Source organism: Lutra lutra, chromosome 11 (assembly GCF_902655055.1).
Source record: "Lutra lutra chromosome 11, mLutLut1.2, whole genome shotgun sequence".
Classification (NCBI taxonomy): domain Eukaryota; kingdom Metazoa; phylum Chordata; class Mammalia; order Carnivora; family Mustelidae; genus Lutra; species Lutra lutra.
In genome coordinates, this window is record NC_062288.1 from 34,530,963 (window position 1) to 34,603,051 (window position 72,089).

The 72,089-nt window shown below is 37.0% G+C and overlaps 2 protein-coding genes and 1 non-coding gene across 4 annotated transcripts; all 3 read left to right on the forward strand.

Annotated features, from left to right (window-relative positions):
- Positions 1 to 3,937: 3,937 nt before the first annotated feature.
- GTPBP10 (GTP binding protein 10) lies at positions 3,938 to 35,062 on the forward strand. Its single transcript, XM_047695562.1, has 10 exons — positions 3,938 to 4,076; positions 7,089 to 7,282; positions 16,136 to 16,227; positions 16,991 to 17,135; positions 22,566 to 22,639; positions 24,520 to 24,572; positions 27,092 to 27,199; positions 27,753 to 27,830; positions 30,997 to 31,120; positions 32,878 to 35,062. Exons 1-10 carry the CDS (start codon positions 4,044 to 4,046, stop codon positions 33,114 to 33,116), a joined length of 1,140 nt encoding a protein of 379 aa, XP_047551518.1. The 5' UTR covers positions 3,938 to 4,043; the 3' UTR covers positions 33,117 to 35,062.
- A 1,785-nt stretch (positions 35,063 to 36,847) lies between these two features.
- LOC125081500 (U6 spliceosomal RNA) lies at positions 36,848 to 36,954 on the forward strand. The gene has a single exon (XR_007121705.1). It is a non-coding gene; the product is annotated as a U6 spliceosomal RNA (small nuclear RNA).
- Positions 36,955 to 44,490: 7,536 nt separating this feature from the next.
- CLDN12 (claudin 12) lies at positions 44,491 to 54,853 on the forward strand. 2 transcript variants are annotated; one of them, XM_047695428.1, is made up of 3 exons: positions 44,491 to 44,607; positions 45,830 to 45,918; positions 51,518 to 54,853. In XM_047695428.1, exon 3 carries the CDS (start codon positions 51,551 to 51,553, stop codon positions 52,283 to 52,285), a length of 735 nt encoding a protein of 244 aa, XP_047551384.1. In that variant the 5' UTR covers positions 44,491 to 44,607; positions 45,830 to 45,918; positions 51,518 to 51,550; the 3' UTR covers positions 52,286 to 54,853. The 2 variants fall into 2 exon arrangements, with proteins under 2 accessions (XP_047551384.1, XP_047551385.1); XM_047695429.1 differs by lacking the exon at positions 45,830 to 45,918 and having other exon boundaries at positions 44,504 to 44,607.
- Positions 54,854 to 72,089: the final 17,236 nt, after the last annotated feature.

The following is a 72,089-nucleotide window of genomic DNA, read 5'->3' on the forward strand; positions in this document are numbered from 1 at the left end:
GGCACTGTCCTTTTTAAGAATAAATTAATTAACTCAGTTAATTAATTAACTCGGCTCAGGTCATGATTCAGGGAGTATATATTGAGTGTTAGGTCTAAGCCAGATGGACCTGTTAGGAAATATTAAAAAGTATAAGATGTAGACGTCTAAATAGTTGGAGATGACAATGTGGCAGCTTATCTTAAAAAAAAAAAATCATTTCAAGATCAAGGTGGCAATGAGACATAAGAATGGAATTTCCAAGAAAGCAACTTTGTAAATGTTTCCACCTGGAACATGATATGATGGCTGAGACCATAAGGGGATCTTGAATACAGTGATATGATCAAATGCATAAGTTTAAGGGAGGGGAGGGAACAGCTCTGGAGATCATATGGATAAAGGGTAACAGTGAAGAAGACCTTTGGGTGACATTATTTTCATAGTATATGAAAACTAGTGAAGCCTGATAACAATGCATTACAGAATCAACAAAATAATTAAGGTTAGAATAAGCTGCCACCTTCTGTTATACTGAGGACACTAAGAAACCTTCCTCTTTCCACATGTTCCCCCACTGGAGGATCTCCCACACTAAAGCTTAAAATTCTTTTAGTAGAAGTTAGGGCCTTTTGTTCATTTCACAGATAGAGATAAAAACTAGAAGTAAATGCCCTGAGGAATTAATGCACCAAGTTAAAATCATGTTAGGTTGTAAAATGCAGGTATCATATTCATGCCTGAGATCCGGTTTTGATGAGCACTGTGAGAGGAAAGCAGAAGGGTACTTAGTATCTATAATAAAAAGTAATTATAATGTACTGGGGGGGGCAAGATGCAGAAAAGGAAGCCTAAGAACACTAAAAACAAACTATTATTTCAAAATTTTGTCATTGGGTTGGTTCTAGAAGAGGAAATACAGAGAGAAAACATTTTATTAGTAAATACTAGTAAATCCAACCTAACAGGTTACTTCCTGCTAACGTATAATATTTATAACAAAAACTATAGATACAAAAGAAAAAAGAACTGTAGGTGCTGAAAAGTATCAGAAAGTTAATTTTATAGCAAATTTTGGGATAAACTATTTACTTCCTGAGTAACTATATTAATAGAGAGAAATGAGATGAATAATAAAAATACAAATGTTTTTTATAATATTACAGTATATACAGCACTATACTTTCACTTATATATTATAGATGAAATTTCCTACAAATTTGAGTTTAGTTATTATCTCATAAAAAGAAACAGGCTTATTTGTTTCCAGGCTTAAACTCCTTTCCCACCTAGTTCCAAGTCCATTATGGTTTAGGCCTATGGTTGATAACACTGGAAGCATCTGCCTTAAGCAGATCTGAAAGACCTGCTCATCCACCAAAAATCCCTTCCACTGATTTGCTATGGTACCTGAAAATTCCAGTAACAGAGTTATATCTCCTTAATGAAGTAACTGGAAGCCATGTAGTAGGCAATTATTTTTACTAGAAGTAACTTTATACCAGTTCTACCTACAAACATCTTGACTCAATTAATTTGTCAGAATGGCTGGACAGTCCTTGGAAATGTCCTCAGGAAATAAGCTATAGGCTGGCTAGGTTTTGATAGGAGCAGGGAAAAAAAAAAAAAGGAAACTAAAGAAGCCTACTGCAGGAGAAAAGGCCATATTTGGAGTTCATTTGTGGGTCCTAGGAAATTAGTTTTTGGTGTAGAGAAGAAGGGGTGGGCATTTCAAGGAAGTTAGTGAATACCCAAGGGAGAATTGACAATTTCACATACAGGCCTTTTAACTTAGTTATCTTGATTTCTCTTGGACAGCAGAACCAAAAGCATGACAGACAAAAGGTAAGAATCTAATTAATAGGTGAGAAGACAAAAGATCAATTTAAATAATCTACAAAGCAGATAATAATTTAGACAATTTTCATTTCAGTCTGCTGACAAAATTAAACAGTACAAAATTATAAAATGTTACATTTTTAAATTATACACTCATTTTATACTTAAAATAATAACTACACTAAAATATTTATCAGATTAAATGTAATGTGGTATCCAAAATTATATTCTGGAATAGAAAAAGGTTGTAGTTGAAAAAGTAATGAGATCAAATAAATTAAAAATAATGAGAATAAATGATCAAATAAATAAAAAGTAATGAGATCAAATAAAGTCTGTAGTGTACAGTATTGTACAAACATAAAGTCTCTAGTTTTGACAAATAGTTGTATGTTAACATTAAGGCAAGCTGAGTAAAGGGATGGGAACTCCTTGGGCTATCTTTGTAATCTCTCTGTAATTTTAAATTTATTCCAAAATAAAATGCTTATTAAAATTTTTGTATTAGGATAACTCTAGTTTATATTAAACATCTTTTTAGATCAAATTGTGAGTTATGCCAACGGCTCCTTGGGACTACCATGCCTATTACGCAAAATTTTCTAGTGCCACTGAGTTTAATGGTTTGCATATACTCTTATCTTCTGAGTAACCATGGGGAAGAGAGTGGCATTTTCTCAGTGGCAGAGATAGTGACATTTTATCCAATAATGACCTATGCATCAGATCTGGATAATACCTTGAGTCATTTCACCTCACCTTCATTTTAGCTGCACAATTTAAAGGCAAAAGTTTCCAGTTTCATGTTCTTTTACTAACTGATAACCAGAGCTGTAATAAATATCTCAGGCTCTGACTTTGTTTTGTTTAAGGAAAATATACTTTATCCTTTGTTTATAGTGCATAATGTCCCTCTGTATTTTAGGATGTTTTAGTATCATTTTCTCATTTATTTTCATTTGCTGTTATTTGCCCATGCATTATGGGATAGAAAACAATTTTGGCTTGTGTCCATTAATAAGAAAAAAATCAGAAAATAAATAGATTGGGTTAACACTATTCTGACAGAAGAGAAAGACCTTGTAAAGACAGTAATCTAAATGGCAGCAAATATTAACAAGATTAAACTAAGCATCTACATACTAAGCCTAACGTCCTAATTAATTGATGACAATCACAACTTTACTGACTGGTGGGGAAGAGTGAGGCTCAGTAGCAACAAAGCAATCAAGACAGGGATATTTTCACATTTTTTTTCATCTCCAAATAATGACTTTTATAAAAGAGGAGTAAAAATATGAAAAAGATTCTAGAGATGAATTCTGAGTGGTTAAGAAAGATTACTGTAAGGCTTGCATTGTGGTGAGGGGCCGCCTAACTTGGCTGTGGACTTTTTTTTTTTTTTTTCCATGAGGCGTTGGGGGAGTGGAGGTGGGTGGGGCGGACTTCAGGGCTACCACTTTCTCTGCTGGTCCTGCTTAGGCTGAGGAAAATTGGCTTTTTAATTCTCACAAAGCCGCCCTTTAAATGTGAGGTGAGGAAAGACTCTTGTCTACCCACCTCCAAGAAGCCAATGTCTCACAAACTGCTTTAAGACGAATTTCCTTCCTCACTAGACACAATGAAATTGTTACAGCCCTCAGGTCCTGACATTTGCGTCCCAAGTTTTAAATGCATTGGCTCCGGGCACTTAACAAGAGGTTACTCAACCCGTCAATGAACAAACAGCTTTTCGCGCTCTTTTTTCGCAACTGAATTTGCGACTTTTACGCGTTTGGTTTTATGGTCTGTTTGGTGGTTCTTTTGTTTTTTTCTACTCCGCTTCCCCGAGTGAAGACTGTGGTACCCTTGGTTTCCTCAGAGTAAAAATTCGTGCAGGGCAGTTCAATGTCCAGGGCCATCCCATACTAAATGTCAATTTCCTAGGTATCCATTCTGTACCTGAAAGCCCCGTGCCTGAGGACGCCTCAACATTTTCTCGGTGTTTTTCCGGGCTTTATGACTACTGAGAGGTTAGTTTTCCCCACCTACCAATAAGGGACGCCGCTCAGCGCCTGCGTCTGCGCCTGCGCCTGTCCGCGGGAGTTCTCCATAAGCGCATGCGCCATCCCTGCAGCCGCGTGCGTAGCCAAAATATGTTCCGCCGCCAGTGGTGACGTCAAAATTCCGCGCGTTAACTCGATGTTGTCACCTGCCTCGGGAATGAGTTCTGGGACTTCGCAGTGATGGTGCACTGCAGTTGCGTGTGGTTCAGAAAGGTCCGTGTCCGGTGTTTCTCATCCTGTTGCTCAGAGCATGGTGCCTGTAGCGCCACCTGAGAACTCTGGTTCCCCTTTCCTCCTTGCTTTCCTCCCCTTTTTCTTTCTGGGGGCTTCTTTCCTGCTTGGTTCTACTATAGTTGTTTCCTCTTAGCCCTTCCAGGAGTCAGGCTTGGCCCGTGAGGGATGTGAAGAGTATATCTACCTGGCACGGTTTAGGACGGTTGTTTGGAGGGATAAGGTTTGAGGTTCTTCAGGGGAATTGTGTGTACGCGGGATGGGGAGCTGGGGAAACCTGCCTGCCTTTTAGGCATGCAATATGGTGTGTATAGTTTGTAGGGTTGACGCTTTCTTTGGCTCAAATAGTCTATTTTCTTCTTTTAGGTAATAATATCCATAGCCTGTTCCTATATATGTTTTTCTCTAGTGTACTCTTTTTAAGAGCTTTCTAAAAACTATTCAGCAGGAAACGAAAGTAATGTAATTGGCTTGCCTTCTTGCAAGAAATTTAGGTCAGTTTTTATGCAGTGCTCATTTTAGACATCGTTTCTGTAAAAATTTACAGTTGCTTCAAAATTAAAGAAAAAAATCTTAAAGAGCCTCACTAGTAATGTTTTGAGACTTGCTGGCGTCATTAAAAATGACGACAGTCAGATACTCATTTTAAGTTTGGTTTCTAAACCCGTGAATATGATGAATCTAGAGTAGTAAGAAATGTTTTACACATTGAATGGGACTTTAAAAAACAGAAACTTTCTTTTTATTGGAGAGAGAGGCATGGTTAATAATATTCTGAATTAAATTATTCTTTCTTTTCTTTTTTCTTTTTTTTTTTTTTGAGTTTGGAAGTTTTTTGTTTTTTCAGTAAGCTCTATGCCCAATGTGGGGCTTGAACTCAAGACCCTGAGATCAGGAGTCACCTGCTGTACTGACTGAGCCAGCCAGGCAGCCCAAATTAAATCATACTTCATCCACTCCTCTATTTTCCAGAAAATAGGTAGCCAATAGAAAAGAAACGTGGGAAAGGTAGTATTGGGGTGTATGAGGTAACTAATTCTTCAACCAAAAAGAAACTGCTTCTTTGTGTGTTTGTGTGGCTCAGTTATGAAAGGCTGCTTGTGTAACCTTACTGTCCTAAACAGTCACTTCCACTAAATGTTGTTTGCAAGGGGAATCTGTTCACTTATATGTGACTCATTTCTGATCTGTTCTGGCAGAATCAAAGTATAAGTTCTTCATCTGCAAGAAAAATACTCTGGCTAGCCCTCAAGTTCATCTTTTATATATTCCTTCCACCCTGTTCCCTTAGAACATTCTATTTCATGAGTACATTTTGTACTCAAAACCTAAACTTTAAATCTTTGTTGTGCTCCCATCCATTGCAATCTGAGAACTAGACTGCATCAGAATCACCAAGGGAGCTTTTACTAAATGTGCTAGTGAGATCTATCCTTATCCTCTCCTCCAGAATATAGTGGAATGGTCAGTGGACTATACATATTTTGGAAAAAGATGTTTTTGGTACTTAACCTATGCTAAGTGACCAAAGACTGTCAATTAAAGAAATTACTCTGTAAGGAATTTTGATAGTTTGAGAGGTTAGGATCTTTGCCTGCAGAAGTTTAGTGAGGAAAACAAATACTAAATGCAGTATAAGATTTCAAAAGGCATAATAATAAAGATATGGTCTAATTGCTGAGAGAGTCCAGCAAAGTCAGTGGTAAGTGTTGACTAGAGGAATAAAGAAAGACATCAGAAAATTGACATTTGGGTGGGTTTATGGTAGAAAAGAACACATGACATTGGAGGAAAAATCTGAGCAGAGTGGCATGGAAATGTGATAGTAGATTATGTAGTACCGAGCAAAGAGAGGAAGGAGAGATGGAGATTGAACAAATGAAAATGAAATTGGAAGAATAAATTAAGAATTTTTACTACTGGGAATTTTAGACTTTATTTCATAAACAAAACCAAACATGAATGGTTTTTGAGTAAGGAGAAATATAATTAGAGATCAAATCCATTTTCAGAAAAATAGCTCAGGCAGCAGGACAAAGGCTGAGTTGAAGGAATGATTAGACATTGCAAGAGCATTTTAGAGCCAGTGTAATGGTCAAAATACTAAGGCAGTGGTATCAGAAAGGAGAAATAGGTAATAGAGCTTTGAGAAAAGAAGCAGGTATAGTCAGAGATTCCCCAGTATAGACTCAATGACTAGATAAATGGTGGTTCAATTATTGAGAGAATATTGGGGGAACAGAATTTACCTGGGGAAAAATTTGGTTTTGCCATGTTGCATATCTACAGTGACTATTACCCTTTCAACTAATGTCTAAGAAAAAGTTACATATTTGAGAGGCTTCAAATATAAATTAAATGCAGATCTTGCTCTTGGTTGCTTTCAACTATTAAGCTTACCTCATGATGGAGATAGCCAACAGACTAGATATATAGAATATCTCACCTAGGTGATAGTTTACTGGTACAGTCTGATATCACCCAGAGAAGAAAATCTAGATTGAAAAGTGGAACAGGGCTCCCACTTGGTTAAGCATCCGACTTTTAATGTCTGTTCAGCTCTTGATCTCAGGGTCGTGAGATCAAGCCCTGCATCGGGCTCCCTGCTGAGCATGGAGTCCGCTTGAGATTCTCTCTCTTCCTCTTCCTCCCCCAATCCCCCCTGCTTGTACATGCATGCACTCTCTAAAATTAAGTAAGTAAATCTTTTGAAAAAAGGGGGGACAGTGTCAGAAACCTTGAGACACAAAGTGGGACAACTGACAAGTGAAAAAAAGAGATTTTAAGAGAGTTCATCAAATGGGAGAGGGAGGTCAAACCAGAGGTGAACTAAGAAAAAAGACTATAGATTTGACAATCAGAAAGGCAGTATTGATTTTTTTAGGAGCTTTAGTGAGGGTTTAAAAAAAAAAAAAAAGGATTGGGAGTTCTAAGTTGGTAAGCATGTAAGCATGTTTGGTATACAAATGATCTCTTTCTCTCTCTTTTTTTAAGTATGGAAACTTCATTGATAACCTAAGACTCTTCACCAAAGGAGGAAGTGGTGGAATGGGTTACCCTCGTTTAGGGGGAGAAGGTGGAAAAGGTGGTGACGTCTGGGTTGTAGCCCATAACAGGATGACTTTAAAACAACTTAAAGACAAATATCCTCAGAAACGATTTGTGGCTGGAGAAGGAGCAAATAGTCGGTAAGTACTTACTGAATGACTTTGATTTTAGAAAATTAATCCCAGAGGAAAAAAAGATTAGAATATCAAAATTGAATTGGTAATTTGAAGTAAATTATATTCTATATTTGTAAATGAGCAGAAGTCTACAATAATTATCTCAATTCTAGTAAAGATAAAAAGGGTAGATACTAAGGAATGTTTCAGTTTTTAAACATTTTTATCCTTTTCTTCTCTTGGTGTCTGTTTATATTCTTTTGTACTTTGCTGTGAAAACAGAAAATGACCTCCACTATCTTCTTCTAAAATTAAATTTTTAGCAATCTTTAGGAAACCTTTTTCAAATCTCAACTGTTCTACCCACCCTGCCATCACCAATAGTTCTGCTGGGATCTTAAGATTTAGAGCCTGTTTCACTAAGTCCCTTGTGTATTTCCCTTTGGCTTGTTTTGGTCTTCTCCCTGTAACATCAAAACATTCTGTTTATTTTTTGTAAATTTTTGTTATTTTGTATGGAATATATGCTGCCCTCAAAATTTGAAAAGAACTTTTTAAAAACCATACTCAGTTTCCTGTATTTTGGAACTGGAGCTTGAACCAAGTCTTGAGAGGGAAATAGAACTTTGCCAGACAATCAAGACAGGAACAGGTGTGTTGGTAAGTGTATAATGAAAAAGGCAGTGCATTAGGAGGGAAAAAACTGGTGAAATAATACTTATTTCTAGCATAACTGTGGTACAAATGGGGTGGTTCATTTAAAATAAAGACATTATAGCCCAGATCATGAAGAGCCTGATACGCTGTGTTACAGGGTTTGAAGATTATCTTAGAGTGATGGGGAGCCATTGAAAGATTTTAAATAGGCAAGGGACATTAATAAATTAGTGTCTTAGAAAAATCACTCTGGGGATAATTGGTTAAAGAATGAATTGGAGGTGTTGATTGAGACTCAAGATAGGAGATCAATTTGGAGAATATTGCAATATTTCAGAAATGATGAAATACACAGTGCTTGGTCTATACCCATCATTCTAGTTTCATCTCCCTCTATATTCTGTGTTTTCTGCATTTCAGCCATGTTGGCTTTCCTTTAGTATCTTATACTGGTATTTGTCCTCTATCACTGGGGCTTTGTTTGTGTTACCTTTTCTGTTATGCTTTTTCCTCCCCTTCATCCAGTTGCCTCCTATGAACCCTTTAGATTTAAGCTCACGTCTTTTTCCTGATCTCCCTGATGAAGTCAGAATTCCCATATGAACTCCCATTGTAAGTTCTAATTCATAAGACTTGTCACAGTTATAATTTTCCATTTTCTCATGTATTTGATTAGTGTCTGCTCTCTTAACCAGACTACTGCTGAGGTCCATTAGGGCAGGGAACATAACAGTTTAGATCATCATTTCTTCTCAGATATCTAGTAGAGTGACTGGTACATAGTAGATATTCAGTTAACATTAGTTGAATGATGAATTAGATTGACAGAAGTGGATGGATTAGAACTATATTAAAGAAGCAAAATAAATAAGACTTGGTGATTGATGGAGTGTTGAAAGAGAATAATAAATCAAAGCCGACTTCCATGTTTTGACTTCAAGTGTGGGTAGATGATAGTATCATTCTTTGAAAAGGATTACAGTAGAAAGTGGCAACTGAGATGTAGGAAAAGGGAGTTTGAAGGATCTTTGGAAATGTCAGCAAACACTTGAAATACACGTCTGTGATTGGGGAATATGGTCAGGTCTACAGATAAATTTGTTGATCATAAGCATGGACTAGGGTGGGTGCATTACAGAAGAGAAGAGGATTGAGGATCAAATTCTGTTATTCACCAACATTTAAGGAAAAGTAACAGAAGGTGTGATCTAAAAATAGAGAGTTAGGAAAGACTTAGTGTCATGGAAGCTAAGGAAGAATTTAAAGGAGGAGGAGGTATCAGTCTTATTTATCTTGTGCAGTTCAGGTAAATTAAGTTGAATAAACTTACTGAATGCCAACATTTGAATGTATTATTTTATAATTTTATGAATTTTGCCACCATATGTCTGTATTTGGGTCCTACAAGAAGCAGGTACCAAAGTAAGATGTGATGAACAAGAGATTTATTGGGAAAACACCTATAAGGACAAATTGGAGAGGGACCTGAAGGATGTTGGGGAAGTTGTCTGACCACTGTGCAAATCTAAGCCTTACAAAGGAGAGAGAGAAGGGCAAAATTTTAATCCACTGTGCAGTTTTAAGAAAATTTAGGCAAAGCTGATGGTGACTCCTTAAGCGAAAGCTGCCCATCAGAGGAATTCTTGTCTCCTACAAAGGGGCTGCCTTAGTTACCCTGCCATACGTAATCATTGGTAGGAAGTAGACTGTGGGAAGCATCATCTCTTTAAGATTTCAGAGCACATCAGCTTGGGTCATGGGTCATTGATGTTCCCTGCAGTCAGGTGTAAGAGATGCATTTTTGTGGTCCGCTATGGCATGCAATGTTCAATGTTATTTTTAAAATCAATTGTTCAGTGTTAGTTTTTGTCAATAATCAGAAATCTACAAGAGCTTTGCAAGTTACCTTACATGACATTTTGTTTCTGGCTGTAGAACCAAAAGGGAGACTCTTGGATTGATGAAATTGAGCTATCATTTATTTTCATTTTGCAGTGGTAACAGAGATAGTGTCTATTTTGTTTAATTCAGTGCACACTTAATGAGGATCAAGTATAAACAAGATACCAAAACGATATCTTAGATGTAGTACACTCAAAGATGAACTCATACAATGGTATGGTATGGTATGGTATATCATGCTGTGATTTTGAAGTATTACTTTTTAAAATTTCAGTGCACAAGCTTTGTGTAAGTTAATTAAATTCATAAATGATTGATTTGAAAATAGATTGGTATTTTAACTTCTTGAAATATGTATTTGGAGTTTAATATTAATACAAGGGAATTTTTTTATATGCTGGTATCTACACATTGCCTCATTTTACCTCAAGAATGTGCTTTCCAATCAGTCTGTGTTCTTACCCCAAACAACCAAGCTTTGTCAATACAACCTCACCACTTGCACCTACCCCCACCTCTCCTCATTTTCTGTTTTTCAAACAAAGCTCACTTAATTCCCTATTGAGTGTAAATCTTAACTCCCTTCTCTTCTTTTCCTTTAAAGATTTGTTCATGTGCTTTAGTTTTTGGGATATGAAAAAGTTAATCATGGGAAAAAGAGCTCAACTACTAGACTTGATTTTAAGTACTCTGAACTAGTGTTTTTAGACTCTTTCAATTTTTTAAATAGGAACTTTTAAACCATTTTTGTACCATCCATACTGAGAAACATTTTACACTTTAACCAAACATGTATGTTACTCTAGTTTCTATTCTGTGGTATGGTGTACATTGTTGTTTTCCTTTATTTTGGGAGAATATGCATAATATGAAATTTACCATTTTAATGTGGATAGTCCTGTGGCATTGTACTACATTCATATTGTTGTACAGCAATCACCTATCTTGTTTTAAGTGCTGGTTTTGACTGTATTTTGAAAAACGTTGGGGTTGTAAAATCAAATTATTAGATTTCAAATAAAAAGCAGAATAGGGGGGCGCCTACGTGGCTCAGTGGGCTAGGCCTCTGCCTTTGGCTCAGGTCATGATCTCAGGTCCTGGGATCGAGCCCCGCATCAGGCTCTCTGCTCGGTAGAGAGCCTGCTTCCGCCTCTCTCTCTCTGCCTGCCTCTCTGCCTACTTGTGATCTTTGTCAAATAAATAAATAAAATCTTTAAAAAAAAAAAAAGAGCAGAATAGGAAACAGCACTATCACATAGTAGGGTTTCACAAGACCTTAAAGTCATATGTATATATGAATTTGTATGTGTATGTGTGTATGTATGTGTGTGTGTATATATATATATGACTGTATTATTTCTTACTGAGTTGCAATTGAAAAACTGAAAACTATTGCTTTGAAGAAGCCATGCCTTCAGCATGTAAATCCTTTAAAGTGTTCAAGATCTGTATAAAAGTCTGTTTCTTCAGCTATAAAATAGGGATAATAATAGTACCTATTTCTCTTTGGAAAAAATTAATAAAATTGATAAAACCCTAACCAGACTTAGGAAAAAGAAGAAAGGACCTAAATAAATAAAATCACGAATGAGGGAGGAAAAATAACAGCCAATATCACAGAAATACAAATAATTCTAAGAGAATATTATGAAAAACTATATGCCAACAAATTGGACAACCTGGAAGAGATGGATTAAATTCCTAGGACATATAAACTACGAGAACTGAAACAGGAAGAAACAGAAAACTTGAACAGCTTGATAACCAGCAGAGAAATTGAATCAGTAATGAAAAAACTCCCAACAAATGTCTTCCCAGGTAAGTTCTACCAAACATTTAAAGAAGAGTTAATACCTATTCTTCTCAAACTTTTCCCAAAAAATAGAAATGGAAAACTTTCAAATTCATTCTAGAAGGCCAGCATAATCCTAATACCAAAACAAAACACTGCACTAAAAAAGAACTATAAGCCAATATCCCTCATGAACATGGATGCAAATTCTCAATAAAATACTAGCAAATCAAATCCAACAGTACATTAAAAGAATCATTCACCATGACTAAGTAGGATTTATTCCTGGGCTACAAGGGTGACTCAATATTCACAAATCAATCAATGTCACATACCACATTAATAAAGGGAGGGATAAGTACCATATGATCCTTTCAAAAAATACAGAAAAAGCAATTTGACGAAGTACAACATCCACTTACGATAAAAATCTTCAACAAAGTAGGGATAGAGGGAACATCCCTCAACATCATAAAGGCCATATACAAAAAACCCACAGCCAATACTGTCCTTAATGGGAAAAATCTGAGAACTTTTCCTCTACAGTCAGGAACAAGACAGGGATGTTCACTCTCACCACTGTTGTTAATATATAGTACTGGAAGTCCTACCCACAGCAATCAGACAACAAAAAGAAATAAAAGGCATTCAAATTGGCAAGGAAGAAGTCAAATTTACTATTTACAGATGACCTGATACTCTATGTAGAAAAACTGTAAGACTCCACCAAAAAACTGCTAGAACTGATATATGGATTCAGTAAAGTTGTAGAATACAAAATCAATGTACAGAAATCTGTTGAATTTTTATATACCAACAGTGAAACAGCAGAAAGAGGAATCAAGGAATCAGTCCCATTTACAGTTGCACCAAAAACCATGAGATATCTATGAATAAACCTAACCAAAGAGGTAAAAGATCTGTGTTCTGAAAACTATAAATATCGATGAGAGAAGTTGAAGATGACACAAAGAAATGGAAAAACATTCCAAACTTACGGATTGGAAGAACAAATAATGTTAAAATGGCTGTATTACCCAAAGCAGTCTATACATTTAGTGCAGTCCCTATCAACATACTGACAGTATTTTTCACGGAGCTAGAATAAATAATCCTAAAATTTTTTGGAACCACAAAAGACCCAAAATAGCCAAAGTATTCTTGAAAAAAGAAAAGCAAAGCTGGAGGCATCACAATTCTGGACTTCAGGTTATATTACAAAGCTTTAGTGATCAAGTGATCAGTATGGTGCTCACCCAAAAACAGACACGTAGATCAGTAGAACAGAAGAGAAAACCCAGAAATGAACCCACAACTATAGGTCAGTTCATCTTGGAAAAAGCAGGAAAGAGTATCCAATGGAAAAAAGACAGTTTCTTCAACAAATGTTGTAAGGAAAACTGTACAGCAACATTCAAAAGAATGATACTGCACCACTTTCTTACGCCGTACACAAGAAATTCAAAATGGATTAAAGATCTAAATGTGAGGCAGGAAACCATTAAATTCCTAGAGAAGAATATAGGCAGTAACCTCTTTGACATTGGCCATAGCAACTTACTAGATTGTCTCTAGAGGCAAGGGAAACAAAAGCATAAGTAAATAAACTTTGGGGACTTCATAAAATAAAAGCACAGTGAAGCACACAATCTAGAAAACAAGAAGTCAACTTATGGAGTGAGAAGATACTTGCAAATGACATATCTGATAAAGGGTTAGTATCCAGAATATGTAAAGGATAATAAAACTCAACACCCCAAAAACAGTTAAAAAATGGGCAGAAGACATGTCTTTTCCAAAGAAAACATACAGATGATTAACAGACACATGAAAAGATGCTCAATGTCACTCATCATCAGGGAAATACAAATAACAACTGCAATGAGATATCACCTTACATTAGTCAGAATGGTTAAAGTTAACAACATGGTGCTGGCGAGGATTCAGAGAAAGGGGAACCCTCTTACACTGTTGGTGAGAATGCAAACTGATGCAGCCACTCTGGAAAACAATACGGAGGTTCCTCAAAAAATTAAAAATAGAAGTACCCTATGATCCAGTGATCACACTACTGGGTATTTACCCCCAAAATACAAAATACAAAATCTAATTCAAAGGGATACCTGGACCGTAATGTTTATAGCAGCATTATCAACAATATCCAGATTAACAGGAAGATCCCAAATGTCCATTACCTGTTGAATGGATAAAGTAGATATGGTATAGATATACAATGGAATATTATTCAGTCATTAAAAAAATGAGATCTTTCGGGGCGCCTGGGTGGCTCAGTGGGTTAAGCCGCTGCCTTGGGCTCAGGTCATGATCCCAGGTCCTGGGTTCAAGCCCCACATCGGGCTTTCTGCTCAGCAGGGAGCCTGCTTCCTCCTCTCTCTCTGCCTGCCTCTCTGCCTACTTGTGATTTCTCTCTGTCAAATAAATAAATAAAATCTTAAAAAAAAAAAATGAGATCTTGCCATTTGCAAGATGTGGGTGGAACTAACAAGTATTATGGTAAGTGAAATAACTCAGAGACAAATACCATATGATTTTACTCATATGTGGAATTTAAGAAATAAAACAAATGAGCATAGGGGAAAAGAGAGAAATAGGCAAACCAAGAAATATATATATTTTTTAAGATTTTATTTATTTGACAGAGATCACAAGTAGGCAGAGAGGCAGGCAGAGAGAGAGGAAGGGAAGCAGGCTCCCCACCGAGCAAAGAGCCCGATGCGGGGCTAGATCCCAGGACCTTGAGATCACTACCTGAGCCGAAGGCAGAGGCCTTAACCCACTGAGCCACCCAGGCACCCCCCAAGAAATAGATTCTTAACTGTAGAGAGCAACTGATGGTTTCTAGAAGGGACATGGGTTGGGAGGGATGGGTGAAATAGGAGGTAGGGATTAAGGAGTGCGTTTGTGATGAGCACTGGGCGTTGTATGTAGATGTTGAATCCGTATGTATAATTGGCTGAATAAGTGGTACATATTATGTGATAGCCTTAACGTGGTTGTTATCATTATGTAATTGTATAATGTTTTTGTTGGTGTATTTTTCTTCATTTTATCTCTACATAAAGGTTATTCTAGCTCAAAAATTATCAGATAAAGTTAAAATATCAGATAAAATTAAAAATATCAGATAAAATTTAAAAATCTGAGGGGCACCTGGGTGGCTCAGTGGGTTAAGCCTCTGCCTTCGGCTCAGGTCATGGTCTCAGGGTCATGGGATCGAGCCCTGCATCGAGCCCTGCGTCGGGCTGTCTGCTCAGCATAGAGCCTACTTCCCCCTCTCTCTCTGCCTGCCTCTCTGCCTACTTGTGCTCTCTCTCACTGTCAAATAAATAAATAAAATCTTTTTAAAAATTTAAAAATTTGAAAAAAAATCAATCACCTATAATTCTTCCACGCATAGATAACTACTATTAACCTTTTCTTGACTGTTTTAAGTCCTTTTTTTTTTAGACGTTTATGCAAAATGACTTGTGGCAGTTACCTTGTGATTATGTGGATGTATATAAAATTTGGGGGTACAAATATGAGAGCACAACATTTTCCAACCTTTTCTTTTCTCTTAACATTTTTTTCCATGCCAGAGAATTATTCAGAATGGCTGCATACTAATATACTATTGGAAATAACAACTTTTTTGGCATTCATTCATTTAGGTAATTATAGGTTTTTTCATTGTTATAGTAGTCACAATGTAAATATATCCTAGTGTATATAGTGTTTTACATGATTATTCAGTTATTTTTTTAGGATAAATTTCCAGAAGTAGAATTGCTTTTTAAAAGTTTGTACCAGGGGCACCTGGGTGGCTCAGTGGGTTAAAGCCCCTGCCTTCGGCTCAGGTCATGATCTCAGGATCCTGAGATCAAGCCCCACATCAGGCTCTCTGTTCAGCAGGGAGCCTGCTTCCTCCTCTCTCTCTGCCTGCCTCTCTGCCTACTTGTGATCTCTGTCTATCAAATAAATAAATAAAATCTTTAAAAAAAAAAAGTTTGTACCAGTTCTATCATGAGTAGTGTGAAAGGAGCTAGATCAGTCACTCATAATTAAAGTATTCTTATTTGAGGTCCGTTTGTTAAAATGTTTGTTATTCAGTGGATTTCCTATTTTTTCCCACAGTCTCTTTCGTTTATATACATCTACATAATTCTATCTTTTCTAGCTTATTTGTGTTATAGCAATGATCTCTCCATTTTAGTCATATAATATTTTAGTTCATAATGAGCTAAAATGACTTGGTTAGCTTGGTAACTTAAATCATTACCTATTATTATTATTATTATTATTATTATTATTACTTGTTATCTGTTTTATTTTTATTGTTTTTATATGATAGTCTAAAATGCAAATAAATAGCAATAATTTTCTCTTCATCTGATATTTGGCCATTTAACATCTGTATCAACAAGAAAAGTTGGTTTCTAGTTTTTGTAAGCCATTATATTTGTTGAGTATAGTCCATTTAATATAGTGGGTTTTCCTTATTTTAATTTACCTTTATTTTTTTGTAGAGTTAATGCACTGAAAGGGCCCAAAGGGAAAGACTGTGAAATTCCTGTACCTGTGGGTATTTCAGTAACTGATGAAAATGGTAAAATTATAGGTAAGTGTATTATAGATTCTAAGGTTGTGAAAATGTACATATTTTTTAAAGCTGTTTGGGAACTATGGGGAATAGCTCCTCTTTAAATTTTTTAAAAAATTGGGCACCTGGATGGCTCAGTGGGTTAAGCCTCTGCTTTCAGCTTGGGTCTTGATCTCAGGGTCCTGGCATCGAGCCCCACATTGGGCTCTCTGCTCAGCGGGGAGCCTGCTTCCCCCTCCCCCACTCTCCCTGCCTCTCTGCCTGTTGTGATCTCGCTGTCTGTGTTAAATAAATAAAATCTTAAAATAATTTTGTTAAAAACTACTTCAATCGCTAATTTTAACAGATTTGAAAACTTTACATAAAAGTTCAAGGGAAAAAGAGTTTCTCAAGGGGCGCCTGAGTGGCTCATTTGGTTGTAGAGTCAACTTGATTTTAGCTCAGGTCATGATCCTCGGGGTCCTGGGATCATGACCCGAGCCTGCGTCAGGCTCCTTACTCACCGGGGAGTCTACTTGAGATTCTCCCTCTCTCTCTGCCCTTCACCCTCCTGGTACACATGTGCTCACTCAGGGTCTCTCTGTCTCTCTCAAATAGTAAATAATTCTTTTTTTAAGAGTTGTTCAAAATTAACTGTTAGAGTTAAGATTATTGTAAAGATACAGCTTTTTAGATTTATAAGTTGGAATTTTTTGGCATCTGTTTCTGAATGCAAAATGTCATTAATGATTAGCTCCAAGTAGTAATCTTTGTTCTAAGTATCTTTCTTTGTCTTTTTAAGGAGAGCTCAATAAAGAGAAAGACAGAATTTTGGTAGCTGAAGGAGGCCTTGGTGGTAAATTACTCACTAATTTCTTACCACTGAAAGGCCAGAAACGAGTCATTCACCTTGATCTAAAACTTATAGCTGATGTAGGCCTAGTGGGGTAAGTATCATTTGTATTTTTATTTTCATAATTTGAGAAATAGTTCATGAGTAGGAGATAAATATGAATGGTAATTAGGGACCAGTGTTATTTATGGAATTTGTGTGTTGTTTGTATACTTTGAGGATGCTGCTAAATACAGTTATTTTAACATTGCAAACATGGAGTTTCACAATTAATATTTATTTATAAAAAGAGAGGAAGATCACAGCAATTGAGTAGGCTAGTGGGAATGGTAGAGAATGAATCAAGAAAGGAAATCAATCAAATGCAGTAGTATAGGAAGGTGAAAGAAGATTACCAGATACTAAGGAATAAAATTAAAATTCCAGACCACATTTTATGAAGTGTATAGGAGGAAAGAAAAAGAGAAAAAAATGCTTGAGATACTCCGACAAGTCTTTATAGAGGTATTGCTCTGTTGATCAGGTGGCTGATGGCCCATACAGACAGTCTCAGCCATCAGACTTAGATATTACTGAGCACCAAGTTGGATCTCACTATGACTGTTTCCCTGTCCTTCAGGCTCTACTTACGATCTGTCCATTCTCAGTACTGCAGACCCCACAATGTTGTCCTCTTTCACAGGCTTCCTTTGTTTCATCATACAGTGCTGTTTGGCTGTAGAGTTTGCAGTGCTGGCACCTGACTGAGGGGGATAGATAGCAAGCTAGAAAGTAGGTAAAGGAAGGGAAGACTTCAACTTTGTATTTCTTCTCTCCCTGTCTGCCTGGCCCCCCTTCAATATTACGCAGAAGTCCCATGAAAAACTTAAGAAAGAGATAGCGAACACTGCCTATTGCTGGCTCTACTTCAGACTTCCAGTTCCATTCCGTGCCTTACATAGCTTCTTCTAACTCTCTTTATCTACCACTCCAGCCATCTCACTGCTTCTTTACCAGAGTAACAAGTCTGAATCCCTCACTTCTTGCCATGCCTGTCTAGCTACTAGGTCTTAACAGCAGTGGCTTAGAATTCATGAAGGCCCCATTCTTGCTGACATTATAGCAGGGAAGGATGTGATCCTGGTGTTCAGGCTTGCCATTTGCATTTAGTCTTTTCCATAAAACATAGTTATCAGGCATAGTTTCTTTAATAACATTCATTTTTCACAATGTTGTAGGCTTAGTAAGGTTTTGTGAACAATACTGAGAATCTAGCCATTTGCAGTCTCATTCATTACAAAAATGTGTTTCAAGTTCTGCGGAGACCTCTGCAGACTAAGAGCCTCACAAGGCTAAGTGGTAAAGGTGGGGTGAGGATGGGGGACTCAGGTGAGAGACTGTTTGGTTTAGAATCTCATATCCACTGGAGATCACCTGGAAGGTCTTGGGTAAGTTTTAGAATGTCTCTAAGCTTTTGTTTTCTCTCTCTTTTTTTTTTTTTTTTTTTTTAGATTTTATTTATTTATTTGACAGAGAGAGATCACAAGCAGGCAGAGAGGCAGGCAGAGAGAGAGGAGGAAGCAGGCTCCCTGTTGAGCAGAGAGCCCGATGCGGGGCTCGATCCCAGGACCCCGAGATCATGACCTGAGCCGAAGGCAGCGGCTTAACCCACTGAGCCACCCAGGCTCCCCTTGTTTTCTCTTTTTAATAGTAGCTAGATACGTTGCTAAAATGTGAATAAGATAACACATTTACAGCACAACACATCCGTTAGATTTATGAATGGGTAATGAATGATAGCTGCTAACATCATCATTATTACATTGCCAACTTATTGGAGAGTATATATAGTGAAATACTAAGCTTTTTAGAAGTGGATTTGATTCCTCAGAGCCTTCAGAAGGAATCAATCTGCCTCCATCTTTATTTCAAAGTACTATTTTCTAGAACCATGAGAGAATGAATTTCTTTGTTTTAAGCCACCCAATTTGTGGTACTTTGTTACAGCCACCTTGAAAACTAATGTATTCCTTATTCTTCTCTCCTCTTAATATAGAATGTGTAACAGAAAAAAAAAAAAAAAAAGAAGTGGATTTGATAATACAGTCAATAATTGAAACATCCAGTTTCTCTTTTTTTTAAAGCATCAAGTTTCTTAAGTACAATGCTTAATGTATATATTTTAATACTTTTAAATTAGCCAACTGTTCTTAAAAAGTTACTACTGTGAGTACCAGCATAAACAGATAACCTGTTTTCTGGTTTCAGGAATGAACTGAACCTTAGAACTAAGGTGCTTATCACTAACGTATTTGTACTGCTGTTGTCAAATCTGATCTTTGCATAGGTTGGATTTCAGCCTCTAAAATTTTTATTAAGTACTTTTCAGGAAAAATTTCAATTATCATTTCTTCAACCATTAGCATCCTTTTTCTTCACATGATTTCAGTTTCCTTGGAAATAGTCACTGGCACTTTTCTGCATTTAATAGGATAATGGAAAATAGGATAATGGAAAGAAATAAGCAAGTCTAGTTAGGGATAATCATGAATAAAAATTACTGCAATTTGCATTTCAGAAAGTTAAAAGGGCCTGGATATAATGAGGTGTAAGATAATACTGTATTTAAAAAGAAAAAAGACAATACATATTTCCATAGAAAAATGAGTCATTGGGGCGCCTGGGTGGCTCAGTGGATTAAAGCCTCTGCCTTTGGCTCAAGTCATGATCCCAGGGTCCTGGGATCGAGCCCCACATCGGGCTCTCTGCTCGGCAGGGAGCCTGCTTCCTCCTCTCTCTCTGCCTGCCTCTCTGCCTACTTGTGATCTCTCTCTGTCAAATAAATAAATTTAAAAAAAAAGAAAGAGTCATTAAAAAAACTCACTAATTTTATTTTAAATTCATTATAAGAAGATATATTTAATGAGATATTTTAAATAGGTTTATTTTGAATGTTAAAAGAGCTCTACTAAGAGGTTATAAATTTTTATAGAATTTCAGATTAATAGTTCCAAAATATTATACCAAGTGAAAGTTTGGTGTGTTTTGTAAGAAGAGCTTTCTCCAGTTTGAATGAAAGCTGTGAAGACAGGGATCACTGAAGACAGTTCTCATTGATTGCTGTATTTCTGATGCTAGTATATTGCCTGGTTAAGTTAATGATTAACAAATATTATTTGGATAAATTTAATGAAAATATCTGAATGGAATTGAGGAAATCATCTCTTAAGTGACTCTCATTCCTTGTACTTTCATATATGATGGGCCTTTCCTAAGGCAAATTTAGCAATAAAATCACAGCCTTTAAAACAATAAAATCAAAGCCTTTAAACAATATATATTTTAATTATAATTCAGTTTTTTCTCATCAAGAAATATATCTCAAGAAAGAAATTGAAGGTATATGTAAAAGTTCAAGGAAAGGGGTATGTGGGGCGGCTGGGTGGCTCAGTGGGTTAAGCCTCTGCCTTCGGCTTAGGTCATGATCTCAGGGTCCTGGGATTGAGCCCTGCATCGCATCAGGCTCTCTGCTCAGCAGGGAGCCAGCTTCCCTCTCTCTCTCTGCCTGCTTCTCCACCTACTTGTAGTCTCTGTCAAATAAATAAATAAAATCTTAAAAAAAAAAAAAAAAAAAAACGGAAAAGTGCATGTGGGTGGCTCAGTCGGTTAAACCTCTGGCTTTGGCTCAGGTTACAATCTCAGGGTCCTGTCACTGAGCCCTGGATCAGGCTCCCTGCTCAATAAGGAGTTTGCTTCTCCCTCTCCCTTTGCCCCTGCCACCTTGCTTGGGCTCAGGCGCACTCTCTCTCTTTCTCTCAAGTAAAATCTTTAAAATAAAAGTTCAGGGATAATAACTGTGGTGTTTAAAGTTTTTAAAAGTTAGACAAATAGGGGTGCCTGGGTGGCTCAGTGGATTAAGCCTCTGCCTTCAGCCCAGGTCATGATCTCTAGAGTCCTGAGATCGAGCCCCGCATTGGGCTCTCTGCTCAGTGGGGAGCCTGCTTCCCCCTCCCCGCCTGCCTCTCTGCCTACTTGTGATCTTTGTCTGTCAAATAAATAAATAAAAATTTAAAAAAAAGTTAGACAAATAATAAATGCTAAAAGAAAATTTTCTTAAAGAAAAAGTATCTATTAATTCCACCACTTAGGAGTGACTGTTAATGTAGGTATATGTCCTTCTAGCTGCATACATTTTTTTGCAATGTTATTTTTAATAGTTAAAAATTGGAGATAACCTAAATTTCCAATAGGAAATTAAGTAAATTACAGTGTGCCCTTGAAAAGTGTTCACCTTATATTACTCAGTTTAAAAAGCAGGCCAACCAATTATGAAGTAATCTTTCAGAAAAAAAAACAAAACTAAACCTGATCAAGGCTTTATCTCAGACTAACAATTTATAGAAAAACTGGGGCAAAGGAGCATGCTAAAGGACATCATGGGGGTGTCAGCAAAAAAAAAAAAAAAAATCTCCAGACTATGGGAAAGAAATGCTATAGGACAAATGACCCAGTTTCCTTAAAAATAAAATTATAGCAGCACCTGGGTGGCTCAGTCAGTTAAGTGCCCAACTTGATTTCCAGTAAGGTCATGGTGTCTGGGTCCTGGGATCAAGCCCCCTGTGGGGCTCCACACTCAGCGGGGAGTCTGCTTGAGGATTCTCTCTCTCCCCAAACCCCTCCCCCTGCTTGCACTTGTAGCGCACACACCGGCTCTCTCTTTCTTCCTCAAATAAACTTTAAAAAAAAATTGAATTAAATTACAAAGAGAAAATAAAATAGGGGAGATCTTTACCAAAAGAAATTTTAAGGGATACATTAACCAGTTGTAATACACAGACCTTAGGTGAGTCCCTGTACAAACCAACTTTAAAAGAAGTATTGGGAATGTGTAATTTGTTGAAGGTAGGTGATTGTTAAATGAGATTCATTACTTCTCTCTACTTTTGTATATATTTCGAAATACAGTATAAAACATATTAAAGAAAATTTATAAAGCTATGTAAGCAATATTTTGTCATTGTTTGGCTAGAATTAGTGGATTGTTGGTATTTTCATTAGTTTCTTTTTGTTTTTCTATGATTTGCAGGCTTTTTTAAGATAATTGAATTATACTCCCAATACTAAAACATCTCTAGTGTCAAGCATAAATTTATCTTTATTTTTTTCATATGTATATTTCATTCAAGTTTTTCAGGATTATTATTTTTAAAAAATAATTTATTTATGTATTTGACAGGGAAAGACACAGTGAGAGAGGGAACACAAGAGGGGGAGCAGGAGAGTGAGAAGCAGGCCTCCCACCAAGCAGGGAGCCCGATGCAGGGCTAGATCTCAGGACTCCGGGATCATGACCCAAGCCCAAGGCAGACACTTAATGACTGAGCCACCCAGGCAGCACCTTTCGGGATTATTTTTATAGTCTGTTTTTATTCCCAGAGATATTCAAGAAATGTACTTCCTGAAATGTTAGAAATTCAGAGATAATCAAGTATTGTTAACAATACTAATATTTGTTTTAATTCATTACATTATTTTTTCATTTCAGATTCCCAAATGCTGGAAAATCCTCTTTGCTAAGTCAGGTTTCTCATGCAAAACCTGCAATTGCAGATTATGCTTGTAAGTATCATTTGTTGTGTATTTTAATGTGTGGAGGTAAATTTTTAAAGACTCATCTTTCGGGGCGCCTGGGTGGCTCAGTGGGTTAAGCCGCTGCCTTCAGCTCAGGTCATGATCTCAGGTCATGATCTGGGATCGAGTCCCACATCGGGCTCTCTGCTCAGCAAGAAGCCTGCTTCCCTCTCTCTCTCTCTCTGCCTGCCTCTCCGTCTACTTGTGATCTCTCTCTGTCAAATAAATAAATAAAATCTTAAAAAAAAAAAAAAAGACTCATCTTTCTTTGAATATGAATAAAGTGACAACTCTGAGGTAGCCTTAGTTTGAAAACTTGGCCACCAGTGTACATGCATTTCCCATTAATCCTTGAAATCTCTTTAGCCCTCCACAAAGTTCCTAGTACTTGTTAGATACTTGGTTCTTTGCATTTATTTCTCCTTTGCATAATCACTTATTTGATTTAGTTGTGATTTTCTGAGCACCTACCCTTTATCAAGCACTGTTCTTTCTATTCATTTAGCAAGTATTTATTTCTGTGAACTCTAGTGGGTTCTGTAGAAACAAAGACGGGTAGGCAGAAACAGATACTGTTCTGACTCTTACTGAGCTTATAGACTAGTAGGGGAGGGCATATATTATCATAACTGACTATAAGAGAATATATTATGTTCTGTGAAAGAGTGTAGGTAGCTGCTTTAAACTTTGGGAAGGTGTGATGTTAGGGCTGAGGTATGAAGAATACTTGCATTAATCAGTGACAGATGGTGGATGTGAAGGGTGCTTCCATCAGAGGAAGTAGCATTGTACACAAAGGCTCTCTGGTGGCAGGGAGATCTGTGTGTCTAGAGAACATGTAATAAGGGAAAGAGGGAATTGATGAGGCAGGAGATGTAAGTAGAAACTGTATCATATATACCAGGTAGGCTTTGCTCTTTATATCTAAAGAGCAGCTCATAGCCTTAATCAAAGGATGAAATGATTAGATTGCTTTTCAAAAAGATCTCTCCACATGTGATGTAGAAAATGGATTGGTGTGGGACCTAAATGGGTCTGGGAAGAATAGTTAGGTTATTGAAGTAGCTAGATGAAATATAATGGATGCGTAGACCACGTAATGAATAAATGTGATAGAATCTCTGTCATCATTAAACAAAAAGATACAGAAACATCCATTGACCTGGAAAATACAATTAAGCCATTCTAAAATTAAACTCTGAGGAAGTAGAGTTAATTTGGGTCTAATTGCTATAAATTATGTGACCAATATTTATTGTTAAAGTATAGGAGCTCTTGAGAAGGAAAGAGGAAGAAAAGTTCAGAGTCATAGGAAGGAGGCTAGTGCAGAATTGATAAGGCTTGAGGATAAGTGAATGAGAAAGGACTAAACAGCTTTCACCCACAGACCCAGTGATAGAAACCTGAATTCTGTTCTACCCAGCAGCAACTTTATCACACTCCTTAAATTACAGCCCGGGGTGCCTGGGTGGCTCAGTGGGTTAAGCCTCTGCCTTTGGCTCAGGTCATGATCTCAGGGTCCTGGGATCGAGCCCCACATCGGACTCTCTGCTCAGCAGGGAGCCTGCTTCCCCCTTTCTCTCTGCCTGCCTCTCTACCTACTTGTGATCTCTCTCTCTCTCTTTCTGTCAAATAAATAAATAAAATCTTAAAAAAAAAAAAAAGTACAGCCAAAGAACTTTGAAGCCCACTGATTAGATTAGCTCTATGCCTATGCAGATTATAATTGTATTTTCCATTCCAACAAATGAGAATATAATCTAAATTAAATTGTTTACCAAAAAAAGTATTATTTATTTTATACATAATGGTAAGACAGTTTTGAGAGTACCAGCCTTATTCTAGCCTAGATTTATTTTTTCTTTTAGTTACAACATTAAAGCCTCAACTTGGAAAGATTATGTATGATGATTTCAAACAGGTGAGTATTTTTAAAGACATTTGGCTAGAAGTGCTTTTGATGCTTGGACTGTGTAATATTTGATTGTTTCTGTGGTGTTAGGGGGGAAAAGTAGCAGAATTTGTTTTTGGTAAATGAGACCATTATCGAATGAATTCTGAGCACAATCATAGCAGAATACTGTATGAAAAAACAACTTTTTGTCCTTCCAAAGTTTAGGTCCAGTTTATTGTTATAGCATAGAATCTTCTTTATCTCTTTGATCTCTGTTCTCATTGCAAGTCTCTATTTTATTGCTATATTTGATTATGGATTTTTGTTTCCTAAAAATATTTTCTAAAGTTCATGGAATTTATTTTATTCCAACTTTCTCTTTCTAAAACAAATTTTTTTTTAATTACAAGGGATTCTGGTCTAGCTATTAAAACTTATTTTTCCTTAATAAGAAATAACTATAGATCTTTTGAATAATTAGAGTAAAAACAAACAACAAAGGAAAGTAACAAAATTTTTAAAATATATAATGTATGACAAGCATTTATGCTCCTTGGCATTTACGCAAATGCAACATACACACAAAAACCTGCACCTGGATGTTTGTAACAACCTTGTTCAGAAGTGCCAAAACTTGGAAGCTACCAAGATGTCCTTCAGTAGGTGAATAGATAAATAAACTGTGGTAATAAGGGAATATGATCTAACACTAAAAAGAATTGAGCTGTGAAGGCATGAAAAGACATGGAAGAACTTAAATGCATATTCCTAAGGGAAGAGGCCAGTCTGAAAAGGCTACATACAGTATGGTTCTAAGTATGTCACAGTCTAGAAAAAGGCAAAACTGTGGACATGACAAAAAGATTAGTGGTTTCCAAGGATTAAGGGGAAAGAAAGGATAACCAGTAGAGCACAGAGGATTTTTAGGGCAGTGAAACCTTCTGTATGATACCATAATGGTGGGTACATGACGATATACATTTGTTAAAGCCAGTAGAATGTACAACACCAAGAGTGAACCCTAATGTAAAGTATGGACTTAAGGTGATGATATATCAATGACACATAAAAGATTTATATTCAATTATTTAAGTTATTTAACAGTAAAAAATTTTTTAAAACTTCATTATATAGAATAAGTAAAATTGTAAATAATTTGAATATGGAGAACAATATTTAGAAGAAAAGAGAACATTGTAAATTTTAAGGGAAACTTAATTCTCAGTTGCAAAATTCTCAGATGGAGAACCTGCAAACAAAATTTCAGGACATGAAAAAAATGTTTTCAGGACATGAAGCCTTTGTTGTATTTTGTCTATGTGACTGCTTTGTCACATAGCTACAGTTTCCTTTAAAATTGTGAAATCCAGGGCGCCTGGGTGGCTCAGTGGGTTAAAGCCTCTGCCTTCGGCTCAGGTCATGGTTCCAGGGTCCTGGTATCGAGCCCCGCATCGAGCTCTCTGCTCAGCAGGGAGCCTGCTTCCTCCTCTCTCTCTCTCCCTGCCTCTCTGCCTACTTGTAACCTCTGTCTGTCAAATAAATAAATAAATCTTTTAAAAAATAAAATAAATAAAATTGTGAAATCCTATCCACAGGGGCAGTGTATGAAGAGCAGTGCTTCTCAGCCCTTACTGCACATCCAGTTAGAATTTACTGGGTGGCTTCAGAACAACAATGATAAATGAAGCCTATGCGCCAGAGATTTGAAACCAAATTCCTTGGGGTAGGGCCTGGGGATCTCTACTTTATAAAAGATCCCTGGGTGTTTATAATGTGCAGTGAGGTTTGAAAACCGCAAATATAGGCTAATAGTTAATCGCTTACCATTTCAAAAAGGAGTTATAAGAACCTTTTCTCCTGGGGCACCTGGGTGGCTCAGTCGGTTAAGCAGCTGCCTTCAGCTCGGGTCATGATCTCAGGGTCCTGGAATCGAGCCCCATATTGGGCTCTCCGCTGAGCACGGAGCCTGCTTCCCTCTTTCCCTCTGCCTGCCTCTCTGTCTACTTGTGATCTCTATCTCTCTGTTGAATAAATAATAAAAATCTTTAAAAATATATATATTTTTAAAAATTTTAAAAAAAGAACCTTTTCCCCTTTACTTTTCAAAAATGGTCAGTAATCCTCCTGGTAGAACATAAACAGAAAAGGAACAGTGGTGCCACATAATCAATTACATATGGAATTTAAAACTCAAAACTACAGAGCTATAAGTCTATGTCTGCTGAATTACTATCCCTCTATACTTTTAAGAACTCAGAAAGTTGAAATTCTGTGACGGGTTCATGTTGAACAATATAATCGATGGAATTCTAAAGAGAACTTATGTGATTAATAAATGTTAAACTAATCCCTAGAATTCTTAGATTGCTAGATTAGTAAGTAAAAATGGGACTCTAATTTCTGATAACAAATGGTTTTGATTCTTAATATCTTGGTTTTATAAATATGCAGTGATAATCACAAATTAGTAACTGTATTTGAAATATGAAAATTTGGGGATGTAATTATTTTCTTTTTTTTAATTAAACCATCTAATTTTGTATTAGATATCAGTAGCTGATCTTCCTGGTTTAATAGAAGGAGCACATATGAACAAAGGAATGGGCCATAAATTCCTCAAGCATGTAGAAAGAACCAAACAACTACTGTTTGTTGTAAGTCATATATGTACCAATGTAATGTTCAAATGAATGTGAAAATCAATGTGTTTAGTTTTCCTAGAAATAATAATAAGATTAAAAGATGAGGTACTATCACATGTTATTCCACTAAGTGTTTAAATGGGAGTCAAATATAGTAAGTAATCTTCATTTATAATTCAGAGTGGAGATGGCATTACTGTATCAGATGTAAGTTTGGCCATACTTATCAAGGTTTAATTCTTTAAGGTTGTCAACATACTGTTATGTTATTATATAGTATCTCTTTCCTATTTCATTGATGGTGTTGGAGCTATATATTAGATTGTCTGTATCTCATACAAATTGTTTTATCTATACTAGTTTTTTATTTCATTAATATTATAATTTCAGAATAATTATGGCTGTCTTGACACTACAGCTTCTTTTACTCATTTTGAATTACTGAATTAACAATAATGTATAGATTGAGAAATTATTTTTAGCTTGAGAAAGTTAAACATTTCAAAACATAGGAATTTGTAGCTGTTGTTATATCAAAAACTGTCTCTTTCTGTCTTTTTTTTAGGTCGATATTTCTGGATTTCAGCTTTCTTCCCAAACTCAATATAGAACTGCCTTTGAAACCATAATACTGCTTACAAAAGTAGGTTTTCTGTTTTACCGTGTTCTGCATTTGGTCTGACATGTAGGCATATAGAACTGTATTAAATAACAGATAATTAGAATAAATACATATTCTACCTCTACTTTTTGAAGGTTTGAAGTCAAAGAATCATCTAAACTTGCTTTCTCCAGTTTTGTGTTAACCCACGCTTCAACCTATTACAACCAATGAAATCCTCCTTTATTTTAAATCCCTGTTACATACTTCTCAGACTTTATTCTTGCTTGAACTTTTATTCCTACTTTTTAGACTATTTCTCAGTCTTTTTTTTTTAAAGATTCTTTTTATTTATTTGACAGAGAGATCACAAGTAGGCAGAGCAGCAGGCAGAGAGAGAGGGGAGGGGAAGCAAACTCCCCGCTGAGCAGGGAACCTGATGGGGGGCTCGATCCCAGGACCCTGAGATCATTACCTGAGTCAAAAGCAGAGGTTTAACCCACTGAGCCACCCAGGCGCCCCTTGGTCTATTTTTTTTTTTTTTTTAAGAAGATTTTATTTATTTGAGAGAGAGTACGATTGGGTCAGAGGCAGAGGGAGAAGCAGGCTCTCCAATGAGTAAGGAACCTAGTGTGGGGCTTGATCCTGGGACTCTAGGATCATGACCTGAGCCCAAGGCAGATGTTTAACCAACTGAGCCACCCAGGCGCCCCTCAGTCTTTTTTTTTTGTTGTTTTTTTCTGTTCATTCCTTAGGTAGCATTCAGTTACAGTTAATACACTGATGACTGCCAGATCTTTCTGATACCTGCGTCTTCTGGTCTTGCTTTAGACCAGCTAACTAATGGATATCTTTCACTGGCTGTCCCATTACATTCTCAAACTTAATATGCATACAACTGAACTTCAGTGGTTTTGTAAACCAGAATCCTAGGTGTTAGTCTCACTTCTTTCTTTCTCACCACCTGCATTAAGCCCTTTTAGTTCCATATCCTAAACCTCTGAAATTCATCTCTGTGTCTTCATCCACACTGTTACAATCATCAGCCCTCCTCACTAGAATGTTTTAAGTATTCCTATGTCATCACATTGCTTCCAGTCTCACTTCTCTCCAGTCCATTTTTTTAAATTGAAATGTAGTTGACATACAAAATTATAGTATTTTCAGGTGTGTACAACATAGTGATTCAGTAACTCTATATACATCATGCTATGTTCACCGCAAGTGTACCTACTATCTGTCACCACACAGTGCTATTATAATACCATTCTCTAGGGGCACCTGGGTGGCTCAGTGGGTTAAAGCCTCTGTCTTCTGCTCAGGTCATGGTCCCAGGGTCCTGGGATCGAGCCCCGCGTCTGGCTCTCTGTTCAGCAGGGAGCCTGCTTCCCCGTCTATCTCTCTCTGCCTCCCTCTCTGCCTACTTGTGATCTCCGTCTGTCAAATAAATAAATAAAATCTTAAAAAAAAAATACCATTCTCTAGTTCATTTTTTTATATGGCAGCTAGAGTGATATTTGTGAAAGAACCAAGATAATGCTTATTCTTTGCTTAAACTTCCCCACTTCAGTGGGGGTGCCTGGGTGGCTCAGTCAGTTAAGCCTCTGCCTTAGGCTCAGGTCATGATCTCGGAGTCCTGGGATCAAGCCCCACATCAGGCTCTCTGCTCACTGGAGAGCCGGTTTCTCCCTCTCCCTCTGCCTGCCACTCTGTCTAATTATACACCCTCTTTCCCTCACTCAAATAAATAAATAAAATATTTTAAAAAAATAAAACACTTCAGTGATTCCACCCCTGTTGTTAGGTTGAAGTCTTACCCTGAATATGGTTTTTGAATCTGGCAAGGGTTGGCTTCTACCTAGCAGTTCATCTCTGCCCTTCCTGCCTCACTTTTTATTCTTAGCCACATGATTTCTCTCTAACACAGCATGATGTTGCTTACCTCCAGGACTTTTTATATCTTGTCACTTTTTTCCTGTGAGCATTTGAATATGGGTTTTTATATGGACATGTTTTCATTTCCCTTGGGCATATAAACCTAGGAGTAGAATTGCTAGATAATATGGTCAGTCAATGTTTAACACTTTGAGGACCTGCCAGAATTTTAGAGTGGCTGCACCATTTTACTACTTTATAATCGCACCAGCAAGGTATGTGAGGGTTCTAGTTTTTCTACAAGAATGCCAAAACTTGTTCCTTTGTCTGTGTTTTTTATTTTTAGTTATCCTAGCAAGTGAGGTGGTATTTCATTATGGTTTTGACCTGCATTTCTCTAGTGACTGAAGATGTTGAGCATCCTTTCATGTGTTTATCAGCCATTTTTATGTCTTTGAAGAAATGTCTGTTCACATTCTTGGTGCATTTTTTAAGTTGGGTTACTTATCTTTTTGTTGTTGTTGTTGAGTTGTAAGAGTTCTGTATATTTTGGATAAAAGTCCCTTATCAGGTACATGTCTTGTAAATATTTCTCCCATTTCTTTTGTCTTCACTTTTGTTGTTTGTTTGTTTTTAAGATTTTATTTATTTATTTCAGAGAGAGTGAGTGCATGAGCAGGGGAAGGGGCAAAGGGAGAGGGAGAAAAAGACTCCCCGCTGAGCAGGGAGGCTGACAGGAGGTTCCATCTCAGGAACCTGAGATAATGACCTTAGCCAGAAGCAGATGCTTACCCACTGAGCCATGCAGGTGCCCTTATCTTCATTTTCTTTATATTATTTGAAGCACAAAGGTTTATATTTTAATGAAGTTCTTTTTGTCTATTTTTGTCTTTTGCTTGTGCATTGGTGTCACAGCTAAGAAACCATTGCCTAATCTATGGTCATGAGAATTTACTCCTAAGCACACTTACTTTTTCTAAGAATAATATAAATGTAGCATTAGATTGTTACTATTTACTTCTGAACTTTATCAGTGTGCTTAATAGAAGTCTTAATATCTGTATTTGGTCCTGTGTACAAATCACTATGTCTCTAAGATGTCATTTGAATTAAAATATATTAACATGTGACTAACCAGTGAGCATTTTATGAATTTTCTTTGTCATTTAATTTTGTGGTTGTTGAGGCTTATTGAATTTCAGAAATGTCAGTGGGCTCTAGATTACCCAGGCCTACAAAGTAAAGAAAGATATTACCAAATAGGTAATCTATATATTTATTTTAATAAAATTACTTGGTTTTTCTTTTTCTTTTTTTTCTTTTTTTTTGGAAGGAATTGGAGTTGTACAAAGAGGAACTTCAGACAAAACCTGCACTTCTGGCAGTTAATAAAATGGACTTGCCAGGTGCTCAGGATAAATACCATGTACTGATGAATCAACTCCAGAATCCTAAAGGTAAACCCATTTGTTCATTTAATGCCAATTTAATGATTACCTATTGCGTGCAGAAAGTGCTAAGTGGTGTAATCAATGCAAAAGAAAACTGACAATTGCTACTCTTAAAAAAAAACATTGTAACATAATACTTATCAAGTTTCAGAACTGCGATATGGACAGTAAGTTAGCAGAGACAAAAGGAAAAGTCGGGCTTCGTGAAGAAGTAAAATTTAAACTAGGCCCTTAAAGAGTTAATGGGAGTTGGATCAGAAGAGAAGAAAGTCAGCATCTACCTGTAAATTCTTTTACTTTAACATACTTCACAAGTTCTAGACCTTCATTCCCATAATACACTATAAATTTAAAACCAGAGCAAATAGTTCTAAAGTGGTATGTATCTGTGCAATGCCAGCAAAGTACCCTGAAGAGTCCTAATCTTCTAAAAAGAACTTAAGTACCTACATATGTGTGACATAGAATAATAATGCTGTTGTTGCAAAAGGATTTATTTGTTTGAAATTTGTTCCTAAATGGACCACTTCGTGTAAAGGAACTTAAAGGGACTCTCCATAGTTTTGAATATTGACCTTTGCAGAACACTTCCTATCCTACAGTAATGATGCTTTCATTTTTCTGAATCTAGTAGAGGAGAAAAAGTCAGGTGGATAGAAGGTGGCTAATATGTTTTTAAATGGTACTAATTCCCTGTTTTTATCCTTCTATAGAAATGGGGAAAATGTTACAGTATACTGGGGCTATCACACAGCACCACAAGATCCTTTCTCCCTTACAGAAATCTTTCCCCTGCATAATTTACATATTGGAGCTGTCCTTGAGTTAATAAATTACTTTCAAGATAAAAATATTCCTGGAACTACAGAGTACTCTTTATTCTCTAATGTCACTTGCTTTATGAGGTCATTAAATCTATTTGCTAGTTGGTCTTACAGAAAAGGGAATTTACAGAGGAGGTGTCAAAAGGGAGAGTAACTCAAGAGTTTGTGCTATTTTGGTCTGTCATAAAACAAAATACAGTGCCCTCAGTGATAATTCCTGAGTTAGCATCTTTGGACTTCCTTGAGGATGTTCGAATCTCACAAATGAAGTTCCGTGTTTACTTGTCCAGTCTCTTTTAGTCCAGCCTTTCCAGTGCATATCCATTTTAACACATCCCATCAATGTGCCATCTCCCTTCCCATTGCCTTGAAGGCAGGGAAGAGGAAAAAGTTATATAATAGCTGTCAGCCCGTGTGGGGTGATAGATTGAACTCATCTGAAATGATTTCCCATTAAAATGTCCCCACACCCTTTTCAATTTTAGTACAGCTCCTAATTCCAGAGATAATAAGCTTGTAGTTTAGGGCAGCTAAAGGCCACCTGTGTATTGAGGCAAGTTACAAAATCCCAATCATGAATGATGTTATTTTTATACATACGTCTTTTAGAAAATCTGTGTTGCCTGACTTCATTGAGCTCCTCCAGAAAAAGCAAATTTTTTGCTTCTGTAAATAAAGCATGTGTGATTTATCTTTTATTTTTACTTAATTTGGTTTAAAATATATTCATCCAAAAAATATTTGCTAAGCACCTATCATGTGCTTAGAATCTTGCCATTGTCATTTGTAAAAACAAAAGCTTCTGAGAGGTTATTAATGAGGGAATGAAAAAAAGAATAATACTAGCTTTTAGTACCTTGATTCATAAACCTCTAATCTAGTTTTAATTTACTTTCAAAGACAATGAAAATCAGCTTAGTTTTGTGGTCCTTGTTTCAGATTTTCTGCATCTATTTGAAAAGAACATGATTCCAGAGAGGACCATGGAGTTCCAACATATCATCCCCATCTCTGCAATTACAGGAGAAGGAATTGACGAATTAAAGAACTATATAAGAAAATCTCTAGATGAACATGCCAATCAGGAAGATGATGCATATCATAAGAAACAGTTGCTTAACTTACAGATTTCCAGTACAATATCTTATAGTGAGCCACCACCAAAAAATTGTTATTAGCCCCAGATAGATGTAATTTAAATCTATTAAAAATGCTACTGAGGGGCACCCGGGTGGCTCGGTGGGTTAAACCTCTGCCTTCGGCTCTGGTCATGATCCCAGGGGCCTGGGATCGAGCCCTGTGTCGGGCTCTCTGCTCTGCGGGGACCCTGCTTCCCCCTCTCTCTCTGCCTGCCTCTCTGCCTACTTGTGATCTCTCTCTCTCTCTGTCAAATAAATAAAATACTTCTTAAAATTAAAAAAAAAAATTTTAATGATACTGAAATTATATTCATTTGAAAGTTTTTCTACAGACATGTATTCTTTAGAAGGTTAGTTATTATTAACCTTCTGCTATAAATGCCATCATTCAAGAACCATACCTTCTTGTTTTGTAGTTAAGTGTATAGATAATAAAAAACTAAGACCTAGAAATGACAACTTATATTTTATGGCCAATCCACCCATAATAAAATCCTCTGATATTCCTGTAGTTATGACATCTCTAGTAAGATCATTTATATATATATAAACAGAAGAGCATTCTCTAGAATATTATTCAAATGAGCAACCAAGTTTTTTTTTGTTTTTGAGTCTGTCATATACCTGGTTCTACTAATTACATAATAGTTACCTTTTTTGGAAAACTTCAAAACCCTAAATTTTAACATATTTTCAGTAATAATTAAGATCACTGATAATATTTAACAGAAACCAGCAGGTAGATGATTATAGTTTCACCTTTTGGAAAATTTTCTTTCTTAATTATAAATCTTTTTTCCTGCTTTGGAGCAGTCTGGTATATGTCTCATTTTCTTGCACTCAAATCTATCTTGTTTTCATATGTTGGTAAAGAGAAGTAATAGGAAGTGCAGATTTGAAACAATATTATCAATCATCAGTATATTGATACTAAAATTTCTAAATTTCTGTGTTTCAGAAATACAAATTGGACATTTTCTCTTCATTAGTTTTATTATAAAATACATATATTCATTGTAAGAAATAAAACATAAACCACCCAAAAGCATATAAAGGAAAACAACTTCCCATCTTCCTGCATTGGGCCCTCTTATCCTTCCCAGAGAAAACCACTGTTAATAATTTTTTATTTCCAGCAGAATTTTTTAATTCATTTATCTTTTTACTCAAATGAGTTCATTATATAAATCTTTTCTAAGGTTTTTTGTTGTTGTCGTTTAAATAGTAGCAAGTTAATGAGCTTTTAAAATTAATTCTTCAAAGCTGCTTTTAAATTATTAGAAATTTTTTTGGAATTTAAGCCTCAGTAAAGCCTTTACATATGGTTATAAGTATTACATAAAAATCATGTCAGTATTGTTCTCCTTAAATTTCTTCTGATGTGACAATGTGAATGAGTGTTTACAAGTATTATTTCACTTTTATTTGTTCTGTTTTCTGTTCTCCACTCCCACCTCCCATTCAGGGCCCCAGATCAATGGCTTTTTTGTATTTCTTTTTCCTTAATTGCACAGGTATTTATTGAGTGTCTCCCATCTGTCAGGCACTGTGCAAGGCACAGGATGTACAGTGTTGAAGACAGGACCTGCTGCCCTTATGGACCTCACATTCAATAGCAGAAACTGCAGGGGATTAGAATAGTCTGGTCCTGCTTTACAGCAAAGAAGTAAGAATGAGGAGAGCATTCGGGATTTGAACATCTGTACTGATCATTCTGATCATGTTTCATTTTGGGTATGTTTTACGTTTATAACTTTAGTATCATTTTTCTCTTAACTTATATTATTTCCTAAATATATAGAAGTAGCAATGTGAGGACAATTTCATCAGGTGAATTTCTGAAGTTCTGACACCATACTCTTATTTTCTGCTGTGGCAAAGGATAGTAGATATGTGCTGAGAATTAAGAGGAATTACATCTTATTTGTTAGTAATGGCCAGGTCACTACTCTACAACTAAATAAAGCATTGTGTTATGTAACTCACTAAATGTTTCATGGTTTATATTTTCTAGTTAATGAAAGTTGATAGTTGATTTTTATTCTAAACAGAAGGAGAAGATCTGGATCCCTTTTTATTTTACAAAAATTACATTTTAAGAACTTAATTTATTTTGAAATATATTAACATCTCAGATGCCATTTATTTTGTCCTTAAGCAAGATTTTTTTTCATTTTTTCCTTTCAAAATATATATACTTTTTGAAAGACTTAATTTTTATATTATTGAATAGCCAAGGTATCAGTGTGCTGCGTATACTAAATTTTTACCAAGTCCCAGTAGTTCTTGAAGAGCTTGTGTCAGATTGATTTACCATCATGAATTACAAGCCAGATACTGTCAAGTATTAAGTGTATTATACTGTGAAGCTGGATTCGTGCTTTGAAGATTTCACCTATGAATAAAAATGTTCCCAAAATATATTGTTATTTTTGCAATATATATCTATATTACTCATATCATTGCAAAATGAACTTTATAGAAAATTAATGTTTTTGTTTAGATTTTATTTATTTATTTTAGAGAGTGCTAGTGAGCATGGGTGGGGAGAGGGGTAGAAGGAGCGGGAGAAAGAAGGATAAGCAGACTCTGCACTGAGGGCAAAGCCCTGTGTGGGGCTCTGTCTCACAACCCTGAGATCATGGCTTGATCCAGAATCAAGAGTCAGCAGCTTAACCCTACTGAGCCACTCCGGAGCCCCTAATGTTTTCTTTTAAGTGGTAAACATGTATTATCTAATTGCGGGGAAACTTCATAATGGGAAAAATCAGGTCAAGGGTATTTATTTCAGGTTTTATCTAGTTAGTTTTCTTGTAAAGTTGTATGTCTTAGTTCATTGTTTGTTTGCTTTGGGAGGATGGAGTACAGATATTCTTTTGAGAAAGTTAATGAAAGCTAAAGATTTCTTTTCTTGCCAACATGTACATAAACACATGGAGTATTTTCTAAGTAGTTTCATAGGGTTTGCAGAGTTCAGAAAAAAAAATAGTTAACAAAGGTAAGCTCCCTCTAAAAATTTGTAATATCATTAAGTTACATTAAAAATAATGTTTCTGGTGCCTGACTGGCTCAGTCAGTAGAACATGTGACTCTTGATCTAAGGGTCATGAGTCAAAGCCCCACATTAGATACAGAGCTTACTTTAAATAAATAGATAAGTAATAAGTGACAGCTATTTTTTTTTAAAGATTTTATTTATTTATTTGACAGAGAGAGATCACAAGCAGGCAGAGAGGCAGGCAGAGAGAGAGGAGGAAGCAGGTTCCCTGCTGAGCAGAGAGCCCGACGCGGGGCTCGATCCCAGGACCCTGAGATCACGACCCAAGCCGAAGGCAGCGGCTTAACCCACTGAGCCACCCAGGCGCCCCGTGACAGCTATTTTTTTAAATGCATATGTAATAAATTTTTTTAAATGTTTCAAAGCAGCAGCATAAGTTAGCTTACAAACTATAGCTAAAAAATGAAATGAAAATTAGCAGTGGTTTAAATTGTAAACCTTACACAGAAGACATCTTATTTCAAAAACATGGAAACATTTTGTTTGAAGATCAAGTTGTGAGTTGAATTTGAAGTATATTTTTAGACCTTTGAGTATCTCAAATTTAATTTAAATCTGTCTCTCCTTATGGATAGACAAGTGAAACAAATTGAGAAATTGAGTACGTGGTCTGTGCTAGTAATCGTAATATCTAACACAGTAATGTTTCCATATGCTGGGCAATGTACTGGGTTGTTCATAAATATTATCTCTTTTCAACACACACTATATTGTGCTCGCTTCAGCAGCACATATACGAAAATTGGAATGATACAGAGAAGATTAGCATGGCCCCTGCACAAGGATGACATGCAAATTCGTGAAGCGTTCCATATTTTTGGTGCTGTGAATTGTGTTAAGACTGATAAATCACAGACCTGTACCCCTAAAACAAGTAATACTTATGTGTTAATAAATAAATAAAGAAAGAATTGAGCAAAAATGAAAAAAAAAAAAACTACAAACTATATTGCCTTGTGATCATTTGCTATTAGGTGAATGGATGTTTTGGGTTTTTTGTGTTTTTTTTTTTTTATTTGAGAGAGCAAGAAGGAGTGGAGAGGAGAGGGGCAGAGGGAGATGGAGAAGCTGGCTCCCAACTGAGCAGGGCACCCAATGCAATGCTAGATCCAAGGACCCCGGGATAATGACCTGATCCAAGGGCAGACTCAATTGACTGAGCCACCCAGGTGCCCCTGTTTTGAGTGTTTTTAACTTTTTGGGGACTGTACTATATTTTATAATTTAAAAAATATCTTTGCCTTACAAGAGTTTATTCCTTGGGAATTAAGCCATTTAGATAAACTTAGTTAACAAATGTTGGCAGACAACATGCTGTAATATTTCCTGCAGAGTTAAATAATAACGAAAAATTTATTTCTTTTTTTAAACAGCTATGTCAGAGAAGCATTTTGTTTGGGGTTTTTTGGTTTTGGTTTTGGTTTTTGGTTTTTTGTGACTAGAGTTTGGCAGGGAGAAGGAAAGTATCAGAGAAGTCTCTTAGCTTTAAGTGGGTGTCACAAGTCAGTTGAAGGAAAAGCAAAATCAAGTAGGTGATAGGAATGAGAAAAGGAAAGAGAAAAGAAAGAAAAGCATGTATGTTGGAGAGTTGTAGTATTTCTCTGTGGATAATTCAGGAGTGATGTGGATTATTGCCTCAGCTGGCTGTCGGAAGTGTGAAGAAGCTAAGTGCAGTTTCAGCTACCATTTCTGACCATAACCAATCATTAATTTTAGGTAATTCTAATTTTTGTACTTTTACTGTTTCTTATTTTATGACTGTTGCTTAATTAATAGTTGTTGGGTACTTGGAAGACTTCAGGGGAAGCAGTCAGTCACCTTTGTGTATATTATTAATGTCTTTATAATAGAAATTAAATTTCGTTGGGTTGCCCCAGATACTAAGCTATGCGAAGCATAGCTATTATTTGAATCCTGTCCTCTGAAATACTTAGAATTTGAATTGTACTTAAAAATACTTAATTGAATTATACTTAAAAATACTTAAAATATACTTAGAATTTGAAGAACAGCAAATGTAGTAGTTTATATTATAAGTTATTTTGGAGCAATATATGCCAAAGTTGGAGCTTTTTCTATTTGTTTTTTAAACTTTAAGTGATTGAAGTTGAAAGCAAAGGACAAAGCTTCCTTTGTTCATGGCACTTTAAAAATTTTTTTTTTTTTAATTTATTTATTTGAGAGGGAGAGAGACACAAGCAGGGGTAGTTTGAGAGGGAGAAACAGGCTTTCTGCCGAGCAGAGAGCCCAATGCGGGGCTCGATCCCAGGACCCTGGGATCATAACCTGAGCCAAAGGCAGATTCTTAATGACTGAGTCACCCAGGCACCCCAATGGCACATATTTTAACATATTTTTCTGAAGTTGCCAATATCTTCTGACCAGTGCCTTCATTTTCTTATTTGTTATCAAACATTATTACTGGTATTATTCCAGTATGAGAGGCTCTAAGAAGACCATGGTGTAATTTTCTTAAGAAAAAGGATATGAATTTCTTTTATTTTTTTTTTTTTTATTTATTTTTCAGAGAGAGAGAGAGAGCCAGAGAGAGACCACAAGCAGGGGGAGCGGCAAGCAGAGGGAGAAGCAGGCTCCTCGCTGAGCAAGGAGTCTGATTCGGGGCTTGATCCCAGGACTCTGGGATCGTGATCTGAACCAAAGGCAGTTGCCCAACCAACTGAGCCACCCAGGCGCCCCAAGAAAAAGGATATGATAATAAATCTAAAATATTTATTCAGGGCGCCTGGGTGGCTCAGTGGGTTAAGCCGCTGCCTTCGGCTCAGGTCATGATCTCAGGGTCCTGGGATCGAGTCCCGCATCGGGTTCTCTGCTCGGCAGAGATCCTGCTTCCCCCTCTCTCTCTCTCTGCCTGCCTCTCCATCTACTTGTGATCTCTCTCTGTCAAATAAATAAATAAAATCTTTAAAAAAAAATAAAATATTTAGTTTTATTTGTATATGGTTTGCTGCAAATTGAGGGAGATTGGAAAACTTTAAATCAAGAGCAGGCATTGAGTAGAAGCTTCTGGTTTTCAGTGGATTTGCCACGTGATTGACAGTAAGTAAAAGCCTCTGGTCAACAAAATCCTAAGGGGGAGAAATAAGAGTACTATAAAATACTTGAGGCTCAGTTTCAAAAACAAATCTTAACATGAACTACCTTGAGGTCAAGAGAAGTTATAAGAACAATATAATGTGCACACATGGCCTTTCTTATAAAAATAGAAATCAGAAAAACTCACCTGCTTTAAAGAATCACTAATGTCATAATTCCAAATTTGTAACACATTCATCAAAAGTTTAACATACAGGTTTATCTATAAAAACTAGGTTAAAAATAGTGGTGGTCGAAGGAGAGGGTAATAGGCATGGTACATGACAAAGATTTACAACACCTGAATGCAATTATAGGCAAAAGCCTTCAGTTATCCTGCTTTAAGCCAATTCTTTTGTACACTTTCCTTCCCTCCTTCACCTTATTCACCAGTCACTTTATTAAAGAATATTGGAAATGTGTGGTCACCCTTCCTCTTATATAGTAGACAACAAAGTCCCAACCATTTTTAAAGTGACAGCTCACTACTTGATTATCCAGAACCTTCTTCCCTTATTTCCTGTATTAGTTTGCTAAGGTATTTTAAAAAGTACCACAAACTGAACAGAAATATATTGTGTCACAATTCTGGAAACTAGAAGTAGGAGATGAAGATGCTGACAGAGGTGGTCCTTTCTGAGGGCTGTTGAGAGAGATTCTCTTCCGTGTCACCTGCCTAGCTTCTAGTGGTTTGCAGTGTTCCTTGGCTTGTAGAAGCAGCACCCCAGTTTCTGCCTTCTTCTTCACATGGTATTGTGTGTGTGTGTGTGTGTGTGTGTGGTTGTCTCCAAGTTTTTCCCGTTCATAAGGAAATGTCATGTTGGATTAAGTCTTGCTAATGACCTCTTTTTAACTTGATTAGCTTTATAAAAACTCTGTCTCCAAATAAGGTTACATCCTGAGGTATATTGAAAGAGTTAGGATTCCAGCATTGGAATTTTTGAGGAACACATTCTTCCTGTAACATTTACTTATTTTTCTCTCTATACTTCCCAATTAATAGATAGTTAATATTCTTTATTTGGCATTTTCCTCCAAAAAATAGTAAATGGGGAGGGTTTTTTTTTTTAAGATGTATTTATTTATTTCAGAAAGAGAGTGCACATGGGGGGTGGCCAGAGGGCAAGGGAGAGAGAGAATCCCAAGCAGACTCCCTGCTGTGCATGGAGTCTGATTTAGGGCTCGATCTCAAGACCCCGAGATCATGACCTGAGCCAACATCTAAGAATTGGACACTCAACCGACTGAGCCACCCAGGCACCCCCAGAGGTTTTTTTTTTTTCTTTTAAGATCTTTTTTTATTTATTTGACAGAGGGAGAGAGAGATCACAAGCAGGCAGAGCAGCAGGCAGAGAGCGGGGTGGGGGCGGGGAGCAGGCTCCCTGCTAAGCAGAGAGCCTGATATGGGGCTTGATCCCAGGACCCTGAGATCATGACCCGAGCCGAAGGCAGAGGTTTAACCCACTGAGCCACCCAGGTGCCCCACCCCCAGAGGTTTTTAAATTAATCTGTATCTGTTAAATACTGTGGTGAGATATGACTAACAGAAAAAAAAGGGAATATTATGTGCCAGTTAGTTTCCATTTGGAGTTGATGTGTATAATTTACAGAAGATAAAATTATTCAGACAAGGGGAAAGGTAGGTAGGATTTGGGCAGAAAGGGTAGTAAGAAGACATTCCAACTTCAGGAATAGCTTCAATAAGCGTTTAGAGTAAGTTTTAGCTGCAGAAATCCAAAGTAAGGAGACTGCCCTGAATCTGGAGAGTTCTGAATGGTGACAGCAACCTTTTGGGAATATCCTTCACTTACTACTTCTTGATTTCGAGCACCTTATTTAATCTCTCTGTGTCTCAATTTCTTTGTCATTAATATGGATTTATTGTGGTTAAATTAGATATTTCACAGGAAACATCCTTGGAATGTAATAAATATTGAGTGTTCTCTATTTTTAAATTGACATTAATATATATGTAAGGAAATAGTTGTACATATCTTAATGTAAAGAGTTGAGGGCTTCATTTTTTTTTTTTAAGATTTTATTTGAGAGAGCATGAGCGTGCGTGTGAGTGGTGGGGGTGGGTAGAGGGAGGGAGAGGAAAAGGGAAAGAATCTCAAGCAGACTGCACGCTGAGGCTCCATGTGGGGCTGGATCCTATGACCTTGAGATCATGACCTGAGCCAAAACCAAGAGTCCAACAATTAACTGACTGAGCCACCCATTCGCCCCAAGGTGAAGGCTTTAAATAGGATTGTGACTATTCTTTGTAGTGAATAAGAGGCAAATGGATATTTCAAAGAAAGAATCAGTGTGTGGTTCCTAATTTGAGTAAAAGGTATAAAGAAGAAACCAAAAAAAGATAAGAGGGGAAACCACTGACAAAATAAGGAATGATGGAAGACATAAGCAGTACAACTATTTTGTATTTGGAGAATGTTAGAGTAATAATAGTTAATCACATGGGGTAATTAGAAATCGTACTGAAATTTTGGAAAGTCTTAGCCAGATGTGGATTTGGGGAGATAAAAAAAACAGGTTGCCCTCTAAGAAGTTTTCATTGATAGGGTCAGGACAGAGCCTTTTGATAACTGAGGAGTAAGGATGAGAAAAGGAAAGCAACAGGCAGACAGGGAACAAATCAGATAAACTAGAAGAGAAGTAGAAATGTTGGTGTTTCCAAAAATGAGAAAGCAGAGTTTAGGAAAAAAAGAGACAATCAGAATTGTGCAATGTGGACCTGGAGGAAGTGGAAGAGAATGAAGACCAAAAAGAGACCCTTGGATTCAAATAGAAAGAAGTGATTAGTGACTGTGGGCAAGTAGAATAATGGTCCCATAAAGATGTCCTAAACCTCATGTCGAGACTCTGTAAATACATTCTGTTACATGGTAAGGGAGTATTACAGCTGCTCATCAGATGACCATAAAACAGAGAAATTATCTGGGGTGGTCTGAGTGGGTCTGATGTTATCACAAGTGCTCTTGAAAGAGAGATGCAGAAGAATATTAGAGTGATGTGATTTAGATGTTGAAAGATTGGAGCAGCTATTGCTGAGTTTGGGAATGGAAGGAGGCCATAAACCAAGGAATGCAGGTGTCTGCAGTTGAAGCTGGAGAAGACAAGGAAACAGTCTCCCCCGAAGCCCGCAGAAAAAAATACAGCCCTATCAGCACCTTTAGTTAAGCCCAGTAAGATCTGTGTCAGGTTTCTGGCCACCAGAACTGTAAAATAAATAATAAATTTGTGGGTTTTTTTAAGCCACTGAACTTTGTGATAATTTGGCACAGCAGCAATAGGAAACTAATATAGTAAATAAATATTTGTAGAATTTTGGTGGTGATGTAAGGCAGTGAATTTGTTTTAAGATTTGATTTACTCTTTAATGAGTTTTCTCTGTTGAGAAAAAATGGAAAGCCAGGATTGTTAATTGCTGATCTAAAGTCTTACCTAAAGTACTTCAGAGAATGATATTCCAAAAATCTAGTCCCACTATGGTACATAAGTATTTTGTTCTATCTTTGCTATACCAAAGGCCAGGCTAACCATAGATGTGAACTTATCAGTAAGTTTAGAAATAGCCCATCCCTTCCTTTTGTTGCTGTTATTTTTTTTTAAATCCTTATAATCAACTACATATACATCCCAGCCAAAGTCTGCTAACCAGGTTAATTCATTGTGATTGGGAACCAAATTATAAAATGATTTTGTACACAGTTACTGGATTCAATTCAGTTTTATAGATGAAAGAATTGAAATTCAGAGCAAAGAAGTGAGATGTGCTGTGTCATATTGCCATCATCCATCTGGCTGGCCTGAGCTCAGAGATCCTTTTACCCCCAATCTTTCTTTCTCATAATTACACTTCTAGGTCTAGCTTTGGGATTGGATTGCTTCAGGACTTAGATAACTCTATCCATCTTCTGAAGCAGTATGGAAGATGAGAAGGTGTTTTCCATCACTAATAAAAAGTTCCTCAAACAACACCAAAAGAAAAATGGTAAAAACAACGTCAGACACTGTTGTAAACTTCTCTATAGTAGTAACTCAATCCTTACTTTTTTTTTAATTTTTTTATTTATTTTTTTTTTACTACAGGTAAGACCCTGAGCCAGAAAAAGGCTACTTAACTTGCCCAAGTTAAGTACAGGGGCAGAGTGGGATAAGGATGGATGGAACCCTTTACTTTTGTTTAAAATGTGATGCTTTTTATCAAACTTTTATCTTGAAAATTTTTAAAGATACAGAGAGTTGGAACAGTAAATGAACACCCATACACTTCCTCTCTCTAGATTCAAGAATTATCAACATTTGCCACATTTACTTTATCTCTGTGTGTGGCCATTTGAAATTAGTATGCATCGTGACGCTTCCACATCCTTTATATATGTAAAATGCATCAGTCCTATTCAAGACTTCTGAAATCTTTATTTTAATTCCAATATTCACTAATAAAGTACTTCATATTTAGGAGAAGCCACAAAGAAAGGGACAGGATAGTTGAAATTGTGCGGAAGAGTAAAGTTATTTTAGATATCTAATAGCTAGTTATGTGCTCAGCGCTTTGCCTGTATATAGTTCCTTAATTTTCAAGACAATTCTATGATGGAGATAATCTTATTATCCTCATTACAGATAACCTGAGAGGTATCTTGCCCAAGGCCACCCAACTAATATGTAGCAAAACCTCATATTAAAGTAGGCAATTAAATATGTTCTTAAATATTTAAAATTAAGGATGCTGAAGTGTCATGATGCCTATCACCTTAGTGATCACAACGTAAGTGGAGATAAGATAAATGTGGATAATTGTTGAATCCAGAAAGTGAGCATATGGGTGTTCATTGTACTATTCAAGTTCTCTGTATCTTTGAACATTTTCAAAATCAATTCTAGAGTTTGAGCTTTTCTACTTTGCGCCTTGTTAAATGCTTTGTGGAAAAAAGTATTTAAGCACTTTTGTTAACAAACCTTACGGGGAGATCACATTTAGTAGGAAATATTTACTTGGGTACCCAACTCCAAACCATTTTTAGTTTTATTTCGTTTAACTTTTTTTTTTTTTTTTTTTAAACACCTGTAACCCAAATCTGGACGGAGCTAACGGTGCAACCAGAGTAAGGAGGCGGGAGGTGGGGGAGAAAGGCTGGAGGAGATCACAGGATGTTGCCTGCAGCCGCGGCCCAGTGGATTCTGGGAATTGTAGTCTCCCAGTTATCCAGGGCATTCCTGAGTAGAGCCTCGGGAAAACCCGACTACGCTCCCAGAAGCCTCCGGGGCCGCTCGCTAGGAACGCACTTCCTGGGAAGCTGAGAGGGAGACGCTCTAAGAAGCTCCTCGGTGTGGGAGAGTGAAATGAAATGTCTTGGATGTGAGGAACAGGTAGGTGTGGTCAAGAATCTGATTTGGGGGTCTTTTGCACAAGTCGTTGAGGATTTTGTGTAAGATAGCTAAATCGAAGGAGTCAGCGACACTGAAAACTGTTGACCACGTCAGTGGACGTGAAAATTGAATGAGGAGATATTTGATAAGGCTTTAAAAAATTGTGTACACAGGAGTATGGAAATGGCGAGATGTCTTGCAGGGGCAGCCGAGGGCTTGGGCTTGGCCGGCGGAGTGTGCGGTGTGGAGCTGCAGGTTGCTATTTTTGAATCACCAGCTGGTTGTGTAATGATGACCTGCTCGCGGTTCAAACCCACTCAGTGTTGCAGGGGTGGGCTTATTCCAAGAGCGGTAACAGTCACTGTTGCGGTCTCTTTCTATTGGCTCTGACCAGGAGAGCTCCCCCCGCTGTTTCCCCCTTTCTTTCTGCTAGCTCTGGTGCTCCTAAGGACGGGGCTCTAAGGGAAGGAAAGGAGAGGAAGGGGAGTGCGGGTTGCGCTGGAAGCTTGGTTTGCTTTATTCTGAAGCCCAAGCTGTGTGTAATCGGCCTTGAAAGGCGCCGGTTACCACGTTAGAGGAAGGCCAGACTTGGTAACCCCACTTAGAATGAAAGCTCAGGGATCCTAGTGTGAGTTTCTAATTGTAAAACAATTTTCCCTTAATTGGGAGTGACCAGTTATGCATGATACCAACTTAAGAAACATACATTTAGAAAAGAAAAAAATCATAATTTGAAATCTCTTCTGGGGAGACTGTTGAGGACGACATTCTGCATAATAATGGGGCCAGTGATAAATGCTTTAATCCAGGAAGTTCTCTGGCGTTTATAAGTTTGCATCCTCATCCTACCTATTGTGATAAATAGATGTATGGAAACATATTTAAATGGCACGTTGAGCCATTGGTGGAACTATAAACTCAAAAAAGCATTCTAGTTGCAAATTTTAGGACGCACAGTGCAGATCAACTTAGCCTAGTTTTGTTATCCGGATCCTTCTAAAAAGTACAAAAGAAACAATGAATTTGTTTTACTTCCAAGACAACTAATTGCACAGTGTTTCCTTGGGCCTCCTTATTCGTCCTGGATAGAATCTAAAAAACCTATTACGTGTGTGTGTGTGTGTGTGTGTGTGTGTGTGTGTTTATGCGTGCGTGTATACACAAACACGTATAATTTAAAGAAGTACTGTATTTATTTAGGACATTTTTCCTATTTCTTTAGGCCCAATCATCTCTTCTGTCTATTCATATGTGCATATATTTCTTCTAAGTTGATTAAAGTTGATTTAGACCTGTCAAGTACCTCAAAGAGTAAGTACATCCTTTGATTTTACTCCTTTTCCTTTTTCCACTGTATATCAGATGTCATGTTTTTCTCTTGTTCAAGAAAATGAAGTTTTATGATAGACCTCCTTTGTGAGAGCAGTGATTGATAACCTGTAGTTTTTAAGAAAATTCAATTACAGGTAAAAGGGACTGCTCATCTTACCATCAAGAAGTAATGTAGTTGCTGTTACACATGTCTTCTCATATAACTATTCCGGATTATCCCTGAAAAAATTACATAGTGGTGGGTCTGTGAATTCCTAAAGCTGTTAGGTATTATTTCTGCCTCAGACTTCTTTGAATGCACAGGACAGGTATCTTTTTGAAAACCTTTTTATTTGAAAATGACATATTTGATAACCTTTAACTGTGTACCAAATTTTATCTATTTCTAAAAATCACCATGAAATAGATAGATGACAAATGTGAAGTGCTTGTTTTGAAACAGAGTGCTTATTTGATTTGGTCAGTAACTACTCCATAGAGAATGCTCTGTTATTATTGTTACGTGGCTGTAATCATCTGTGATTGATTGCTGAGATCCAGAAGAAAAGCACGTTCCTAGCTAAAGAAAATAAATAAGCCTACTAATAATCATTATAAACTTAAATTTCTGACCATATTCTGTTTTACAAAGGGCTTTACTATTCATGATCTTACACATACCTTGGGGAACATTTTACAGATGAGATATTTGAGGTTCAGAGGACACAGATGCCTTGCCCAGTGTGTAATGGTAGGTTGTGACTGGCATTTGGGTCTTTGATTGCCTGGGCTATAATATCAAGTTGCCACTCACAACAAGCCCAGATATCTGTATATCTGACCCAGCTTAAGGCTCTTGCCTAGTTTGTGTTCAAGAGTGCTACTTAGATTTGTTAGTGTGTTCTTAACCTGGCACATTTTCTACAGTTCCAAAAAGAGATTTTCATATGGCAAAAAGATGTTTATCTTTTTTCTCCATTGCTATATTAAAAAGAAAATACAAATACAAATATAATAAATTGTTTTGCTCTAAAAATAGTATTGCTTGGATAAACAGAAATTAATTTGATATATTAACCTGTTAATAAAAAGGGGGATATATCCAGTAGTAACAAACCTATTGAGTTGAAAACATGAGAATCAGCACAGGTATAATTGATTGACTCCTTGCCACTGTGAAAGTTAACTAGTGTTGCCAAACTTAGTTGTGTATTTTTGGAATAGTCTTTATGTAAATACTTGGGAATGGTCTCATTTCTAGGGGCCTGTTTTAGGGAAAGAAAATGAACTTTGTTTTGAAAAATGGGAGAGACTGGCTAATAAAGAATGAAAGTGGAGGGCATGGTCTAGAAGCAACTTGGAGACTGTCAAACACACAGGATATGAATGAATGAATGAATGAATGAGAAAGCAGGAAAGAAAGAAAAAGATAGAAAAGAAAGAAAGAAAAAGATAGAAAAGAAAGAAAGAAAAAGATAACAGCAGATTTTTAACTTTCTCTCTAGATCCTGACCATACCCATATGGACCTTACATTTGTTTGTTTGTTTGTTTGTTCAGATATTTAACAAATCAAGTGCCTTCTGTGTATCAGTGTGGGACACAGTGAATAAAAGAGAAGGCTCTCTGTCATCCTGGAATTCAGTCTAGTGAGAAAGATAAATACTAAACAAGGAATTATAGGCATAATCACTGCTCCCAAAGAGAAGGTAAAACGGTGAATTCAGAGTGTATAACTAGGGTTGGGGGAAGGTTAAGAAGAAGGGAGGAGAGAACAGGTTTAGGGCCAGCCTCCCTGAAAATTAGAAAAATGAATACCTTTTAGGTAAGCAAAGAGGAGAATGGAATTAAAGTTCTAGAAGGAAAAATAGCATGAAGTAAAGCCCTTAGCCAAATATAAAACTACAAAATTTGAAGAGTTAGAAGAAAAGCAATATGGCTACTTAGTCTGTAACATGTTAGATGCGAGAGTGACACATAAGGAGATTGAGAATTTGAATTTGATAGGAACTGATGGTGGGATTTGAATCTTTGGGAACCATGGAAAAATTTTGAAATTTAGAAACTGTATTCTGAGGGAAATAGGAAGGCATTGAAAGTAAGAGATGTAGTGAGGGGCACCTGGCTGGCTCAGCTGGTGAAGCATGCAACTCTTGATCTCCAGATTATGGGTTTGAGCCCCACAATGGCTATAGAAATTACTTAAAAAGAAAATCTTAAAAAGAAAGAAAGAAAGAAAGAAATATAGTGAAATAATCAGATTTGCATCTGAAACAATTATTTTGGGTTAAAAATTAATTGGCGTGGGACAAGAGTAGAGATCTTTCACCCTCTTAATACGAACAAATCCTAATCTGAGAATCAGCATTATTTTAATTTTAAATCGCTAACTATATTCCATCTCCCTATGAAATGATTCCTCATCCCTCTAGTGAGATAAATGACTTATCAGATCATGCAGATGTGGAGTTAAGAACAGGTCATGAGGAAAGTAGCCAGAGAAGGTTATAAAGAACAAGGACATTAAGTCTAGCACTGAGCTTGAAATTAGCTAAAGAATTGAGGTTAATAGTATTTCCCTTCTGAAGAAATGTCATGATATCCTTGGTGGCTGTGTACATTAGAACTTTCAGTCAGTCTCTGGGATCTGAGCTAATGATGCTTCAGTAAAAGCAAGTTCAGGCCCCTGATAGAACATTTGTGTTGATTTGATGCAGGTTAAATTTGAACACACTTGATTCTGAAGGGAATATTGACCCATCTCTGCTCATTAGTGTCATTTGATAGTCTATAATCTAAGAATTACAGAAATTTGTTTATAATAATAAAGTCATTCATTCTGATCTTATTTCTCATCCCCTTTGCATTGTAGGAATTAGTGGTACAAGGCAGCTTGATTGGAGAAATCTCAATTTTATTGATACTCCCAAGTTTTTTACCTCTATCTCTGAAAGCAAGAGGGAATTTATGATTGGGTTAGAACTGTGAGTACATTGTCTAAAGGAGTTCTGAAGCTTTGAGAGAAAGAGAGGGAACCTTTTTCTTATGTCTTCACAGCTTTAATCAAATCATCATTCTCTTTTCATTGCTTAGTCTTTTTCTAACCCTGGATGATACATTTTTTATAAACAGGTACCTTATTGGTCCACTCTGCTTGATATTTAACAATTACCCTTTAACATGTAGTAATCATACAGTTGATTCACTCTCAGCATAATTGACTCCTCATAGAACAGCATATTCTTTCCCTCACTTGGATTGTTAACACATTGGAGCAGGTTCCAGATCTTAGTATCTTCAGTTGTTCCAGGGCCTAACAGTATTTTGCATGTGCTGGATACTCAGTAAGTACCTGAGTTGAATGAATTGATTCATTGAATGAATTACTACTTGGTAATAGCTACTTCTTTGTCCAGTTCTGTATTATCAATAGCCTACCTTTGTGAGGTATTCATTTATTGAATTAAATGAATAAATATTCATTTATTCAATTTCAATATTTATTCAAATATTCCTAGAATGACTTACATGCTGGGCACTGTACAAGTTGCTAACAGCATATGGGGGAGACAGGTAAATGAGCAAAAACTAGTAAGAAGCTACATTTTGGAGGTTGACATCATTAGTAGCCTTTTCCAGCATAAACATCCTCAAACCTGAACCACAGTATCCATTACTGAAACAAGGTGGTTGGTTGCTAAAATTAAGCAAGATAGTTTTTCTCCCCATTTTGCATGAAAAATATAAATTACGACTACAATTCCTTTGATTTGTTTTCATCTGTAAACGATATTATTTGTAAGTAATTGCTACTCCTGGTAATATTGACAGAAGACAACATTATAAACAAGTAGCAAATTAATATTAATGGAAAAAACTAAAAATATGCCTAAATTGAGGACTTTGAAATATGGTTCACTTGTACTTAAACTGATTTTATATTGTACAGTATATAGGTATGTATATACCTATATATTTCTGCTAGTAAAATTATTCCTAGTTTACATGACCAGATTAAATATGCAAATATGTTGTTTTCTAAGAAAAAAAATGTGTCTTCCCATTCAGACACATTTGATCAAGTCCTAACCCAGTTTAGCATTTTGATCTTCTTTCTGGCCCCTGAACTCCTGGAAATGCTATTCCACCATCACAGCAGATAATATTTGACTTTGCAGAGGGGTCATAGGTACTCTGAACACATACTGTATTCAGAAACAATAATATTCTCAACCTTTTTCCTTCATCATCTGACTAAAAAAAGTAAATGTGCTACTTTATTGGTCTGTTGGGTTGCCTCATTGGGGGTGTGATAGAAGGCAGAGAAAATACACTTGAGTGGTGTTTGGAGAGTGCATTTCCAACTCTTGAATTAAAGCTGAACTAGATACTGGTCTTTATACTTTGTCACATGCAGAAAAAGAACACAGCCTTTTAATTTGGAATGAAAGAAAGGCCTGGCTACTTTTTTCTTTTTCTTACAATAGCATTAATAGAGATAGATTGTCATTACTTCAGGAATTTGTGCTTTCATCTTATATGAGCAGTAATGGTATAATAACCAATAACCACAAGTGTAATAACTTGAAAAGCATGCAAGTCATCTTGAATCAGCCAGGAAGTAGTTGAACAGAATCATTTCAGGTATCTTTGTTCTCTTCTTTTCATTTGACTAACTCACTGGAGAGTTCATTTACATTTTGTAATTATCCAGTATGCTAGTATATACGAACGAGATGTTGGTTTTTCTTACTTAACATTTATTCAGCAATGTTCTTTAAACTGCTCCAGTGTGTCAGGCACCAAGCTGGTCACTGAGTGCTAAGAAGTAGTTAACATTTGAATTGCTCTTACAGCATGCCAAACATGTTTTAAGCAGTGAACAGTATATTAACTCACTGAATACTTAACTCTGTGAGTCAGGTACTGTTATTTTTCTCGTTTTACAGATGAGAAAAAGGAATCACAGAGTTCTATAGCTGACCCAAGGTCTCTTGGCTAGTAAGTGAGGAAGTGGGGATTGGAACCCAGTCAGGGTCCTCCCTCAGCCAGTCTGCTGTCCTGTGATTCTTCTTTTCTTACATATTTGTCTTTTATGAGCCACCTTCACCTCAGCTTCATGCTCATTTCATTTTACATTCACATGAGCATTGGAGGCTGAATTTGTGGTGTTTGTTGTTGATGGTTGATGAGTGCTCTGACTCTATATATTTGAGTGGCTGACACAGGAAAGTATTTGGTAGATGTGTGTTGAATGAGTGATTATTGACAATTGAGAGACTCATATGTAATGTTAAGAGGATTTGAAAGTATTTTGATTGTTCCTCTGATTTGCTGGGAAATAAAATACTCATGTACAATTACCTCAGATCTTTGGTCGTTCCCTGATGCAGCCACTGTTCACCAATAGGTGAGTGCTCCTGTGCTCTGCTGTCACATGCACATGTGTTTATATACCTTCATATTGTACACAGGAAACAGGGACAGACTTTCCCTCTTTGCATTGACGTCATTAGTTGTGCTGCCAATCAGCACCACCCTTCCTGCTATGCTCTCCTATTGTCCCCTCATGATGTGTCCTCTTGTGTGTCACCCCCCAGTCTGACTGACAGTACTGCACAAGCCTGCCTGCCATGGGCTGTCGGGATGTCCATGCAGCCACAGTCCTCTCCTTCCTGTGTGGAATCGCCTCGGTAGCAGGCCTCTTTGCGGGGACTCTGCTTCCCAACTGGAGGAAATTACGACTGATCACATTCAACAGAAACGAGAAGAATCTGACTGTTTACACTGGCCTGTGGGTGAAGTGTGCCCGATATGATGGGAGCAGTGACTGCCTGATGTATGATACTACTTGGTACTCATCAGTTGACCAGCTGGACTTGCGGGTCCTCCAGTTTGCCCTGCCTCTCAGCATCCTGATTGCAATGGGTGCCCTGCTGCTCTGCCTGATTGGAATGTGCAACACGGCCTTCAGGTCCTCAGTGCCCAACATCAAACTGGCCAAGTGCCTGGTCAATAGTGCAGGTTGCCACCTGGTGGCTGGGCTGCTGTTTTTCCTGGCAGGTACTGTGAGCCTCTCCCCTTCCATCTGGGTCATCTTTTATAACATTCATCTGAACAAGAAGTTTGAGCCAGTCTTTACGTTTGACTACGCAGTGTATGTCACTATGGCTAGTGCTGGGGGCCTGTATATGACTTCCCTTCTACTGTTTATTTGGTACTGTGCATGCAAATCTTTGCCTTCTCCGTTCTGGCAGCCACTGTACTCCCATCCTCCCAGTATGCATACCTACTCGCAGCCCTATTCAGCACGCTCCCGCCTCTCTGCCATCGAAATTGACATTCCAGTAGTTTCACACACCACCTAATGTGGAAATAGTTAGTTCTCAGAGAAAACTTGTAGCCTCACATTTCCCTTGTACAAGGACCCACATACATTTTCCTTTGTTTCTGACCAGTCAATGAAGCCAAATTTGTATATCCTGGTAGAATGAAGTGCTGCTAGTTTTATGAAAAGTACATTATTTTAAAATGTGAATCATTTTATCTTGCTTCTTATGCTAGAAAGATTTTTAACCTCTATATTGATATCTAATCAGTTATTCAAGTGGAAAGGACCTGTGTCTCAGTTGAGGTAATTTAGAGCAACATGGTAAAGTAAAATACGAAGACTAAGAGAGGCTATTGTATGTGATCTTTATGAGTATTTTAGAAAGTGTATTGTCCTTTTTATATAATACCTTAAACTGGGAAAAAAGGGCAATTTCAAATATAAGAAATTTCTTTCAGGTAAGCGTAATATTTTAACAGTAGTCAGTCTGCCAGCTTAAGGCTGTAACTTTTCTTACTTCTCTCTTGGGGCTAATTATATAAAACAGAGTTTCATATTTTGAAGATACTTCTTTTGTGCATTCCTTATCTTCTACCTCATGCAGTGTTTTTAAAAAATGTATTTTAAGTGATGTCAGAGAGAATAAGCATAACATTTTAAATATCTACTAATATGGATAACATTTAACATAATTTCAAGAGTTATGATTCTATAAATTGTATTATTAGAGTTAAAATGGGCCATGTGATGAATCGGTGCTTCCCCTCTGTGGCAGAAAAGCCTTTTTTTTTTTCCAGATAGCATCCACCAAGTAGTACTCATGGCCTTGTATAATCTCTTAGTGACAAAGAAAGAGGCCCAAGTGGTTTGTTCTCTTTTAGACAGTGGTAGGGGACAAGCATCTATTCTTCACTGAAAGCATCAGAGATTCATTCTGGTGGACTGCCTTTTGAATGATGAGTGAAGTAAGTTATGGCTTCACCTTGACCACATTCACTCTTGATTCAGTTCCTGCCTTCGTCACTGATTATTTCCTTGAGCATATATCTTTGCTCCACACTTTAGTGGGTGCTATAGAGGATACATGAAAAGTATGAAATCTGGTCTCATCCACTAAGAAATTTTAATATAACAAAGAAGATCATACTGTTATCTAACAGTTAGAAAACAGTCTCACTTTATTGGCAGCTGGTCTTAATTTCTCAGTCATTGATCAAGGAATATATTTCAACTGGAGACATGACTTTTTGACAGGCTTATTGTATAATATCAGCAATATTCTGGAGCTTAGAAATTGAGTTCATTGGATCCTTTAGAGCACCTACATTAGCCTAGACACTATAATAACACCATATCAGATTCATGGGAATGGGCAAAAGTGGTAAAGAAATTAAATTGTTCCCTTTTCACCTCTGAAAGTATGATGATGTATTGAAGAGGAAGGAGTATTTAAAATCTCTTCTAATGGGGTAACATTTAGATGTACCTGTGTTAACACTGAAATGAATTCTTAGAAATTCAGGGATATTGGGTCTTTACCCTTATGAAAATTTGAGCTGCTGACTTAATTGGTATACTTTGCTACACATTAGCATTATGTTCATAAAGATTTTTTTATATTAACCATTAAAAATTCCACAAACCACTAATTGCATGGTAAACAGATTATTATGCCTCTTTGCAAATCTGGATATGATTCTGGTACTTCTGTGGATATAAGTGCTACTTTTCTTTTTTTCCTATTTACAACACTAGTTTATGTATATAGCAAATAATTCCGTTGTATAATTTTTAAATGCCATTAGTATAAAGCATGCAAAACTATGGTTTTTTTAGTTATAGCTTCTGATTACCTTCAGTTCCATTCCTTTTTACTCTACTCAGACATAGCTGAATCTTGATCACTCCAAGACAATGGCAGGTTTAATTTTAAGATTAATATTAGTTTCCTCCTTTGCTATTTAATATCAGCCCTCTCTCTCACTAAATTTGTCCAGAAGTGTCAAGAATTCTACCATCTTCCTGTTCTTAGTATCAACAATGTTAAAGAAAAGTAGACTCAGCCATTAATACACTAGACAGGTATTAGTCCATGGGATCATAAATATAAATGTGAAGCTTTTTCTATAAGCATCTTTTGCAGTCTTTCATAATCTGTAGTCTAAATTACTATTTACTATGGATACACTAGGCAAAAGAAACAGATGTTTCCCTTATTGTCTTTAATATTTCAGATTTGCTCTCAGTAGCTATTCTTCAAAGCCATCAAAGGAAAGCAAGTATTTACAGTCCTTTTTAGTAATTTTTGAGCACTCATCAGGCTATCATTGTGATGGGGGATATGTTTTTTGTTGTAGTTGCTGCAAGCTATTAATGTTAAGGGCCTTTTATGGAAGCCAGCTTGAAACAAACATGTGGTATCATGCACCAGATTTGGTTTATCCAGCCATGGGAGGAAAAAAAAAAAAAAAAAAAAAAACCTCTGAGTTTCCTTTACTTGTAATTATACACTATAATAGATAATGTTTGTTGTAAACTGCAATGTAAAACCTCAGTGAAACTGCACTGTATTTCTTGGTGTTTATTAAAAGATGTATTTTTACAAGTTTTTGTTTCTATCCTTTTCCTCAATGCTTTAAGGTAAAATATTTTGAGGGGCATCTGGGAGACTTAGTTGGTTCAGTGACTTTAGATTTTGGCTCAGGTCATGATTTCAGGGTCATGAGATTGAGCCCTGCGCTGAGCATGGAGCCTACTTAAGATTCTCTCCCCTTCCCCCACCCCCGCTCACACATGCACTCTCTCAAATTAAATAAATCAATAAATAAACTATTTTGAGAAATGTTTCTCAAATGTATGTACATTGAAAAAGATATAGCCCCATTTAAAGCCTTATAGAATAGAATTGGAAAGGAATTAGAAAACATGGATCTATTATTCCAGAAGCATCAAGACCCTTCATCCATTTCTAAGAGTAGTCCCCAGGAATTCACTGGACTGTTTCAACATTCCACCAAAAAAAAAACACTGAGTGAGGTTAGTGTGCCAGATTTGCCTCTTGCCTCATCAGTGGAATTTTCTAATGGTCTGTGTTCTTGAAAATTGAGAGTTCTCAAATGGTTAGGTAGGAGGACCTTTCCTTACTCTTCAGAACTTGAGGTTTCCAGGAGAAGTGGTCCTGATAGGTAAGTCACCTTAAAATTTTTGAAGCCTGGAATGATTTTTTAGTTTTTTGGATTGCAGCCTTCTGGGCTAGTTCTCGTGTGTACTCCTCACTGAGCTCTGCTCTATGGTAGCACCTTAGATGGAAGAACCATTCACTGCACTAGAAATCTGAAGCTGCTTCAGGTTGAGCAAACCCAGCTGAATACGCAAACACCACCATTCTGAGTCTGCTTCTCAGTTGGACTGGTTCATTGAGGGTGACTATGTGCTAGAGAATCCTTTCATGCTAATCAAATTCACCAGAGACGAATTTACCAATCAGAAATGATAAATATAGATTACTTACAACCACTATCCAAGACCTGCTTTTAAAAATAGATAGCATAAAACAGATCTCCTTCAAGAAAAACTGATTCCAGTCCTGGGATAGGGAAAGTACAAGACAAACCCAGCATATCTTGTTCTTCTGGAAAGCAAGGAAACATTCAAAGAATGATGGGGAGTTACCAAATTACATAGGAGCCAGCTTGAGGTTCCCACTGTCCAAATCTGACAATCTGAGCATCAAAAGAAACAGTAATGGGTTATAAGCTATTGAATAAAGCAAAACTCTGTGTGTCTATACTGATAGAAATGGAAAGAAAGAAAAGCTGTTTGTTACAGTAAAATAACAAGAAATAAATATAGGGAAAAAATGGAGTTAGGAAAACATCAATAGAACTAAAGGTGGTTGGTGAAAGTTTGATGAAAAATGGGATAAATAATCCTGTAAATACTTAGTCTCAAAATTCTGCTCCACAAATGACTTGTTAATTTCAAAGGGAAGAATAGTAACTTTATAGTGGATAAACTTGCCAGACACAGCCTTAACCAACTGATCAAATTTAATCACCAGTAATAAGACCAACACCATGCATCTCCTGATAGGATGCAGTAAAACCGCACCATTGCTTTTGTGGTGTTTCCATTAAAAAATACATGGTTTGAGGGGCACCTGGCTGACTCAGTCCATTAAGCGTCTGACATTGGCTCAGGTCATGAGCTTAGGGTCCTGGGATCTAGCTCCAGGTCAGGCTCCCTGCTCAGCAGAGAATCTGTCCCTCTTCTTATACCTCTGTCCTTCCCCCTGTGTGGGCATGCACTCTCTCTCTCCCAAATAAGTAAAATCTTAAAAAAAAAAAAAAAAAGAAGCTTTAGATTAATCTTGAGGAAAGATGTGCAGCTTGTCAGTTCCATTTTTGCTTTTGCTTTCTTCTCTTGCTCTCACTCTTCAGTTTTATAAAAAACATAGAAACTTACAGTCTTAAGTTGTCTCCAAAATATTGTATACAGTAACTCTTTCAGGAGGGATTTTGAAGAGCTTGTGTTAGGTCTTCTGAAAAACTAAAAAGGGAAGATTCTTTGCAGAAGACATGTAAATCAAAGTCACAGCACCACAGAACTCAGGTCTTAATTAACCGTCCGATTTCCATCGATTAGGAAAATATCTTCAGTCCTAAAACATGCTGACCTGTTAGCTTACGGGCTCTCTCCTCTTACTCTCCCTCCCCCACATTGGAGGAATCTTTCTAGGAGAAGGTCATTCCCCCTGTCCCTGCTGGATGTCTCCCTACCCTCTAGTTCAGGAAGGTTCTAAATCTGAAGGGCTATGGAATTTGGGTAGAAAAAGCACAACTGTAGCCTGCCTAGTGTTCATACACAAATCTGCTGTTCATGGGGAATTTGGGTTGGTTTGTTATATTTTGTTTGTAAATGTGCCAAGTTTTAGACTGTTCTATAAAACAAATTCTTAAGCAAATACTGAGGAAGAACATGAGATGGTGAATGTAAAAAAGAGAAAAATTTCCTTTGAAAAGCCCAACGTGACTGGGTACTGTTAGCAGGAATCTGGTAATTGGAATTTTGAGTGGTCCTTGTTCATTAAAATCCTCTTTAGAAAGAATATATATTCATGTCTCCAGAGTTTTACTTTATGGAAAAAGGTAATAGCTGCTGCTCATTAGAGAAAAGGCATTATTGATACTTCGTGTTATACCTAGTGGCCTCCCTCCAAGATTCATTCTCAACAGTTTGAAAGGCTACTTATAGTGAATAAATCAAATAATTCACTTAAATTTAAAAATAATTTTTGCCTCTACCACCATGTTCCTTTTCTTGCCTTCACTCTCAGAGCTTAATCCTATGATCTGGAAGGCCCAGGGGGGAATTTTAGCAACAGAAGGCTGCTGCAGATAGTGGGAACCCCCAGCAGCCCCCTCTAGGGTAAGCAGGTGCCTAGGAAGCCTGCCTTCCCCGCTGTTGGCCATGTGGACAAGGGCTTTGGCTTAACTGGTCCCTCATTTCTAGAGCTGCTAACCTGCTCCTGACTACTGTTTTAAGAAAATGGTCCCAGTGGATGCTGGAGCCAGGTCGTACTGGCCAGTTGTGCACATCTCTTCCCAGCTCTCTGTCCCATGACAGCATGTTGGTAGCTTGACATTGGCCATGTATGTATGTATGTATGTATGCCACAGAAATTAGCAAATGCTACAGATTAGGGCTTTTCTTTTTTTCCTTTCTTCCAATTCATTGAATTTCAGTCTAGTTGATGAAGAACTTTGTAATGACAGTGAGGGCTGAGAGCTGTAAAACTTCACCTGTGATTAAAGGACTCTCTGAAAGAGACTCTTAACAGGTCTGTCTCCAGTATTGCTCTGTCTTCCTTTGCACCACCAATCCATTCTGTACACAGGTAACAATGAACCTAGTAACATGCAAATATGACCTAGCCTTTCCCCTACTTAAAATAATTCAGCAGCCACCCTTAAGAACAGATTCTAAACTCTTGCCTTAAGTCTGAATGCAAGGTCTCATACAGTAATATAGGGTACACCAAAGACTATAGAGCCAACCCAAGTGAATTCCCTGGCATAACACAATAACACAAGAGTCATCTAGAAGGGGATTTTATCCCCACGCCCATAGCTGAACAGACTTAGTGATTATTGACACTAACAACATCTCCTAAGTCTAATGTGTAACAAAGAATACAAATTCAATAATAAATAATGGGAAATGTCCCTTTTCAGTGACTAGATTGGTCACATGCTTTATTCAAGGAACTTATATTTTGTATGTGATAAAAAGAGTAGCATGATGATAGCTAGCCTTTAAGATGGACCCTAATGGGGGCGCCTGGGTGGCTCAGCGGGTTAAGCCGCTGCCTTCGGCTCGGGTCATGATCTCAGGGTCCTGGGATCGAGCCCCGCATCGGGCTCTCTGCTCAGAAGCCTGCTTCTTCCTCTCTCTCTGCCTGCCTCTCTGCCTACTTGTGATCTCTCTCTGTCAAATGAATAAATAAAATCTTTAAAAAAAAAAAAAAAAAAAAGATGGACCCTAATGATCCTTATTTCCCAGTATTCATACCTTTTTGTGGTCCCATGCCACTGAGCAGGACTAATTAGAAATTAAATATTTCTAATAATAGTTTGCAGAAACGATAGTGTGTGATTTCTGGGGTTAAAGTCATAAAAGATATTGTAGCTTCTGGCTGTCCCCCTTGAATTACTTTCTCTAGGGAAAGACAGATGCCATGTTAGGAAGATGTGGACAACCTTATGGTTCGTATAGGAGGATACCGATAGCCAGTACCAACTTGACAGCCACATAAGAGAGCTGTGTTGAAAGCAGATTGCCTTAACCCCAGCCAAGCCTTCAGATGACTGCATTCCTGGCTAATATCTTGATTGCAACCTGATTGAGGGACCCCAAGCCAGAATCACCCAGCTAAGCTGCCCCCAACCTCCTGACCCACACAAACTGAAATAATACTTATTGTTGTTTTAAGATATTAAGTTTTGGGCCTGTTATACAGCGATAGATGACTATTTAAAAAAGCATAGAGCAAATACAGAGGACTAGTTTTTGAGAGTATTTGTTTTTATGCGATGAAAGACATCGTGAACTTTCCTTGCTCCATATTAGAAAAAGATCTCTGTCATGACCCCAGATTCCCTTGAAAAGTGCTGAATATTGCCCAAGTGTGGCAAAACAGTCTAATCTGAAGTGTGTATACTGGGAGTGGGAGGTGAGAAAGATCTGAGCTTAGACTGGGAGCAGAGTTCCTTCTAATTTTGGTTAGGTTGGGAGTGGCTACATTTGTTACCATAGAAATAAACTGAAGAATAAACAAAATAGAGTTTGGAATAGAAGTTAAATACATTTACAGTCAAATTAATCTGATGCATGTAGTGGTTATGTTGTTTTATGATTACCAGGAATAAATAAGCCATACTTATGAAAAATACGTAACTTGTTTTTATCTAACCATCCAATTACATCCACCCCTACAGGAAGAAAATAAAAGGGATAGTTACCCATGTAGAAGAGGAAATAGCTGATTCTAAAACTCATCAGGCAGTTGAGTTGACAAGTAATACCTCCATCTAGTAAAAACAAATAGCAAGACAAAAAGCCTGTGGCAGGAGTCCTGCAAGAAGGGTTGGGAGAGGGAAACTGAATTGTAATGACATTTCATACAGTGAATTTAATCTGATTGCTCTCTTAACACTTGCCCTGAAAAGGGCAATCAGCCTAAGGACACTGAGCTCCTTGGTTGGGGAGTTAAAGAGAATCAAAGGAGTAAATGTGACCTGAGTGGACCCATGGCTCAGCAATGCAAAAGCATCAAAAGCTAACTTTCCTACCCTTTTTAGGTTGCTTCTCTCCCCACCGAGCTTGTCAGGCAGAAAAATCATAAATGCTAAAGTGGATTGGGGGAAACTGGTAAACTTTCCCCCAATAGAACCATAATGCCTGTGGACTTCAGAGAGTTGGCAGAGAACACAGCAGGAATTAAGGGTGTTGCAACTCCCTTATCTGTCGTTCAGCTCAAGTCAAATTTCTGTGTCCTTAGAAATGATACTGCAAGAGAATGATGAACAAAAATTTGGTTTGTTCAGAAAACAAAAGTATATGAGTGTTAAGGAAGTAAAGGAATCAGACTTTTAAGATTCTCCAAAAGAGAATAATGGCAAATAAAAAGAAAATCATCTTACTCTTATGTTTTACTTAAAAAACCCAGCTATTGTCAGTCACATATCAAGCAACCAGCAGCCTGTCTTTCTGTATTTATGTATTTGCTTTTGTTTCTACAGATGCCTCTGAATTTTTTGTTAGAAGCTAAGTCACTAAGGCAGCCAAGAGAAATTAGCAATGCTTCCATGGTGGCATAGACATGAATCATACCAACAAAGAAAAATAAGAATACCTCTTTCCCCAATTCCCACTAGATCTGTGCTTTTGGAAGGCATCATGACATAAGGGCAGGACAGGCTCATGGGCATGAGACCTGTGCAACACATAAGACCCTTTGCTTAGAAGGGCTCTGTCCCTGGTTTAATAGTCCATAGTTTTCCATAATTTTTGAACGAGGGGTACTGCGTTTTTACTTTGTGTTGGGTCCCAAAAATTATCTAGCTAGTCCTCCATGAGGTCACTGTGAGAAAGGCAATACACCAGTTTGAAGTCACACAGCTTTGGGATTCTCTCTGAACTGACTTGTACTTGCTATGCAGTGGGAAAATTACTTATCCTCTAAACCTCTGATTTCCATCTGCAACAAAGACAATGCTCCCCAGGGTTATTACTATGAGGATTAGACATCATTGTGAAAGAATGCAGATCAAGCACCTAGCACCTAGCACACAGTATGTCTGGCTTTACCATGAGTATTATTCATGGAAACCAAGTCTAGATATCAGATCTTAATTGATGTTTGTGCTGACCACAAAAATAAGTATCTTTATAAAAACAGAATTGTCTTTTTGCTTTACATTTTATAGGTGGTTATGGATTAACATTGCCACTGCTGCCACTTTTGCTAGGATCCTCATATCTTCTTATTACATTACTTAGATTCTTTAGTAGAGACTAAGAAAAAATAATTTTCTTTTTTTTTAAAGATTTTATTTATTTATGTGACAGACAGAGATCACAAGTAGGCAGAGAGGCAGGCAGAGAGAGACAGAGAAGCAGGCTCCCTGCTGAGCAGAGAGCCCGATGCAGGACTCGATCCCAGGACCCTGGGATCATGACCTGAGCCGAAGGCAGAGGCTTTAACCCACTGAGTCACCCAGGTGCCCGAAAAAAATAATTTTCTTAAGCATTAACTACTTCCTGTAGGGTAGTTATGTTTTTCATGATTCCACTGAGAAACCAGAAATTCAGTGATTCCCTATTCTCTAGGAAACCATGAAGGTGACTGTATATACCGTACTATTATGGTGTCTGTCCTTTCTGTCTGGGACAAAGGATTTTTCTACTCTCTCCACTATCAAAGGAGCAGGCCACTCTCTAGTTGAGGGGAATATAAATTTGAAAACATATAAAGTGATCAAACAAATTGCTCATCTTTTAAGCCAGCCCCCAAATTACTGCAATCAGGGAAACATACTTAATTTAAGTTGTCCTTACTGTGAGGAGAGGACAGGGATCCAGGATAGGTCCTGACATTACACAGGACTGAGATAATGTACGTCAAACCAACACATATGAGATTGTGTCTAAATACAGTAAACTCTCATTATTCATGGTAGTTATAGTCTTATCAGATCACTGTGAACCCTGAATTAGTACTGAACCATTGTTCCTGGGAGAAATACAGACTTAGGTTCCTGGAAACTTCTGGTCATAACATTTTCATCAGTCGATGACTATATAACCTTGTTCTATGTTTATGTCTGTTTAAAAACATCTTATTTAATATATATTGTTGATTCATTAACATTGAACTCAAGGACAATAACACTTAAGGTTATCTAACACATGTGTTTTCACCATAAAGCAAGATCAGCTTTCTTGCACTTTGAAATACTAGCCAGCACTTTAACACAATGTTTGAGGGCACTTTTAAGCAGTAAAATCACCAATAAAATTAAAAAAGTGAAAAACGTGGCACAAAATAGATTGCTTTTTGAGAGTTAGGAACATGCAAGATGGGCCTTTGAATTTTTTGCTGCTCTACGTGGGTCCAGGAATGACCTTGGAAGCTTATGAGTATTGATTTGGGGGTTACAAACAAATTTTAGTAAGTAGGCAAATTTACAAATACGGAATCCATGGGTATATGGCAACTGAGAGGGAGTGATCTTACTACCTTAGTGGACTTGAAGATAAAAAAATCCAGTAGGTTGGTTAAGAGATGCATACGGACAGAAGATCCAGCCATCTCTCTTATCTCCTTTTCCAGTAAGATGCAGCAGAGAGCATCCTGGACATGGTGTCAGGAGAACTGAGATCTCTACAATTCTGCATCTTTGTCTTACCAGCTGGGCAGCCTTGGGTAGGATTCTGAAACTCCATGTTTTATTTTCAGTTTCCACATCTGTATGTGAGACCCATAACATCTGTCTTCCTTCAAATGGTGGTTGAGAGGGTCCAGTGGATTTTTCTCTAAGTTCTGGCTTACTATTACCATAAATCATAAGGTTTCATATTATGCATCAGAATCTTCCTTTGTAGATGGTTTATCTTCCCAGAAAAAACAAGAGCCAAGTCTATGCTAATGTTTGGATTTGTATGATAAGTGTGTTTCCATTCAAAATAATTATGACTCCAAGGGGACACAATCTAACTATAAATATATAAACTGGCCTTTCTAAGTAAGATAAAGTAATTGATCCAATAGTTTTAAGACCTGTCCTTCCTCTAGGATTTAGGGACAAATATGGGAATGAGAATAATTGTGATGTCACAGTGTGATGTGGGCAGTGAAAAATTGACTCTGCTCTGATGTGCAGGAGTTGGGTTGGTTGTAGGCGACACTACAAGGACTGAACCTTGATGATAGTTGCACAACATTAAGAATATATTCAGCTCCACCGAACCACTTAAAAATGGCTAAAGTGGTAAACTTTATAGTATGTGTACTTCACTATAATAAAAAAATTAGAAAGAATAAAAAGTGAAGAACCAGTGGTGGGCTGGACTTGGCTGGGCTGGAATTTGCCAGCCCCTGCCTAGTAGTTCATCATGGGTACATTCCACTTAGGAGACTCCTGGTCTGTAAGAGATAAGGGTTTGTATTTGCACAGTTCTCCAATAAGGTGATATAGAAGAAAATTTTTAAAAAAGAAAAGGACCCAGCCCAGAGCTACTGCACTGTTCTTCCATCACATTAGGAAAAAGATGCAGCCCTAACCCTTGAATTCTAGGGCAGGACATATGGGACATGCCATGGTCCATGAAAAATCATTCCTATTTCATCAGCTGTAATCTCTGTCTATCCACAGGAGATGCGTGCCAGAGCTGTGAGTGGGTTCCACTCTGAGTCCAGGGGAAGGGGAACAGGGGACTGGGCACCGATGTCATTTCTACCTTTTACAGCTTATCCACAAACTTAATAGATAGATTTATTTTTTTCTTTTGAAGTGCCTAAGGTTAAAGATATTTAATTTAGTTGAACTTAGAGATAGGCTAGAGAAAGTTGATAATAAGCTGTTAATATTTTTTTATATGAATGCCAAAAAAAAGTAATTCTCAGGAGAAAATCAAATAAGGCATGTAAACTGTCTTGAAAATTGTAGAATGTACCATGACCAGAAAGCATTAGGAATTGACTGGTATCTATAGCTGAATATGCTTACAAATATCACTTTACTAACGTAATTCCTTTCAAATGAAAGATGTTTAAAAAGTAGTTGCATCTTCAGGTTTGGTATGCCTAGCAATGCCAAACACATTATACTTTGCCAAAATGAGATTGTCTCAGCCCTTTTCATTATTATGATTTTATTTTATACTTGATATAAACCTAAATAAATGAACAGCTATTTCTGAAAGTAATCACCTAATACTGTTGATTCACTTTCCTGTCCAATTTGCATCTCCTGCTTCTTTCTTTGATGAAGAAATTCTCAGACATTTATGTAGCCCTGTGTCTACATGAAATTTTTATATTTGGAGCTCCTTAATCAGAAACTAAATATGGATTTGGTTTCAATATTTGCCTTTGTAATTAGTTTATGAGAACATAAATAAGTAAGTGACATCTATTGCCTAATATATTTGTGCTTATTTATTTTAGATAATATAAAATATGCAACTTGATAGAAGAACATTAGGAAATACTTGTGGCAACATGGAATTCGATAAGCTGAATATTGTCTAAGATCTTAGGTTTCCCTGTGTATTCATACTTCTCAGTAGTAAGAGTGCACTGAATTGTGTGGTCATTGGCTTGAAGGACAATACAAGGGACACACAAAGCCCAGATGAAGAGGCACCTTCTCCTAGTGTGCTGTCATCCCACCCATCTCCTTCTAGGCGAACCCAATGAAGGGTCACTCCATCTAGAGATATTTTTTACAGTTAATATTCTACTCCTAAAGATTGGAAATTTTAAAAAACATTTTATTTACTTTTTTGACAGAGAGAGAACACAGGCAGGGTGAGTGGGAGAGGGAGAAGTAGGCTCCCTGCTGAGCAGGGAGCCCGATGCGGGGCTCTATCCTAGGGCCCTGGGATCAGGCCCTGAGCCAGAGGCAGAGGTTTAACTGACTGAGCCACTCAGGCACCCCAAGATTGAAAACTCTTAAGTTCTTCAAAATTAATCTGCAACAGTGGAATTTTGGGTATTATTCATGTTAGAAGTAATATTCTTTGAAGTCTGAGTTTCTCCTGGATATTTGCAAATCAGACCATGTGAACCTACTCAATTTTAGTGCATTTTAGGCTAAAGCCTAGTCAAAACATATGAAAATTTGTTGAGACTTCTTTATGGAAAAGTATGTTTTAAAAGAGAATTTGAAGATCACTTTATGAAATGCTCTGTTTTGCAAAGTACTTTGTGATATGCAAAATGTTTCTTATTTTAGAGTTGCACTGGGAAGCATGTATAAGTACCAATTATTTTAAAGTGAAATGCTATATATAGAAAATTTTTTCCAACCTTCAAATTCTCTTGATCTACCTGGCTATAGTTTAATTTTTGTGCAACAATTCTGACATCTAGTGGTTAAACTAAGTAATTCCACCAAATGGTTTCACATGCTGTTTTCCTTCAACTCATTTAATATGGGATCTTGCCATTCATACAATACTGTACCAATATCTTTGCATATTAATCATAAAGGACAAAGACCAAGTAGTGGAATTCCTGAGTGAAAGGAAGTATATATTTAGAATGTTAATATTGTTAATTCACCATTCAAGGAAGTTTGCCCCAATTTACACTTCCACTATGACTAAGAATAGTTCTTCACATCACCCCAACCATGTATATTACCAAATATGTTCATTTTTTTTAAACTTATATATAAGTGGGACAGTTCATCCTCTTATGGCTTTTTTTTTTTCTTTTTCTTTCTTCTGTTTTTTTTTTTTTTATCTTGTTTGGCCACTTGCATTTCTTTATCAGTGAGGTGCCAACCCACATCTTTATCCCATTTTTAGAAATGTTCTGGTTCTTTTTGTGTGTGCGTGTAAAAGCTTTTGCCTATGGAGGAAGTTAGTCCTTTATCTGTCATTTGCATTGAAAACGTTTTTCCATTTTGTCATTTATTGTTTATACTTTGTGATTTTTTTCTACTTTGCAGCAGTAAAATTTTGTGTAGTCAGATATAATAATTTTTCCTTTTATAATTTTAATTTTATATCATATTTAAATGGGATATAGGCAAGATAAGCAGAATTTTGCTTTTATCTCTATACAATTCTATACTACTTGAACATATTACTATGATTGTGAATTATGTTATAAAAATTATTTTAAGGAACTATTTAATACCATGGGAAAATAATTAGGATCTATAGGTAGCTGAAAAAACAAATCGTAAAATAATAAGTAAAATATAGTCCCACTTTAGAAAATAAAAGAATATCTGTGCTAACAAAAAATACTGGATGGAAATGCACCTAAATGTTAATGATCTCAGAGTTGAGGATTTGGTTAGATTTTATTGTTTTCTTTTGTATTAATTTCTATTTTTTAATCACTCTACAATGCACATATATTACTTTATGATTACAAAAAGTAAAAAAAAATCAGAATTAATTCATATGTATAGATCTCTGTAGAGTACTTTAATATGATTTCATATAGCTTATGTTTTATTCACCCAAAGGCCTAGCACTGCCCTTCACTCTATTCCCCACTCCCCCGACCTATTTCATTCTTTTTTCCCCCCGACCTATTTCATTCTTAAAAAGTTTGATTCACCAGACATTTCTTGTAAAATAAGATGATATACTCCATTAATACCTTTAAAAGGAGAAATTTCTGGTTCATGGAGCCAGAAGATAATTGGATACAAAAGTATCTGACAAGAAGGTTATTTCTTCCACCAAATTTCAGTCATGCAAGACCCTTAATCCTTGGATTTCTCCTCCATACTTGACTGATTTCATCTATATCTTATGTGGTTGATAAGTAGCAAACACTTCTGTTGTTCTTTGCATTACTTAGAAGTTATTTATGTGAGTATAGTCACCCTGTTCCAGAAATAATTTAAAGTAGTAACAACTCACAAAGTTTAAAGATAAATAAAATATAGCCAGATAACATAAAATGTAAAATAAACAAGCGAAGAAATCAGAACAAAGAAAATAAGAGATGAAGAGTGATAAGAGGCGATCCAGACCTTAAGGATCAGTGCTCTTCTTGAGGGTGAAATTAACCTTTCTAAACAGCTCCCTTACCACCCACAAGAAAGAGACCAGAATTTGGAAAGGTCACAGTGTCCTGAGATTGAGGCCAGAAGGAAATGACTCAGGTGCTGGAGGTTTACCTGTGACAATAGCATATACTAAGGCTTCCTGTGGATTAAGAACAAAGCTAAACTCTTTAAGTCCTTGTTCTGATTAATCTTCACAATAACCCCATTGTTAGTGGGGAACATTTATTCCTACTTCCCATGTTTCCACTTGACTCCCTCTGAGGGAAACATCTGGGAGTAGTTCTTTGGGCTTCTCAAACTTGCCCCTTTAGTAACTTGTTCCTCCTCTGGACAAGTTTGGGAGAATTGGTGAGTTTGAGAGAAGGAAGGCTTGTTCGCCTGACTGGGAAGGTATGGGGTTTCTCTGACCCTCTGTGTACTAAGCTTGCCCTGGAGAGCTCTGCCTTTGTATTTCTGGGGTTCTGATATATTTCTCAGTTCAGCTTTGTCGGTAATAAATACGACACTGTCCACAACCCCTTATCTGAAATTCCTGGGACCAGGTGGGTGGGTTTCAAACTTCAGAAATTTTCAGATTTTAGAAAGGTTGTATGGCTCATTTTTGGTTTCTGGGACAACTCTCCATTATCAAACATTATTATTTCTGCACTAAAATGTATGAATATTCACACTGAGTGGAATAAAATAAGACCATATCACATCAGTTCAGATTAGATTTTACTGTCAAATGAGTTCAGATAAAATTGGATTTTTCTGCCAAATGAGTTATGAAAACACTTTTGGCTTTTAAAACTTTTTGGATTTTGAATTGTAAATAAGAGATTGCTTGACTGTGTTTCGATATCCCACTATGACGTTTGTGTCTACTTTCTCAGTTGGTTCCTGGCCTGGAGAGTGGAGAAAAGCAGAGGTAGGTATCCCAAGAAGTTAATAAAGCTTCAGGACTCCTTCTGTGACCTCATAACTTACCTTGTATTTATAACGTCAAATTCTTGCACTTAAAGAGACTCTTCAAAAATATAAGCTTTAGGTCCCACAAAACCTAGGTTCACCTGTGGAGAGAGAGATGATTGTCTTCCCTAAAAGCCCAGTAGCCTAAAGGTAGGTATCATTATCATCCCCATTTTACTAGGAAAGAGACTGAAGCAGAGAGGTTAAATTATTTGGCATCCAATTGTAAATGGCAAAATCTGGATTCAAACCCTGTGGAAATACTGAGTTATTGGTTTTAACATTTGCCTTTCTACATATATGGATAAAAATAAGAAAATAGCGGACATTCTTTTTCCATTTAAATTTCAGAAGCTAGCCTTTGTCCCTACAAAAATAACCTAAGGCATTCTTAATTTCTATCAAATGTCTTAGTCTGATAAGATAAAAATGAAGTTTTTCAAATAAAGTTCTCTAGTAACTTAGGAAAAAAGCACTATAATAACAAACACTTTGGTACATTTTCTTCCAAAAATAATCCACAATATGTCCTGTTTGCAAATTATCGTTTTCCTGATAGTGAGCCTTTAATGTTAGGCAGACTCTACTCCTTTTCTCCAAAGTGTGATTGTGTTTGTACTTCCCAACAACTATATTTGACTTTTCATGAAATTCAATCCAGAAATCAGTGAAAAGTGTGTACATAGAATCCTCTAACATGTCTATAACAGTATAACAGTAAACAGTTATATATATATATATATATATATATATATATATATATATATAGCCTCATTTCTCTGTATAACAAGCCAACAAGGAAGGGAAACTGAATACCCTTATTATTTTACAAATGAACCCAAGAGAAAGTAACTTCTCCAAGGTCACCAAGTGGTGGTAGAATTGGCACCAATCTTACCTCCCCCTTGTGCAAGGCCTGTATTACCACCTCTGTTTTATAAAAGCTTGAGGGAGAAGTTTCTCCGTAAGGGGAAATGTGGAAGGATGTTTATTTTAAGAACATCAACTCTGGTCATAGAGGTTCCGAGTTATCTCATGCATAACTTATTCTACTGGCTAATTGCTAACTTCACATTTCTAAGAAAAACAAACCCCACACATTCAGAATGATTTTTATTTTGTTCTCAAATTGTCTACTTGGTGTAAGAGAACAATAAGGAAAATATTCTGTTCCTCACAATTACAATAGTATTTTAAACATTTTGTTATGAAATATAAAGGTATAGAGAATAATAATAATCTTTTAAAGAGGATAATAACCCACCTACAATACATCTTAACATTTTGCCATGTTTGCTTTGGATATTTTTTCAAGTAATAAAGTCCCAGTGTTTTCCCAGTCCCATTTTTACCTGGAGGTAAAACCAAAAAACAAAATTTTGTATATTAATCCATAAATATTTATATAGTACTTTTGCATTTACATGTTCTAAATACAAGATTTTTTTGGTATTTATATAAAAATGTAAACTTTATCATTTATATAAATATCTACCATTCTGCAATTTGTTGTTTTATGCTCAGTGTTGTTTTGGGATTTATGTTGGTTTGAAAACTAATAGTTTTATGCCTTTAGTTTTTGTGATATTGTGGATGGGATCTTCATTTCAGTTACATTTTCTAAGTGGTCATAACTGGTACATGAGAACACTGTTGGTTTGGGATCAAGGAAACTCTGTGAACTCGTTTATTAGTTTTAATAGCTTGTAGATTCTCTTGGATTTTCCATGTGGGCAATCATCTGAAAATAAGCATAGGCAAGCATTTTTATTTTTTTATTTTTTTTTAAGATTTTTTATTTATTTACTTGACAGACAGATAGGCAGAGAGGCAGGCAGAGAAAGAGGAAGGGAAGCAGGCTCCCGGCCAAGCAGAGAGCCCGATGTGGGGCTCGATCCCAGGACGCTGGGATCATGACCTGAGCTGAAGGCAGAGGCTTTAACCCCCTGAGCCACCCAGGCGCCCCGGCAAGCATTTTTAAATGATCCCATTTCTCAGTGTGACCTGCTACTTTACAGAATAAAAAACTCACAGGATATCTGATTTCTAAAATAAAATCATTCTCCAGTATCTACAAGCATATGTTCAAATGTAGGTATTCAGGAAATGCCTTCTTTCCCCAATCCTGCATGTTTTTCAAAAGGTGTAGTTATAACCATATTCTTTCCTTGCTCTGTTACCCTAAGACTTTATTCTCAGAGGATTGTTTGGTGTGATTTCAGATGGAGTACCAGAAGTTTCAAGAACTGGAAGCAAATGGGTCACTTTTATTTCAAGAAGAGCATATTATCCCATTTAACATTGTCTGTGATTTTATAGAACAGTGGACTTTTGGAAATACAGTGTTTAGATTTAAGAAGCTCTTAATCAGATTTCTCTGTAAATTGAAACAAAGGTATTGTCTTTTTGTTTTTTAATAAAACAAGTTGGAGATGAGATGTGAATGCAACATTATCTGTTCCCATTGAGAAGAAAAGTTAAAGAGTCAGGTAATGAAAATCAAGGTCAAAGACCCATTATCTTTGTGGCCATTTATTCTGACCACCTATCAGTACTGGGCAAAAATACCCAGTAGTCTTAATAAAACAAGTCTCTTGGGAAAGCATACTCTGGTTTCCATGTGAACTGGGAGCCAGAGCTTTAACTCTGTGTCTTTTCTCATTATTTTGAACTGACATCATTAAAGGACCTTTTTCCAAAACTCTGCTCAAGAGAAGACATTATCAAATAAATTCCATATGTCAATTAGGCCTCTTTGGATGCAAACGATAGGAACTAACTTAAGCAAAAAGTTATTGGAAATATTCTAGGTAGCTTAGAGAGTCAAAGGGAATGCAAAGGGATAAAGGCAGTTCTGGGAATCTAGGCAACTAGGAATGAGTGGATAGTCTCTGCAGAGAACTGCCATTTGTCAGCTCTACACAGATTCCCCACTCAAGATTCAGACTCCTGGAAGAGAGAGACTGCTTGCCTGACTCATGCTGTGTGGCCCCTCCTTGGTGTGTGTTTTTGGTGGACTGAAGAAGAGTGGCAGGGAGGGCATCTTCATTTCCATGTCGTTCCAGGATTGTATGTGCTAGGGAAGGGGACTTCCCAAAGGAAATCAGGGTTTGCTTACACAGGTAAAGGGGAGAATTGCTGTATAGAACGACACAATAGATAGTCATTTCATTCCTCCCCCCACGTGCTTTTATCAAAGCCCGGTGCAGCAATTTCCTGGCACACCCTGTTGGTAGTGGCATTAAAGGGGTCTCAGACCCGAGAAGGAGATATCACCTCTGAAAGTGGTCCTGAGAATGTATGGAGGGGAGCCTCCATCAAGTACACTGAGGACAGCAGGCTACCAGCATGGACCTGAGTCCTCTTGAAGAAAATAGCCTTATCACACACATGAAAAACAGGCCTAAGCTTTTTAAAGATTTTTCTTTCTTTATTTTAAAGAGAGCAAGAGAGTGGGGGCACCAACAGGTAGAGGAGCAGAGGGAGAGCCCAACTCAGGGGCTCAATCCCCAAGATCATGACCTGAGCCCAAATCAAGAGTCAGATGCTTAACCAGATTGAGCCACCCAGGGGTCCCAGGGCTAAGTCTTTTAAAACTGAGAAGAGTCTACTTGGTGGACACTTATGGGTAGGCTCATCTAGATGGCTTCCAGGAAAGCAAAAAGGTCCTCTAAAGGGACTTTTTTTTTTTTTTAACTCCAGACTATTGTTAGAGCAGTTAGCTAGCTCCCGCAAGGGAGTTCTGTGGTGTCAGTCTCCTTTGATGCCTTGGCTCCATTACATAACCAAGGAGGTGTCTCCCTAAAACATCTCTCCCATTGTCCTTGTTTTACTTCTGTTACTGCTCCCCTTGCCTTTGCCTATAAAGAAGGTAAATGTGCAAACTCCAAAGTGGACCACCACAGTTCAAATCCTGAACCTTCTACCTACTTTCCAGTGACCCTCTAAATCCCTATCCTGGCTAATCTGAGTGACTGTTGTTGTTAACAGCTCTCTAGTCTTTCCTCCCTCTTTGTAAGATTTATTAACATACCCAATCATAGTATTACCCTCTTTTCCTGGGAACATCCA

What these genes read in the sequence shown, in the direction of transcription:
- GTPBP10 (XM_047695562.1), top strand. Translation starts at nt 4,044, where the DNA reads ATGGTGCACTGCAGTTGCGTGTGGTTCAGAAAG. An exon ending in GGAGAAGGAGCAAATAGTCG is followed by an intron (nt 7,283 to 16,135) that starts GTAAGTACTTAC and finishes ATTTTTTTGTAG; the next exon opens with AGTTAATGCACTGAAAGGGC. An exon ending in TGAAAATGGTAAAATTATAG is followed by an intron (nt 16,228 to 16,990) that starts GTAAGTGTATTA and finishes TGTCTTTTTAAG; the next exon opens with GAGAGCTCAATAAAGAGAAA.
- CLDN12 (XM_047695428.1), top strand. Translation starts at nt 51,551, where the DNA reads ATGGGCTGTCGGGATGTCCATGCAGCCACAGTCCTCTCCTTCCTGTGT.